General features: G+C 46.6%; 1 protein-coding gene across 1 annotated transcript; it reads left to right on the plus strand.

Moving 5' to 3' along the window:
* The first annotated feature begins 35022 nt into the window (after positions 1-35022).
* On the plus strand, positions 35023-59039 carry IFNLR1 (interferon lambda receptor 1). Its single transcript, XM_030219502.1, has 7 exons — positions 35023-35223; positions 44467-44587; positions 46644-46810; positions 49902-50050; positions 53397-53550; positions 56375-56502; positions 57882-59039. The coding sequence occupies exons 1-7, from the start codon at positions 35130-35132 to the stop codon at positions 58734-58736; spliced, it is 1668 nt and encodes a 555-aa protein (XP_030075362.1). The 5' UTR covers positions 35023-35129; the 3' UTR covers positions 58737-59039.
* The last annotated feature ends 1909 nt before the right edge of the window (positions 59040-60948 follow it).

Genomic DNA, 60948 nt, shown 5'->3' on the forward strand with positions numbered 1-60948 from the left:
CTCTCTCACTTTCTCCCTGTGACTAGATTAATGATCTCATTCAATGTAGTGCAGGGCTTAAGGCTGTGAACTTGGAGAATCCAGTCTTTTATAACCCCAAATGTGAGATCAAAGGAGGAGAACGAAATAACAGCTCCCCATAGTTCAGTATTGCAATTCAAAAGATATAATCAATGTACCGGTTGCCAAAAATATCCCTCAGGGTCACAGGCCATACTCTGCTCTCAACTAGACTCCTATATTAAGGGAATGGAGCTTGATATCAGGCACAGGCAGCTCCTTGTGACTCTGGGCAAGTCACTTAACCCTCCATTGCCCCATGTAAGCCGCATTGAGCCTGCCATGAGTGGGAAAGCGCAGGGTACAAATGTAACAAAAATAAAATAGATACTATTGGAGATTCTACATGGAATGTTGCTACGATTGGAGATTCTACATGGAATGTTGCTATTCCACTAGCAACATTCCAACATTCCATGTAGAAGGCTGCACAGGCTTCTGTTTCTGTGAGTCTGACGTCCTGCACGTACGTGCAGGACGTCAGACTCACAGAAGCAGAAGCCTGCGCGGCCACATTGGTGATCTGCAAGGGCCGACTTCTACATGGAATGTTGCTAGTGGAATAGCAACATTCCATGTAGAATCTCAAATAGTGGAGGAGTGGCCTAGTGGTTAGGGTGGTGGACTTTGGTCCTGAGGAACTGAGTTTGATTCCCACTTCAGGCACAGGCAGCTCCTTGTGACTCTGGGCAAGTCACTTAACCCTCCATTGCCCCATGTAAGCCGCATTGAGCCTGCCATGAGTGGGAAAGCGCGGGGTACAAATGTAACAAAAATAAAATAGATACAATTGGAGATTCTACATGGAATGTTGCTACTATTGGAGATTCTACAAGGAATGTTGCTACTATTGGAGATTCTACATGGAATGTTGCTATTCCACTAGCAACATTCCATGTAGAAGGCTGCGCAGGCTTCTGTTTCTGTGAGTCTGACGTCGTGCAGGACGTCAGACTCACAGAAGCAGAAGCCTGCGCGGCCACATTGGTGATCTGCAAGGGCCGACTTCTACATGTAGAATCTCAAATAGTAGCAACAGTGGAGGAGTGGCCTAGTGGTTAGGGTGGTGGACTTTGGTCCTGGGGAGCTGAGGAACTGAGTTCAATTCCCACTTCAGGCACAGGCAGCTCTTTGTGACTCTGGGCAAGTCACTTAACCCTCCATTGCCCCATGTAAGCCGCATTGAGCCTGCCATGAGTGGGAAAGCGCGGGGTACAAATGTAACAAAAATAAAATAGATACAATTGGAGATTCTACAAGGAATGTTGCTACTATTGGAGATTCTACATGGAATGTTGCTATTCCACTAGCAACATTCCATGTAGAAGGCTGCGCAGGCTTCTGTTTCTGTGAGTCTGACGTCGTGCAGGACGTCAGACTCACAGAAGCAGAAGCCTGCGCGGCCACATTGGTGATCTGCAAGGGCCGACTTCTACATGTAGAATCTCAAATAGTAGCAACAGTGGAGGAGTGGCCTAGTGGTTAGGGTGGTGGACTTTGGTCCTGGGGAGCTGAGGAACTGAGTTCAATTCCCACTTCAGGCACAGGCAGCTCTTTGTGACTCTGGGCAAGTCACTTAACCCTCCATTGCCCCATGTAAGCCGCATTGAGCCTGCTATGAGTGGGAAAGCGCGGGGTACAAATGTAATAAAAATAAATAAGTCGTTGAATAAATAAATAAGTCATTGAAGACACATCTTTTTGAAAAAATTTATGGAAAGAACCAAAACACATAAAGCTCACACGTACTGCTCAGCAATACATCAATACATCCACTTATGAATTCAAACCCCTAATCTCACCACACTCATACATTTACTCTCACAAAAATGCATACCATAGGCTTCACACAGCACCCCTCAATATCCCGTTCTCTCCTTCCAATGTCTCATTCTTCTTTTCAATTAATTTAGTCCTTATGATTTTGACCTTATCTTGCTTACCCTCATAATGTAATCCATAACCTGAATTGTAACAAATTGTATTTCCATTTTTCATAATGTATTGTAAGCCACACTGAGCCCGCAAATAGGTGGGAAAATGTGGGATACAAATGCAATAAAATAAATAAAATAAATAAATATATTACCTTTCTGGGGTTACATTCAAAGTGGTTTACATATTATATACAGGCACTTATTTTGTATCTGGGGCAATGGAGAGTTAAGTGACTTGCCCAGGGTCACGGGGGGCTACAGTGGGACTTGAGCCAAGTTTCCCAGGATCAAAGTCTACCGCATTAACCACTAGGCCAGTGGCGTAGCTACAGGGGGGCACAGGGGCCTGGGCCCCCTCAAACTGGCTCTGGGGCCCCCGGTTTGGCTGGCGGGGTTTGGGGACCCCCGCCAGCTAAGGCATCTGTCCCGCTCTGGTCTTACGTTGCTGGTGCCCTGTCCTGTTTTACAGCGCCGTGCACGCTCGTTTTAATGAGACTGAGCACGCTCGCACATGCTCAGTTTCATTAAAATGAGTGTACGGAGCTGAAGGCAGGACAAGGCGCCAGCAATGTAAGACCAGCGTGGGACAAATGGTTTAGCTGGCGGGGGTTGGGGACCCCCTCCAGCCAAGGTACCCTCCGGCGGCGGCGGCAGCAGCGAGGAGGCAGAAGTGGTGGCGGCAGTGAGGCAGAAGCGGTGGGGGGAAGAGGTGGCGGCGGGAGGATGGCAGCAGGGAGGCAGGTCAACATGTGCTCCCCCCCACCTTGGGCTCTGGGCTCCCCCCTCCCGTTGAGGTCTGGCTACGCCCCTGCACTAGGCTACTCCTCCACTCCACTATACTATGACCTTGGACAAGGTACTTAATCATTACGATTTTCACCTCCTGCTGTCTCATTTTGGTAGGCAATTAGGCAAGCTTCCATTATTCCAAGACTAGAAAGGAAAGACCCATGATGGTAAACAAGCTGTGGGAAATGGTGGATGAAGTGAAACAGGGCATGTCGGTCGCTCATAGAGACTGTCACTCTGATGCAACACAATGTGTTGAAAAAATGTGAACAGCAGAAAGATGATAAGCAAATGACGCCCAGCTGTAGGTGTTTCTTTGCCTGAGGCAAGAAGGTCACAGTGCTGCTCCCTGGTTTTTCCATTTGGCACGTTGCATGGTGGGGTATGGCAGAGACAAGGTCCTATTTAGCCTCCTGCTTCTGGGGCTTGAACTATATTAAGGCATTAGCAAAGGATAAGAGGTAAATGCACGTGGATTTGATATGCTGCCTTTCTCTGGTACAGCCAAAGTATGCAGGTACAAAAACAATACACGACATAACTAATTTCAGAAAATTACTAAAAACCAACCTGTGCAATAAAGCATACCATAATGATCCATCCTAAATACTAGACAACAAAACTCATACCAGAACTGGACTAAACGGAACTCTCTACTCTGTCACGATTGAACCTTAACGCATTACCATTTTATTTCTCATCACGAAAATGAATTCTTTTTACTTGATTGTCTAATCTACTTCGTCATCTACGAACCTTAATGCAATATAACTCTGTATTTTTCCTTCCGGAAATGGCGATCCCTATTACGGTACTATGTAAGCCACATTGAGCCTGCAAATAGGTGGGAAAATGTGGGATACAAATGTAACAAAATAAATAAATGTGCATGCTTAAATTTACAGAGTACTACCTTTCCCATAGGTAAGTGGTGATAGTATCCATAAAGTGTTCTTTTTTTTATTTTTTTATTTGTTTATTAAAGAATGTGCGGAAAAGAGAAATCAACAGAGCCAACCATCAAGGGAAACAAAGTAACCACACAGTCAGACAATAAAGAACAGAACAGGTTTATGTGGTCCATTCAACTCATCCCTCCCCGACACCCCCCCCCCCCCACTTCACCTCATCAGGCTGGCAAAGAACCTGGTTGAGCCTGGAACTCCTTCCACAACTGACAGTAAGGAGCAGATTTCCCCCCACATGATTTAGAGAGTCTCAAGAGTTTCCAAGAGGCCATCTTTAAAGTGGCCACGTCTCTAGAATCGCCACTGAAAATTCTTACAGACCGCCTCAGCGCTGCCAGGGTGGAACTTGAGCAAGGCGTGGTTGTTCTGCCTAACTCTACGGTTAGTCAGCAGTAAAAAGCTGCTACCAGACGGCAAAGAGACTGAGCCGGCATAAACCACATGGCCATCTGGATAAGAACATAAGTATTGCCACACTGGGACAGACTGAAGGTCCATCAAGCCCATTATCCTGTTTCCAGCAGCAGCCAATCCAGGTCACAAGTACCTGGCAAAAACCCAAAATAGCAACATTCCATGTAGAACCCCAAGGAGTAGCAAGATTCTAGATTTCTAAAGAATTACAAGATTCCATGCAGAATTTCAAAGTGTAGCAACATTCCATTTAGAACCCTAAAGAGTAGCAAGTACATAAGTGTTGCCATACTGGGACAGACTGAAGGTCCATCAAGACCATTATCCTGTTTCCAGCAGCGGCCAATCCAGGTCACAAGTACCTGGCAAGATCCCAAAATAGTACAATACATTTTATGCTGCTTATCCTAGAAATAAACAATTGTGCCTGTGCTCTGTCGAGCATCAAAATATAACAAAATATTTAAACACACATGAATACAAGTGTATTGCTTCTTCAGCTTATTGAGAGTGGAGTAGTCTCATATGTAACACACGATAAAGATTATTTGATTTTTCACCCAATGACTGGGTGTATTATCTGTGTGTATTGTCTAATCATTGACTAAACCTCCACCACCCTTTGCTAATCTTATATATGAAGATATATTTCTGTTTATCAATATGCTATCATCTAGAAATAAGCAGTGGATGTTCTCCAAGCAAACACAGCGTGGACAACCCCACAATCATCAATACCCCAGATGACACCCTCCCTATCTCAGACAGCCTGAAAATCCTCGGCGTTACAATGGACCGCAACGTAACACTAGAGAGCCAAGTGACATCCACGACAAAGAAAATGTTCCACTCAATGTGGAACCTCAAACGCGTGAAGCAATTCTTCCCGAGGGAAACATTTCGCAACCTGGTACAATCAATGGTACTATGTCACTTAGATTACTGCAATGGAATTTATGCGGGATGTAAAGAACAAACCTTAAAGAAACTTCAGACCGCTCAAAACACGGCAGCTAGGCTTATCTTCAGAAAAACGCGATTTGAAAGCGCAAAACCCCTCCGCGAAAAACTACATTGGCTCCCAATCAAAGAACACATTGCTTTCAAAATCTGCACCCTGGTTCACAAAATTATCTACAGTGAAGCCCCGGTATACATGACAGACCTGATCGACCTACCAACTAGTGGTTAGAGTGGTGGACTTTGGTCCTGGGGAACTGAGTTCAATTCCCACTTCAGGCACAGGCAGCTCCTTGTGACAGTGGGCAAGTCACTTAACCCTCCATTGCCCCAGGTACAAATAAGTACCTGTAAGCCGCATTGAGCCTGCCATGAGTGGGAAAGCGCGGAGTACAAATGTAACAAAATAAATCTGCACTACCCAAGCTGCAAAGGACTCAAATACAAATCAACTTACGCATCCAGTTTCTTCTACATAAGCACACAACTATGGAACGCATTACCAAAAGCCTTGAAAACTACGTACGACCACCTAAGCTTCTGGAAAACACTAAAAACTAACCTGTTTAAAAAGGCATACCCTACCGATCCAACTTAAATGCCTGATCTCTGCAACACAACAAAACTAAAGAACGTAATGGACATAACACAACTCTTCCGTTGTACGATTCTCTAATATGGCCACATGAACTTTATCTTACCACAATATCACTTTGTATTTGTTTACTTGATTGCCTAATCTACGAACCTTAATGCAATGTAACTGTATTTCTCCTTCCGGAAATGGCGATCCCTATTACGGTACTATGTAAGCCACATTTAGCCTACAAATAGGTGGGAAAATGTGGGATACAAATGTAACAAACAAATAAATAATTAATAATGGTCTATGGACTTTTCTTTTAGGAAGAAGTTAGCCAAACCTTTTTTTAAACCCCGCTAAGCTAACTGATTTTACTACATTCTCTTACCGCATGGCCATGTGTGTCTGGGAGTTTTCTTTACCCACTGTGGTAAAAAGGGTCCTGTGGGAAAAACAGCCCCTGCTGTTAGCGCAGGGCCCTTTTCTCGCAGCTTGGTAAAAGGACCCCTTTGTGCTTGATACATGCGGCATTTCACATATTAGATCATTGATAACAAGAATAACTAAATATTTTTCATGTACATATTGTAGAAGTAAAAATAACAAAAATCGGAAGGAAGGAGGTTTTTTTAAAACCGATGAAAAAAATGGAAGTCCGATGAATGTGGGCACAAAGATTATTAACTTGCTGCCACAGTTGGGACATTTCAGGTCTTTTCCTCCATTTAAATATACAATAACATTATAGAGAGCGAGATTAATTTGCTACTCTATTCAAAAAGATAAGAACCATGATCTTAAGGTGGCCAAACAGGTAGAAAGGTGACAGCGTATAGGGAGAGGAACAGCCAGCGGAAAAAAGATTGATAATACTATTGGAAGAGGAGGCTGGGCAGACTCCGGCCAATATTCATAACAAGTTATCCGGAAGGGAACGACGCTTGTCGGAGGCTAACTGGTTATTTTCAGCAGCACTTAACCGATTATCGATGCTAAAATTGACCGGTTAGTGTTGATCTTTAAGCCTGCTACATTAGGGTTGTTCCGAGGGCATTTTGAAGGCGTGACCAGTTACGTTCCGATGTTCAGAACTTAACCAGCCAGGCTTAGTGGATAAACAGGACTGCGTAAATAGCAATCCTACCTTTAGAGTAGTAAATTTAAAACAAATCGGAGAAAATGTTTCTTCACCCAACGCATAATTAAACTCTGGAAGAGCACAGGTTCAAATCAAAGTAGGGTATACACAAAAGTAGCACACATGAGTTCTCTTGTTGGGCAGACTGGATGGACCGTGCAGGTCTTTTTTCTGCCATCATCTACTATGTTACTATGTTATGTATGTTGCGGGAGAACGTAGTGAAGGCGGTTAGCTTGGCAGAGTTTAAAAAGGGGTCGGACGGTTTCCTACAGGACAAGTCCATAGACCGCTACTAAATGGACTTGGGAAAATCCGCAATTTCGGGAATAACTTGTATAAAATATTTGTACGTTTGGGAAGCTTGCCAGGTGCCCTTGGTCTGGATTAGCCGCTGTCGGGGACAGGATGCTGGGCTCGATGGACCTTTGGTCTTTTCCCAGTGTGGCATTACTTATGTACTTAACCCATGGCCGGTTCCAGTCATGCACTAGTCGGTGTTTAAAAAAACTGGAAATTCCACTTTTAGCGCCAGCTGTGGACAAAAAAAAAAAAAAAAACGCTGTCCGCCACTGGTTGAAAATCGCCCGGACTGAGTTTTTGTTCATTTCGTTTTGGGGTTATTTCTGTTTAATTTTGTCTCATTTTCGGTTGCAGCACTCTCGTGGTTCGCAAATGACACACTCTCTGCAAGGAGCACAGGCGGGTCTTGCAGTGAGGGTGTGCTAAAAATGAAATGAAACAAACCCGCGTTGTTTTGATTTTCAATTTGTTTCGAAGCACACGCACGTCCCTTTTGGGCATTTCAGACTAACATTAACCGCTCAGATCCCTGTTATGTACCATGCAGCAGACAAGGTGCCCTGCAGTGGAAGCCTGGTTCCTGTAAGCTGATTGTCACTCCTAAAAGTCACTCATTAAAGGGTTGATTTATTTGCGTGCATGCACTATCATGTTCCACTGCTAAATGCCTTTAATATGTGCTATTCATAACTAGGTCTCGTTGCATAACATGGGACCTGCAGTAAATAATGCGTTAGTGCCTGTTAACATGTGGTAATGCTGTAGTAGCTTATATCAAACCTAGCCCTAAATAGCCTTATGCCACCCCTTCCCCTTCCCCAGGCCCCTGATCTACCTCACCCTCAATATATCACGCTTTTAAATACTAAACTTTTGTGTGTAAGTGTGTATATAAATCATACTTCCAAAAATCACCTGCCTAGGTCCATGGGCTATCTGAAGACTGCTCACCCTTCCTGCATGGAAATATACGCATTGATGGTTCTTTGAGTTAGTGCAGTTGTCGGGGAGCTGCTTCCCTAGGCGACTGCCTAGTCTTAGCCTTATAGGTAGCTGAAAATCTATAGGTGAATTCAGCCAATCTACTGCTATTATTCCTTTTTTTGTCTTACTTATATGCATCTCTACTAAGCCTTAGAAAATATGTCCATTAGAACATTCTCATACCGTACAGCGTGGCACTGTTCATATTAAAACTGTATCATTTTACATCCTCCTCTCAAAACTTCCCTGTAATGTTATGTAAAGCTTTTCTGTGATTGCGTGTTGGCTATTCCTGTATTCACTCCTGGGCATCACAACCCGGCAGTCTGTTTACCTGCTTGTTCTTGGTTTTCCTGATACCTAACATGCAGGCACATGCCGTGCGAGATAACCCAGAGATTGCAAAGTGACTAACTCTGAATCCCTTGCAGAGAGCATCACTCTCGATACTGCTAGTAAACTGTCAAATATTACAAAAAATTTTTTTACGAACGTGGCATCCAGATGTGACAGACAACTCATATCCCTTGAAAGTTATTTTTCTAGCTCTTACGTTGAGAAAACGTCCATTTCTGGCTAAGAAAGCAAATAGGAATTATAAAGAAAGGAATAGAAAATAAAACTGAGAATATTAAAATGCCTTTGTATCGCTCCATGTTGCGACCACGCCTCGAATACTGTGTGCGATTCCAATCACCACATCTCAAAAAATGATATAGCGGAATTAGAAAAGATACAGAGAAGGGCGACGAAAATGATAAAAGGGGATGGGACGACTTCCCTATGAGGAAAGACTAAAGCGAATAGGGATCTTCAATTTGGAGAAGAGATGGCTGAGGGGAGATATGATACAGCTCTATAAAATAATGAGTGGAGTGGAACGGGTAAAGGTGAATCGCTTGTTTACTCTTTCCAAAAATACTAGGACTAGGGGGCATGCAATGAAGCTCCTAAGTACTATATTTAAAACAAATCAGAGAAAATATTGCTTCACTTACAAAGTGGTTAGCTTAGCTGGATTTAAAAAAGGTTTGGACAAGTCCCTAACAGAAAAGTTCACGAACCATTACTAAGGTGAACTTAAGAAAATCCACTGTTTATTCCTGGGATAAGCAGTATAAAAATCTGTTTTACACTTTGGGGATCTTGCCAGGTACTTGGACCTGGATTGGTCACTGTTGCAAACAGGACACTGGGTTTGCAACAGTTCTGTCCCAGTGTGGTGATGGTTATGTACTTTCTCTTATGCAAACATCCAGGGATATTTTTGAGGGGGTACTTGGGGGTACTGAGTACCGGCACCTTTTCCATTGTCTGCTAAAATTGAGCCGTGGACCCCAAGTTTTAATGAAAGAGCTCAGGCTCTACACACCAATTCTGCCTTCTCATAGATTCTGTGGCTGGTTACAGGGGGCCTGGCTATTGTGGGGTGGGTCCCTCAATGATCACCCCACCCCTGAAGGGTGGCCTGGCATTTGAGTACCCGCACCTTTTTCGCTAGAAAAAAAAACGCACTGCAAACATCCATATTTAAGCGCTGATCCTGTGCCATGTAATCTCTTCCTCCAGCACAGATCACTAGAGAGCAAAGCCATTACCATGAGATACTCATTCAGTTGTTTTTTTTTTGTTACATTTGTACCCCACACTTTCCCACTCATGGCAGGCTCAAGTTGCCATTATGGAATCAGTGGGTGGTCTTAATTCAGTTCTCAGGGAACAGGTGTGCGTGCTGCAGAAATAAAGAAGGCTCAATCATAATTGGCCGTAATTGGAATTTGGAAACCTCATTGTCAGTTACGTATTAGAATGAAAGGGCAGAGTGGACTAGCCATTCATCAACTGGGGAGGTGGTCCTTCCATTTCCAGGGCAAGGATGAGGGTCATTGTTGTGGATGGTAAGGAGAAAGTGCTGGAGTTCCTATTTAAATCTTAATCGGTGGAGGGGTATTTAAATTTATCTCATCCTAGGAGCTTCATGCCATTCAATGACCATTAGCCAAGAAAGAAGCCTGCACGACCTCAAAATGTAACTTTAAAGGTTCTGATCCAGTGTTCTTAGATAACTGACCAGCATGTCAAATCTGTGATGCACTAATACATCCGCATTTTCTCAGAGTTTCACAGACATTCACACATGTGGATCATTTGTACATCCACATTTTCAAAATTATCTGAAGACATGCACTTAGGAAAATGCACATTTGATTTATTTACTTGCATCCCATATTTTCCCACCTATTTGCAGGCTCAATGAGGCTTACAAAATGTTACGACAACATATACACATTATAGGATAGGAATTTCAGAATATGGATACAGATGGGTACATAGAATATCATAGCAAACATATTAACGGAATAATAATTTTACAATTGTTACAAATAAGAGTGCATAAGTAAATCATATTGAATTGGAAGTGAATTGAAAGATAAACATAACATAATGATATCAGGACAAGATATAATATTCAGACATGAGGATGTAATTAAGATAGGCAGATAGGAGAGTTCCTGAATAGTCGTAATTGGAATAATTAGGAAGTCAAATCGTTATGAGGAACCTTTGTTGTACGCCTTTATGAATAAGTAAGTCTTTAATAATTTTCAGAAGGTTGTCAGGTCATGTGTTGTTTTTATGGCGATCGGTAATTCATTCCATAGTTGTGCAGATGTATGAGAAACTGGATGTATGTACAGACTTGTATTTAAGTCCTCTGCAATTGGGATAATGAAGGTTGCCATTATGCCATTTGATGCGTCAGTGGGCCTTAAATGTTTTAGAGGCCTTTTTTTACTAAGCCGGGTAAGGCTCTACGCACGCCCAACGCCTTTCAAAATGGAGTTACCGCCCAGCTGCCCTGTGGATCTTGCGGTAATTTCATTTTTGGTGCGTGTCTGATATGTGCAGGCTGAAAAAGAACCTTTATTTACAGAGGCACGTATTGGACGCACACCGAGTAGCATTTGGCGTGCGTAGGTCATTACTGCCTGGTTACCGTGTGAGACTTTACCGCTAGGTCACTGGCTTGCGGTAAGGTCACAGACCCAAAATGGACGTGCGGCAATTTTGATTTTGCCGCACGTCCATTTTCGGCAGAAATTTTAAAAAGGGCTTTTTTTTTTTACAGGCGCGCTGAAAAATGGATCGGCGCGCGCCCAAAACCCACGCCTACAGTACCGCAAGCCATTTTTCAGCACACTTTAGTAAAAGGACCCCTTATTGCATGTAAAATTCATTTAGTACGTGCTTACCTGTGAGTTGACTCTGTATTTCCTTCTGATAGATTTATCATTTTTATTTTTTTTTATTTTTGTTACATTTGTACCCCGTGCTTTCCCACTCATGGCAGGCTCAATGCGGCTTGCATGGGGCAATGAAGGGTTAAGTGACTTGCCCAGAGTCACAAGGAGCTGCCTGTGCCTGAAGTGGGAATCTCAGTTCCTCAGTTCCCCAGGACCAAAGACCACCACTAGGCCACTCCTCCACTGTTGCTACTATTTGAGATTCTACATGGAATGCTGCTATTCCACTAGCAACATTCCATGTAGAAGTCGGCCCTTGCAGATCACCAATGTGGCCGCGCAGGCTTCTGCTTCTGTGAGTCAGACGTCCTGCACGTACGTGCAGGACGTCCGACTCACAGAAACAGAAGCCTGCACAGCCTTCTACATGTGGAATAGCAACATTCCATGTAGAATCTCCAATAGTAGCAACAGAATCTCAATAGTAGCAACATTCCATGTAGAATCTCCAATAGTATCTATTTTATTTTTGTTACATTTGTACCCTGCGCTTTCCCATTCATGGCAGGCTCAATGCGGCTTACATATACAGGTACTTATTTGTATCTGGGGCAATCATGCTAGACTGCATTTGTTAATAACTGATAGTTTCTGTAAACTACTTTGTGCAAGTGGTATAGAGACTCAATAAATCCAATCCAATCCAGTCAAGTCAATTTGAGGAAATTAAAAAGTTCTAACATGGGGGAGGGGGGGAAAGGAAGGGGGGAATGTTTGATAATGTTTGAAAAATGTTGATGATAGAAGTTCAGATGTATTAGTACAATTTTGCATTGTTCACTACTAGATTTATACTGATTGATATGGGAAATTTTAAACGTCTGCAATCATCAATAAAAAAATAATTGAAAATAAAAAGTTCTAACATGTGCTTAAAAGGTTTTAGTGGTACTTTCAAAAACCAGGACAATTGCTACCAAGTCATAAGTACATAAGTACATAAGTACATAAGTACATAAGTAGTGCCATACTGGGAAAGACCAAAGGTCCATCTAGCCCAGCATCCTGTCACCGACAGTGGCCAATCCAGGTCAAGGGCACCTGGCACGCTCCCCTAACGTAAAAACATTCCAGACAAGTTATACCTAAAAATGCGGAATTTTTCCAAGTCCATTTAATAGCGGTCTATGGACTTGTCCTTTAGGAATCTATCTAACCCCTTTTTAAACTCCGTCAAGCTAACCGCCCGTACCACGTTCTCCGGCAACGAATTCCAGAGTCTAATTACACGTTGGGTGAAGAAAAATTTTCTCCGATTCGTTTTAAATTTACCACACTGTAGCTTCAACTCATGCCCTCTAGTCCTAGTATTTTTGGATAGCGTGAACAGTCGCTTCACATCCACCCGATCCATTCCACTCATTATTTTATACACTTCTATCATATCTCCCCTCAGCCGTCTCTTCTCCAAGCTGAAAAGCCCTAGCCTTCTCAGCCTCTCTTCATAGGAAAGTCGTCCCATCCCCACTATCATTTTCGTCGCCCTTCGCTGTACCTTTTCCAATTCTACTATATCTTTTTTGAGATACGGAGACCAGTACTGAACACAATACTCCAGGTGCGGTCGCACCATGGAGCGATACAACGGCATTATAACATCCGCACACCTGGACTCCATACCCTTCCTAATAACACCCAACATTCTATTCGCTTTCCTAGCCGCAGCAGCACACTGAGCAGAAGGTTTCAGCGTATCATCGTCTTATTTCTTTTTTTACATTTTTCCCCCAAAGGTATTTTTAGGAAGAGTACCCTCAGAGATATCCACTATCTTTGGCAATTAGTAGTAACTGTTGCCCGGTGGTATAGCAACTTCAGTCATTGGACTATTCTTATTTTAACATTTATTTATTTATTTATTTGTTGCATTTGTATCCCACATTTTCCCACCTTTTCGCAGGCTCAATGTGGCTTACAGTATGCCGTAGTGGCGATCGCCATTTCCGGAATGAGAAATACAGAGTGGTATTGCGTTAAGGTCATAAATGGTAGAGTAAATTAAAGAGTAAAAATTAGATAATCAGTTCATTTCGGCGTGAGAAATAAGGTGGTGGTGCGCTGACGTTCGTTAGTGACAGAGTGACTGACGCAGTCAGGTATAGAGAGTTCGGTTTTGTCTAGTTCTGGAAGAGTTTCGCTGTCTGGTATTTAGGATGGATCCTTGTGCTATGCCTTTTCGAACAGGTTGGTTTTTAGTAATTTTCGGAAGATTGTTAGGTCGTGCGTTGTTTTTATGGCATTTGGTAGTGCGTTCCATAGTTGCGAGCTAATGGAGGAAAAGCTGGATGCGTATGTGGATTTATATTTGAGTCCTTTGCAGCTGGGGTAGTGGAGATTCAGGAATGTGCGTGCTGACCTTTTTGTGTTCCTGGTTGGTAAGTCTATGAGGTCTGACGTATATGCCGGGGCCTCACCGTGAATGATTTTATGGACCAGGGTACAGATTTTGAACGCAATTCGTTCTTTTAGTGGGAACCAGTGTAGTTTTTCTCTTAGGAGTTTGGCTCTTTCGTATTTCGCTTTCCCGACTATGTCTGGCTGCTGTGTTTTGGGCAGTTTGGAGTTTCTTAATGATTTGTTCTTTGCAACCGGCGTAGATGGCATTGCAGTAATCTAGGTGGCTTAGCACCATTGATTGTACCAGGCTGCGGAATATTTCTCTTGGGAAGAAAGGTTTTACTCTTTTGAGTTTCCACATTGAGTGGAACATTTTCTTTGTTGTTTGTTGTTAAGGGCTATTAGTGTCACTTGTGATTTGGCCTTTGCAAAACCTTCACCAGCTATGGCCCATTGCCATGTTGCTAAAGTTACAAGATCAATAATTGAAACTGGACTTATCTTTTTAGCCAGCGTCCTCGCTGTCTCGACACTCAGGGCTGTCAAAGAGCAAAAAACATACATTTGTGAAATGACCTGAAAAAAACATCTGAAGCAGGGGTGTAGCTAGGTAGGCCAACGGGAGCCTGGGCCCCACGCAAATTTTGTCCGGGCCCCTGGTTTTGCTGGCGGGGGTCCCCAACCCCCACCAGCCGAAGCCTACTTCAGCTGGCGGGGGGTTGAGGACCCCCGCCAGCAAAGGTATTTGCTCTTGCAGGGGGAGTGACGAGGCGGTGAGGGGAAGCAGTGAGGAGGTGAGAGGGAGCGGCGAGGAGGTGAGGGGGGCGAGGCAGCAGACTAAAATGTGTCCCCGCCCTCCACCTCGGGCTCTGGCCCCCCTCCCACCATGAGATCTGGCTACGCCCCTGATCTGAAGATCAGGATAAAAAGCCAGATGAACCCAAAAGTGAAGCCTCAGAATGATAAGGAGAGTTCTGACAGAAGATGCAAATGCCTTTGATTCATTGGATTCTACTCAGCTTTGCTAATGTGAATCGAAACCCCATTTATCTATCTCCACAATTTCTAGACCAACACTGTCCCACATACCGAGCAGTTTACTGCTCAACATACATAATATAACAGAATACAAAAAAAACATGCATAAAACAAAGCTTAATATAAAATATATAATAAGGTATTAATCTAAGGAGCCCTTTAACCAAACTGTGCATCCTAACAGGGGTCATTCCCGCACAGGGCCACCGAGAGACTGGGCCGGGCCCAGGGCAAGGCTGCAGCCGCTCCCCCCCTACGAGGTCGCCGCCGCTTGCTCTCCCCACGAGTTCACCGCCGCTGCCGATCCCCCCCCCCACCGGGCCAGAAGTTACGTCAGATGAGGGCGGGACACAGGGAGGGAAGGAGAGCCGAAGGCAGGCGATCTGCCGCTGCTTGCTGTGCCTTCGGAGGTGAGGTGCTGTGAGTTCAATGCAGGGGGCCCGGTGGCAGATGGTCAGACGATGGAGCCGCGGGCGGGCGGGTGGGACTGTGGCGCCGGGCCCCCACCTGGAGGTCCGGGCCCAGGGAATTTTGTCCCGCCTGTCCCCCCCCCATCGGTGGCCCTGTTCCTGCACACTAAGGCCATTTTTACAGCAGGGGGTAAAATGGCTGATTTTTCTAGTTTCCCCATTAATGGTCACATGCTATTTTCCCATTAGTGCGTGGCCATTAGCCTGTGGGACCCCTACCACCACCTACTTTGTAGGTGGTAAGGGTTCACGCACTAAGCACATACTAATTGATCAGTGCGTGGCAATGTAGCTTCATATGTACATAAGCACATAAGTGTTGCCATACTGGGATAGACCGAAGGACCATCCAGTATCCTATTTCCAACAGTGGCCAATCCAGGTCACAAGTACCTGGCAAGATCCCAAAACAGTACAATACATTTTACGCTGCTTATTCCAGAAACAAGCAGGGGATTTTCCTAAGTCCATTTTAATAATGGCTTATGGACTTTTCTTTTAGGAAACTAGCCAAACCTTTTTTAAACCCCGCTAAGTTAACTGCTTTTACCACATTCTCTGGCAACAAATTCCAGAGTTGAATTACACATAGCGTGAAGAAATATTTTCTCCAATTCATTTAAAATTTACTACTTTGTAGCTTCATTGCATGTCCCCTAGTCCTAGTATTTTTGGAAAGTGTAAACAAGCGATTCACGTCTACCCGTTCCACTCCACTCATTATTTTATAGACCTCTGTCATATCTCCCCTCAGCCGCCTTTTCTCCAAGCTGAAGAGCCCCAGCCGCTTTAGCCTTTCCTCATAGGGAAGTTGTCCCATCCCCTTTATCATTTTCGTCGCCCTTCTCTGTACCTTTTTGTATTTCCACTATATCTCGATTAATGTAGAACACACCCGCTCTCCACATAGGTAGCTTGTGTTGATCCCAGATCTACTGTGGCACACCAGAGCAAATGCTCCATGGTAAGGCATTTTTTGCTGTGCTAAGTGGGGTCATTTACTAACCCGCGGTAGCATTTTTAGTTCGAGGTAGAAATCAGCTGGCAGTAAATGCTGAGACACCCAACTTGGCGTTTACCACCAACTGGTTTCTACCTCGAGCTAAAAACGCTACTGTCACTTAGTAAAAGGACCCCTAAATTAGGTTTACCTAATCCTGCAGCCTCCATCTGGATTGGATTCTCTGATTCTGACATTGACCATAACAGGCCAGAAATATTAGCAAGGCAACAGGCTCACCAAACCGTGGAGGCTTTTATCAACTTGTAGTGACAGTTGTGAGGTCAGATGTTTAACAAGTCATGTTCTACCCTAGTACATGTCAACAGCACTTAAGAAGATTGGAAGAAACCTTAACCCCCCAATCATACTAGTGTTAGCGGCTCGCATTAAATCCAAACCCAGGATCTGAAATAGATGTTTGGGGGAGGATAGAGTCTTAGGCGAATAGTCTAGTAAACACAACATCTGACGTGACTGAGCTCCACCTGCAGTTCAAAAGCTTTAAAAACATGAACAGCCTGTTGTGATTTGTGTGGGTTAGTGAGTACGATGAGCTAAACAAACAGGGCTGGCATTTTAGATCCTGAGCCATCAATAACACCATACATGTGTGTGTCCCCCTCCCCGCACACTGCCCTCATACCACCTGCATGAGTCATTGAGAGTGACTGCTTTACTCAGCTAAGTCTCTGCTCCCAGTATAAGTTGAACATTCCACATCTGACAGCTGGTACAGCCCTTTGGGACTTTTTCTTGCATTCAGTTCCCGGGGGCCCTGGATGTCTGGCTTGATTTTTTTTTTCTTCCTTAATTAACAAGCGAGGCAGGACTAGAAAACGCGATTTATCTTCCTTCAGTTTCTAATGTCAGACTCTACATACCAGCTCATGGCTAATCCCCATGGGACACGGGAAGGCAGCTTTTTTTGTGTTCCCAAAGGGTGTTTTCTCATTCCTGAAGTTTTCTTTCCAGAGCAAGTCTGCATATCGGTATTGGACCCACCCAGCTCCCAGGGCAGGGGGTCAAGAGAGCATAGGCTTTGCTTTGTGGGCCATGAGTGCAAACAGAATCGGTGAATTATTCTTTATTTTTCACCTCCCAGAAAAAGTGTTGTGTTCTACTACTACTACTACTACTTAGCATTTCTATAGCGCTGCCAGGGTTACGCAGCGCTGTACAAGTTTAAACATGGGGAAGGACAGTCCCTACTCAAGAGAGCTTACAATCTAAAGGTAAAAACTATGTAGTCAGTGTAGGTATCAGGAATGGGAAGGTGGTTAGGCACCAAAAGCAAGGGAGAAGAGATGGGCCTTGAGTAAGGACTTGAAAATGGGCAGGGAGGGCGCATGGCGTATGGGCTCAGGAAGTCTGTTCCAGGCATAAGGTGATGCGAGGCAGAAGGGGCGGAGTCTGGAGTTAGCGGTGGTGGAGAAAGGTACAGAAAGGAGTGATTTGTCCTGAGAGCGGAGGTTACGGGTGTTCTGGTAAATATCATGATGCATCTAATTCGTCTTATTCATCTCGAATAAAGTTTGCTCACTCACAGGAAGAATGGAGAGAGGCCCTGGAAGACAGGGCAGACAGGGAAAAATCTATCATACCCATGTTGAAATTATAGCTACGTCATGCAAGGTTCCACGTTAGGAGTCACAGACCAAGAAAGGGATCTAGGTGTCGTCGTGGATGATACGTTGAAACCTTCTGCTCAGTGTGCTGCTGCGACTCTAAGAAAGCAAATAGAATGTTAGGTATTATTAGGAAAGGAATGGAAAACAAAAATGAGGACGTTATAATGCCTTTGTATCGCTCCATGGTGCGACCGCACCTCGAATATTGTGTTCAATTTTGGTTGCCGCATCTCAAAAAAGATATAGTGGAATTAGAAAAGGTGCAGAGAAGGGCGACAAAAATGATAAAGGGGATGGGACGACTTCCCTATGAGGAAAGGCCAAAGCGGCTAGGGCTCTTCAGCTGGGAGAAAAGGCGACTGAGGGGAGATATGATAGAGGTCTATAAAATAATGAGTGGAGTGGAACGGGTAGATGTGAAGCGTCTGTTTACGCTTTCCAAAAATACTTGGATGAGGGGGCATGCGACAAAGCTACAATGTAGTAAATTTAAAACGAATCAGAGAAATTCTTTCTTCACTCAACGTGTAACTAAACTCTGGAATTCGTTGCCAGAGAATGTGGTAAAGACGGTTAGCTTAGCGGAGTTTAAAAAAGGTTTGGACGGCTTCCTAAAGGAAAAGTCCATAGACCATTATTAAATGGACTTGGGGAAAATCCACTATTTCTGGGATAAACATGCACCTGTATTCATTACAATAAATATTAATGTGCTTTAAAATGTGCTTTTAAAAACCAACAATATCTTTTCTTAATTTTGGTCACGTTTCTACCCCTAACCAGGGGCAACAGAACAGCCTCTTGATTGGAAGAGCCAAACAAAGCAATTTCTGCCCTGCACCCAGGCTCTCTAATTGCTGATGCTCTGGAGCTCATTGCCAGAGGATGTGGTAACAGTGGAGAAGAGCAGGGTAGGCAATGCAGAAGGACCAGCACGGGACAAACGCTTCAACTGGAGGGGGTTGGGGACCCCTGCCTGCTAAACTAGGGGCCCCGGAGCCAATTTGGGGGGGCAGGCCCCTGTGCCCCCCATAGCTACGCCACTGCATTCAGATCTTTATCTGCCGTCACTTACTATGTTACTATGTTAAACTGAGAGCCCTGTTTACAAAGGCGCATTAGCGTTTTTAATGTGAGCTAAAAATTAGCACACGCTAACCGTGTAGACACCCATAAGAATATTATGGGCATCTACACAGTTTGCGCATGTTACGAATGCTAGGGCACCTCTAGCAGGGCTTAGTAAATAGGGCACTAAATCTGTAGGATGGACAGACGTGTTGTCCATCACTTTTTGATTTGCTGTTATAGAAGCAGGCCAAAGTAACAGGGAAGGCTCTCCACGGAGTGGATGAACACAAAATCCCACGGGGTGCAAATACAGAAAGACAAAGTGGGAAATGGACCAATGGCTTCAGGACGACGGGACTTGAGTGATGTAGATCAATTATTGAATAACTGGTTCGTCTTGAGCAGTATCCAAAAAATATATCAAATACTGGACGGTCTAATCAAAGACTCACACGATCATCAAAGAGACCTGTAGCAGGGCGAAACTGCCTGTAACACACAAAAAACGTTACAGGCAGTTTCGTCCTGCTACAGGTCTCTTTGATGATCGTGTGAGTCTCTGATTAGACCGTCCAGTAGTTGATGTATTTTTTGGATACTGCTCAAGACGAACCAGTTATTCAAAAATTGATCTACATCACTCAAGTCCTGTCGTCCTGAAGCCATTGGTCAATTTCCCACTTTGTCTTTCTGCATAGAAGCAGGCCACCATTTATTAAAGAAATGTGGTAACCTCCAGATTTTATATAATGCAACTTTTAGGGTCCCTTTTACTAAGCTGCGTAGGCACCTATGCATGCCCAATGTCTGTCAGTTTTGAGTTACTGCCCGGCTACCATGTGGCCCTTGCGGTAATTTCATTTTTGATGCACGTCCGCTACGCGCGCCGAAAAATATTTGTATTTTCTGGCACACAGGTGGTAATCAGATATCGCATACAATTCAAGCTCCTCCTCCTTACCTACAACTGCACTCAGTCTGTGGCTCCTCACTACCTCTCCACCCTCATCTCCCCCTATGTTCCCGCCCGCAACCTCCGCTCACAGGACAAAGCCCTTCTCTCAGTACCCTTCTCCACTACTGCCAACTCCAGGCTCCGCTCATTCTGCCTTGCCTCACCCTATGCCTGGAATAATCTTCCTTTACCCATACGCCATGACCCCTCCCTACCCATCTTCAAATCTCTGCTTAAAACTCACCTCTTCAATGCTGCCTTCGGCGCCTAACCGCTCGAGAAATATAAAATACCCCAATCTATCCACCCTATCAGATTAACTGTTCACTCGTCCTCTAGATTGTTCACTTGTCTTTAGTTTGTTCTCTTGTCTTTTAAATTGTAAGCTCTTTGAGCAGGGACTGTCCTTCTATGTTTGAATTGTACAGCGCTGCGTAACCCTAGTAGCGCTTTAGAAATGGTTGTTGTTGTTGTTGTTGTAATTGGCATTTTACACGCATAGACCATTACTGCCTGGTTACAATGTGAGGCCTTACCGCTAGGTCAATGGCTGGCGGTAAAGTCTCAGATCCAAAATGGACGCGCGGCAATTTTCATTTTGCCGCACGTCCATTTTCAGCAACAATTTTAAAAAGGCATATTTTTACAGGTGCGCTGAAAAACGATTCTGCGCACACCCAAAACACGCATCTACATTACTGCAGGCCATTTTCAGCGCACCTTTGTAAAACGCCCCCTCCCCCAATTAGTTAACAAATCCATCAACGCTGATAATTGCCACTTAACAAGCAATTTTTGACACTAATTGGCAACTAATTAGAATTTACATGCACAACTGTCTAAGCGTATTCTGCAATGTGATGCTCGTAAATTCTAAGTCACATAGTTGAAAAGGGGGCGTGGAATGGGCGGGTCGTGGGCGTTTCTCAAATCTATGTGCGTTGTTACAGAATACTCTCGGTCTGCGCCTAATTTAAGCATCGGGATTTACACCAAGATTTACTTGGCATAACTGCCCGTGACTAAATGTAGTTGGGTGGTTGGGTGCTCAGCGTATTCTATAATCCACATGGAAACATACATAAGTACATAAGTGTTGCCATACTGGGACAGACCAAAGGTCCATCAAGCCCAGCATCCTGTTTCTAACAGTGGCCAATCCAGGTCACAAATACCCGGCCAAAAATGTACAAAACATTTTATACTGCTTATCCTAGAAATAGTGGATTTTTCCCAAGTCCATTCAATTATGGTCTATGGACTTTTCCTTTAGGAAGCTTTCCAAACCTTTTTTAAACTCCGCTAAGCTAACCGCCTTTACCACATTCTCTGGCAACGAATTCCAGAGTTTAATTACACGTTGAGTGAAGAAAAAGTTTCTCTGATTCGTTTTAAATTTACTACATTGTAGCTTCATCGCATGCCCCCTAGTCCTAGTATTTTTGGAAAGTGTGAACAGATGCTTCATGCTTTCCAAAAATACTAGGTCTAGGGGGCATGCGATGAAGCTACAACGTAGTAAATTTAAAACGAATCGGGGGAGAAATCGGAGGCTTATTCTATTAACTACGCCTAAATTTAGACTCACTTTATAGAATATGCCTAGGCGTATTTTTTTCAGCACAAATTTTTCAGGCACCATATATGGAATCTAGCCCTAAATGACTAAAGTAAAAAGGTATCACCTTATATTTTCTGTTTTTATTTATTAATCTTTCAGTCTGTGTATTCAAAGGGACCAACACAGCACATGAGATGTCTGGCTATAGATCGCCACCTGGTGGTAATGAAGATGAGGATTATTTTCACTTGCTTCAGTAACGTAACATAGGGGTCCTTTTTAAAAAGGCGCACAGAAAAATGGCTTGTGGTAGTGTAGGCGCAGATTTTGGATGTGTGACGATCCATTTTTTAGCATGCCTGTAAAAAAAGGCCTTTTTTTTTGGCCGAAAATGGACGTGCGGCAAAATCAAAATTGCCGTGCATCCATTTTGGGATCTGAGACCTTACCGCCAGCCATTGATCTAGTGGTAAAGAATGCGGGTGGTAATGACCTATGCGCGCCAAATGACACTTGGCGTGCACCCGTTACGTGCGCCTGAAATTAAAAATTATTTTTCAGACGCGCATTTCGGACGTGCGCCAAAAATGAAATTACCGCAAGAGCCACGCGGTAGTCGGGTGGTAACTCCATTTTGGCGTGCATTGGGCACGCATAGACGCTTGCGCGGCTTAGTAAAAGGGCCCCATAGATAGCAATGTGATAGATGATGGCAGATAGAGACCAAAATGGGCCATTTAGTCTGGCCAGAATTGCGGTTAGGGTTGTAACTGCTGTTTTGTGCAAAGTACTCCCTGTGTGCCTGGGAATAATTTCTGGATGCTGAATGAGTTTAACAGAAACATTTGTGCCGTGTATTTGTAGATAGATAGATAGATAGATAGATAGACAGACAGACAGACAGACAGACAGATAGACAGACAGACTCAGGCTTGTGACTATCCTGCTTCTTTTTTTCGAGCGAGAAGGCTGGCCATCTTCCGACAAAAATTGGGAGATGGCCGGCCTTCTCCCAATCTGCCCCGATTACCACTGAGTGCACACCGGCGCTACAAAAATAAAAATATTTGTAGCACTGAGGGTGGGAAGTACTGCCAGGCGTACCCGCTGCTTTGTAAAAGACCCCGTATCGGATCTGGGTGCCAAGCGTTACAGCCAGATGCATGTGCAGATCCTAATTGGTACTAATTAATATAAATAATTCCCAATTATTCCTTGTTTAACAGCTCATTAGTCAATTAAGTTGCAGGTGAATCTCAAGATCACACCCATATCTGGGTGCCATATATAGCAGCAAAAATCTGCAAACGAACCTTTTCCGGAGATGTGAAGGCAGTAGAACAAGAGGACATGAAATGAGATTGAAGGGGGGCAGACTCAAGAAAAATGTCAGGAAGTATTTTGTCACCGAGAGAGCAGTGGATGCTTGGAATGCCCTCCTGCGGGAGGTGGTGGAAACGAAAACGGTAACAGAATTCAAACACGTGTGGGATAAACATAAAGAAATCCTGTTCAGAAGGAATGGATCCTAAGGAGCTTAGCCGAGATTGGGTGGCAGAACCGGTGGCGGGAGGTGGAGATGGTGCTGGGCAGACTTATACGGTCCGTGCCAGAGCCGGTGGTGGGAGGCGGGACTGGTGGTTGGGAGGCGGGGATAGTGCTGGGCAGACTTATACGGTCTGTGCCAGAGCCAGTGGTGGGAGGCGGGACTGGTGGTTGGGAGGCGGGGATAGTGCTGGGCAGACTTATACAGTCTGTGCCAGAGCCGGTGGTGGGAGCGGGACTGGTGGTTGGGAGGCGGGGATAGTGCTGGGCAGACTTATACAGTCTGTGCCAGAGCCGGTGGTGGGAGACGGGACTGGTGGTTGGGAGGCGGGGATAGTGCTGGGCAGACTTATACGGTCTGTGCCAGAGCCGGTGGTGGGAGGCGGGACTGGTGGTTGGGAGGCGGGGATAGTGCTGGGCAGACTTATACGGTCTGTGCCAGAGCCGGTGGTGGGAGGCGGGGCTGGTGGTTGGGAGGCGGGGATAGTGCTGGGCAGACTTATACGGTCTGTGCCAGAGCCGGTGGTGGGAGGCGGGGCTGGTGGTTGGGAGGCGGGGATAGTGCTGGGCAGACTTATATGGTCTGTGCCAGAGCTGGTGGTGGGAGGCGGGGCTGGTGGTTGGGAGGCGGGGATAGTGCTGGGCAGACTTATACGGTCTGTGCCATAGCCGGTGGTGGGAGGCGGGGCTGGTGGTTGGGAGGCGGGGATAGTGCTGGGCAGACTTACAAGGTCTGTGCCCTGAAAAGGACAGGTACAAATCAAGGTAAGGTATACACAAAAAGTAGCACATGTGAGTTTATCTTGTTGGGCAGACTGGATGGACCATGCAGGTCTTTTTCTGCCATCATCTACTATGTTACTATGTTAAAAAAAAACTATCCCTCTTGAGTTTTCTCAGCAACTGCTTTGAATTTCAATGAGAAATTTTATGTAACTATTTAGTCGTCATACTTACGCATGGCTATTAATGCAATTATTTATTTATTTGCTGCATTTGTATCCCACATTTTCCCACCTATTTGCAGGCTCAATGTGGATTACATTATGCCGAAATGGCGGAAACCATTTCCGGAATGCGAAGTACATATTATTAATTATTACAATTAACATACAGAAATATGAAATACATTAGAAGTAAATGGATATACAGCACATTTCAGGAGTTAGAAATCAAGGGTAATGAATAACGTTCAGTAATGAAAATGAAATAGCAATTAAAGTAATCGAATAGAAGAGAGGAGTTCACTGTTAACTTGTTCTGGTTGTGTTTTGATGTCAGGTCATTTATGACGGATCCTTTTGATAAGTCTTTTTGAACAATTTAGTCTTTAGTAGTTTCCGGAAACTGGATTTTCAAAAGGCGTTTGACAAGGTACCTCATGAAAGGCTACAGAGGAAATTGGAGGGTCATGGGATAGGAGGAAATGTCCTATTGTGGATTAAAAACTGGTTGAAGGATAGGAAACAGAGAGTGGGGTTAAATGGGCAGTATTCACAATGGAGAAGGGTAGTTAGTGGGGTTCCTCAGGGGTCCGTGCTAGGACCGCTGCTTTTTAATATATTTATAAATGATTTAGAGATGGGAGTAACTAGCGAGGTAATTAAATTTGCTGATGACACAAAGTTATTCAAAGTCGTTAAATCGCGACAGGATTGTGAAAAATTACAAGAGGACCTTACGAGACTGGGAGACTGGGCGGCTAAATGGCAGATGACGTTTAATGTGAGCAAGTGCAAGGTGATGCATGTGGGAAAAAAGAACCCGAATTATAGCTACGTCATGCAAGGTTCCGCGTTAGGAGTTACGGACCAAGAAAGGGATCTGGGTGTCGTCGTCGATAATACACTGAAACCTTCTGCTCAGTGTGCTGCTGCGGGCTAGGAAAGCGAATAGAATGTTGGGTATTATTAGGAAAGGTATGGAAAACAGGTGTGAGGATGTTATAATGCCATTGTATCGCTCCATGGTGCGACCGCACCTTGAGTATTGTGTTCCATTCTGGTCGCCGCATCTGAAGAAAGATATAGTAGAAATGGAAAAGGTGGAGCGAAGGGCGACTAAAATGATAGCGGGGATGGGACGACTTCCCTATGAAGAAAGATTAAGGAGGCTAGGGCTATTCAGCTTGGAGAAGAGACGGCTGAGGGGAGACATGATAGAGGTATATAAAATAATGAGTGGAGTGGAACAGGTGGATGTGAAGCATCTGTTCACGCTTTCCAAATATACTAGGACTAGGGGGCATGCGATGAAACTACAGTGTAGTAAATTTAAAACAAATTGGAGAAAATATTTCTTCATCCAACGTATAATTAAACTCTGGAATTCGTTGCCGGAGAACGTGGTGAAGGCTGTTAGCTTGTGAGAGTTTAAAAAGGGGTTGGACGGTTTCCTAAAGGACAAGTTCATAAACCGCTACTAAATGGACTTGGGAAAAATCCACAATTCCAGGAATAACATGTATAGAATGTTTGTACGTTTGGGAAGCTCGCCAGATGCCCTTGGTCTGGATTGGCTGCTGTCGTGGACAGGATGCTGGGCTCGATGGACCCTTGGTCTTTTCCCAGTATGGCATTACTTATGTACTTATGTTGATATTACTGACATTTTAGCGTTACTATCTAGTGATTTTTTGCGCATTAAAAATGTCTGAGCTTAAAACACTGTAAAATAACGTCATTCAAACGATACAATGAACAATGTGGCAAAATTTCACAGTCGCTGTGAATGCTCAAAAGGCTCTGTTTACTAAACCGCGTTACCATTTTTAACGTGCCTACAATTAGCGTGTGCGCTAACTGTGTAGGCGCCTATAGGGATATTGTAGCTGCGTATACAATTAACGCACGCGCATGGTTAATACGCATTAAAAATGTTAATGCGCCTACAACGCGGCTTAGTAAATGGGGCCCAAAGTGTCCACCTCCAGCTTTAACACAGACCTTCAGTCACTTTAGGAAGTTCTTAACAGCCTTTTCGATCAGTCCGTGTGGCAGCTGTGTCACGCTTGTGACCGTTTCCTTGTCTGTGCTCACCTCGCCCTCTGGTGGCCAGAACCGGTGGCTGCTATGAACTGTCACACGTTCCAGACTTCAGCCCAGTCCGGTCCGGATCTTCTAGGCTGCCAGACTTGCTTTTCTTGTTTGTGCCTGAACAGCACCCGTAGCTGCCTTGTGATTCCTGCATCTGAACTTCAGCTGCTGATGAGCTTTATTAGCCACCGGGGAAACTCCTGTGTTGCCTTTGCATCGTCTAAGAGCCCTGGTATGTGGGTGTGCTCTGTGCACTTCTGCCTAGTCCATTTCTAATCTGAGTTTCTTGCCTGGTTCTAGTTTGTTTGTGTGTAGTTAGCTTTGGTTTTATTGCTTAGTTCCTAGTCTTGTTTCTGATCTGCATTTCCTTGTCTTGTGTCTGTGTTCCTTTTTAGTGGCTGCTTGGCAGCTTTCAGTCCTGACTCTCACCTGTCTGTGCTTCTGTCTTAGTAGCTGCCTGGCAGCTTTTAGTCCTGACTCTGTTGTGTGTTTCCTGTTGGTATCCAGTTCCTGCCCTGTCCTGTAAGTCCTGCCTGCCGCTTGCACCCAGGGGCTCAACTCCTGGGGAACGGCGGTCAAGCGCAGGTGAAGTCTAGCTGTTCCTGCTCTGCCTGTCCCAGCTTGTTTGCCTCTGCTGCAACTCCAGTCCGGGGTTCCAGTCCTGTTCTGCCTTGTCTCTGGTTTGGGGGTGGTTTTGCCTGCCACTGCCGCTCCTCGGCAGTGGTCCAAGAGCTCACAAACCCAGTGTTTCCGTGAGAAGCGTGACAGGCTGCCCCAGATCATCTGCACAGCTTCCTCGGTGATTGTTTGCGGCTTTGGATGGAACTTGTGATAGGCCACCAATATCGCTCCCCCGACAAAAGTCTGCGTCACTGTGACGCCATTAACATTAAACTGGTACCCCTTTTTTTTTTTTCAAATCATGGTAGTTATACAGTGCAAACATTTTTGAATGCGCAACAGTCACTGCCTGGTCACACTAAAAGGTCTAACTTTGCCGTGTTTAAAGTTAATTTCATTCTACTCAGCACATAAACATAGATAATAGGAACAAATAAAACTGTAAACTTTCACATTGAAATTCCAAGCGGTTCCTGTGAAAACAGCAAACAACTCTAAGGGGTTGGTTTTTTTTTTTTATTAACTCACCCTGTAGAATTCGAGGGTTAGTGCCCTACTTTTACAGAATTACCCTGTGTGCTAAGCCAAAAAGCAATCCGCTTTTACCCAGCTCTTCCAAAACTCACCACGTGAGTTCAATACAAATTCTCCTTCAGGGCAAAACATGACCTTTGAGCAGGATCTTTGGGAGATCCAGGTGTTCCTGGATGCTTGCCTACAGCTCTTGCACCATAATAAAATTGAACTCAAGAGAAAAAATGAGAAAGCAACTTGGCTTCTATGGCTCCCTAACAGAAGTGGGGACATACCTGACTTTAAAATCTCTTTTGGGAAATACAAACTCTCCCTCAAATCACAAGGCAGGAACCTTGGAATACAGCTCGATTCAACACTTACTCTGATCCCCCAAATCCAAGCAACCTTCAAGAGCTGCTTCTATGATTTGCAAGGACTACGCTACCTCTCTCATAGTAACATAGTAAATGATGGCAGATAAAGACCTGAACGGTTCATCCAGTCTGCCAACAAGATAAACTCATTTTACACGGTATGTGATACTTTATATGTATACCCGAGTTTGATTTGTCCTTGCCGTTCTCAGGGCACAGACCGTAGAAGTCTCTTGTACTAAAAGTTCTAAAGATTCTGGAATCCTAAAGAGTTACAAGATTCCGGAATCCCAATTAGTTACACGATTCCGGAATCCCAATTAGTAGCAACATTCCATGTAGAACCCCAAAGAGTAACATAGTAACACAGTAAATGATGGCAGATAAAGACCTGAACGGTCCATCCAGTCTGCCCAACAAGATAAACTCATTTTACATGGTATGTGATACTTTATATGTATACCCGAGTTTGATTTGTCCTTGCCGTTCTCAGGGCACAGACCGTAGAAGTCTCTTGTACTAAAAGTTCTGAAGATTCTGGAATCCTAAAGACTTACAAAATTTTGGAATCCCAATTAGTAGCAACATTCCATGTAGAACCCCAAGGAGTAACATAGTAAATGATGGCAGATAAAGACCTGAACGGTTTATCCAGTCTGCCCAACAAAATAAACTCATTATATGATACTTTATACCTGAGTTTGATTTGTCCTTGCCATTCTCAGGGCACAGACCGTAGAAGTCTCTTGTACTAAAGGTTCTGAAGGTTCTGGAATCCTAAAGAGTTACAAGATTCTGGAATCCCAATTAGTAGCAACATTCCATGTAGAACCCCAAAGAGTAACTTTCAGGCATATTTTCAAAGCACTTAGCCTCCCAAAGTTCCATAGAAACCTATGGAACTTAGCCTCCCAAAGTGCTTTGAAAATATGCCTGATAGTAAACTAATAAAAAAGGCCCGTTTCCGAAACAAATGAAACGGGCGCTAGCCAAGTTTTCCTCATAGTGTGTAAGTTTGTGTGAGTGTGTGTGTGAGAGTGACTGTGTGAGAGAGAGTGACTGTGCAATTGTGTGTCAGAGAGAGATTGTGTCTGTGTGCTTGTGTATCTGTGAGTGTGTGTGTTTCAGAATGACTGTGTGCAAATGCGTATGTGAGACACAGTGAGTGTGAGAGAGTGAGTGTGTTCCCCCCCTCCTACTCCTCTCTTCCCCTTTGCCCCCCCCTCTCTCCCCCCCCCCTCTTACGATAGCTAAAGTAGCATCCCTTCCCTTACGGGCGAGGGCAGGGCAAACAGTCATGGGCAAACTTTGATCTACACCACCACAGATTTAGAATGTTGGGACTTATGGAGGCTTCATTAGAATGTTGGAGGTGCGTTTTATATATAGAGATGATGGCAGATAAAGACCTGTATGGTCCATCCATTCTGCCCAACAAGATAAACTCATTATACATGGTGATACTTTCTTTATATATATACCCGGGTTTGATTTGTTCTTTCCATTCTCAGGGCGTAGACCATAGAAGTCTGCCCACCACCGGTTTTGCTTCCCAATTACAGGCGTCACCACCCAATCTCCGCTAAGATTCCATAGATCCATTCCTTCTAAACAGGATTCCTTTGTGTTTATGTTTGAATTCCATTACCGTTTTCGTCTCCACCACCTCCCGCGGGAGGACATTCCACATATCTACTACCCTTTCCGTGAAAAAATACTTATTGACATTACTCCTGAGTCTGCCCCCCCCCCCCCATTAACTCAATTCATGTCCTCTAGTTCTACCACCTTCCCGTATCCGGAAAAGGTTCGTTTGCGGATTAACACCTTTCAAATATTTGAACGTCTGTATCATGTCACCCCTGTTTCTCCTTTCCTCCAAGGTACACGTGTTCAGGTCGGCAATGCAAATCCCATACCATTTTTATAGCTTTTCTTTTGTTTTTTAAAAAAATATTTATTTATTATCCTTTCAAAATATTTAACAAGAGTAAACTTGTCAAAGCAATACAGCGTAAATCACAATAAAGAAAAATTGTTTTCACTCAACTTAATTTTAGATCAAGATTGAAACATATCATTTCGATCATTAAGAAAATATCAGGAAAAAAACATATTCATATCCTAAGTTCAATTTTTTTCTTCCTTAGACTCCAATACACAGGGGGGGGCATAATGAATAGAGAAGATTATTTAGGATAAACAATTACTGATTAACAATGCGGCGATTCCTCGAATATCTTTTCAATGATGTTATTCTTTTGTCGCTGAGAAGGAGAGTCTTGGTTTGGTTTATGGTTTATTAAAATTTGCTATACCACCAAAGCTAACTCGCAGGTCTCAACGGTTTACAATAAGTGAAATGTAAAAGAATGAAAAACAGAAAAGAACTACAATTTGGATAGGAAAGATAACAGGTCTTAGCAGAAACCAACTCACTAATTGAGTATAGAAAAGGAAGAAATAAGACAGACACACAGAAATAACGGACAGCTAAAACTACCACAGTGTCAAATTCTGAAAGGGGAACATATTTAGAAAGAGTCAGGGGGTCTTTTACAAAGCTAAAACGGAAGTACTGCCGGGCCTACTGCAGCAGCCTGGCTGTAGCTCCCACCCCCAGCAAGTACCATTTCCTGCGCTCAGTGGCGTAGCAAGGGCGGGGAGGTGGGGGCATTCTGCCCCGGGTGGATGTCGCTGGGGGGGGGGGGGGAGTGTCGGCTCCGCTGGTTCCCTGCTCCCTCTGCCCCGGAACAGGTTACTTCCTGTTCCGGGGCAGAGGGAGCAGGGAACCAGTGGAACCGAAGTGGCCTGCACACGGCAGGCAAGAATGCACTCGGGAGAGGCTTGGGTGATGCGCCGAGGCGGGGGTTGATGCACTGAGGGGGGTGTCATGCTGCACCCGGGGAGGGGGGTGCGCAGCGGCGAACCTCCCCGGGTGGCAGCCGCCCTCGCTATGCCACTGCCTGCGCTACAAAATAGCAATTCATCAGCTCCACCCCACACTGGGATTCCACATAAGTACATAAGTATTGCCATACTGGGAAAGACCAAAGGTCCATCGAGCCCAGCATCCTGTTTCCGACAGCGGCCAATCCAGGTCACAAATACCTGGCAAGATCCCAGAAAAGTACAAAACATTTTATACTGCTTATCCCAGAAATAGTGGATTTTCCCCAAGTCCATTTAATAACGGTCTATGGACTTTTCCTTTAGGAAGCCGTTCAAACCTTTTTTAAACTCCGCTAAGCTAACCGCCTTTACCACATTCTCTAGCAACGAATTCCAGAGTTTAATTACACGTAGAGTGAAGAAACATTTTCTCCAATTCATTTTAAATTTACTACATTGTAGCTTCATCGCATGCCCCCTAGTCCTAGTATTTTTGGAAAGCGTAAACAGACACTTCACATCTACCCGTTCCACTCCACTCATTATTTTATAGACATCTATCATATCTCCTCTCAGCCGCCTTTTCTCCAAGCTGAAGAGCCCTAGCCGCTTTAGCCTTTCCTCATAGGGAAGTCATCCCATCCCCTTTATCATTTTCATTGCCCTTCTCTGCACCTTTTCTAATTCCACTATATCTTTTTTGAAATGCGGTGACCAGAATTGAACACAATATTCGAGGTGCAGTCGCACCATGGAGCGATACAAAGGCATTATAATATCCTCATTTTTGTTTTCCATTCCTTTCCTAATACCTAACATTGTATTTGATTTCTTAGCCGCAGCAGCACACTGAGCAGAAGGTTTCAACATATCATCAACGATGACACCTAGATCCCTTTCTTGGTCCGTGACTCCTAACGTGGAACCTTGCATGACGTAGCTATAATTCAGGTTCCTCTTTCGCACATGCATCACTTTGCACTTGCTCACATTAAGCGTCATCTGCCATTTAGACGCCCAGTCTTGTAAGGTCCTCTTGTAATTTTTCACAATCCTCCTGCAATTTAACAACATCAGCAAATGTAATTACCGCACTAGTTACTCCCATCTCTAGGTCATTTATAAATACGTAAAAAGCAGCGGTCCCAGCACAGAGCCCTGGGGAACCCCACTAACTACCCTTCTCCATTGAGAATACTATCCATTTAACCCTACTCTCTGTTTTCTATCTTTTAACCAGTTTTTAATTCACAATAGAACACTATTCACAAATAGTGTTCTGTTCTAACTTAAACAGGAGTAGGGGGATTTTGAACCTTTGGAAACTGCTTTGCATGAACTGCTGGGATTTTGAACCCTTTGGAAACTGCTTTACATGAACTGCTGTGATTTTGAACCTTTGGAAACTGCTTTGCATGAACTGCTGGGATTTTGAACCCTTTGGAAACTGCTTTACATGAACTGCTGTGATTTTGAACCTTTGGAAACTGCTTTGCATGAACTGCTGGGATTTTGAACCCTTTGGAAACTGCTTTACATGAACTGCTGTGATTTTGAACCCTTTGGAAACTGCTTTACATGAACTGCTGTGATTTTGAACCTTTCGAAACTGCTTTACATGAACTGCTGGGATTTTGAACCCTTTGGAAATGGCTTTACATGAACTGCTGGGTCTTTGAACCTTTGGAAACTGCTTTACATGATCTAAACTGATAAGTAGGGGGGGCATTTTGGAGCCCGCCGAGAACCACGGGGTTTGGGAAGTATTTTGTTTGGGAGAACTGCTTTAGAAGAACTGTGGGTGTTTTCAACCTTTTGTTTGTTTTGTTTTAGTTGGATTATTGAGGTTGCAGAGGGGATGAGGTACATAAACTGATATATATTGCCCGGACTGGGTTGTTGAGTCATTATTTTGAGTCGGGGGGGGGGGGGGGTGTAGAGGATCCTAGGAGAGTGGAGCAGTGAATGAGCTTCCGCTGGATTTCCTGGAAAAATCCCTGGATGCCCTTGGGGGAGGAGGCGTTCATAAACGATCCAGAGCGCAGAGCCTTTACAATCTCAAAAAAGATATAGTGGAATTAGAAAAGGTACAGAGAAGGGCGAAGAAAATGATAAAGGGGATGGGATGACTTCCCTATCAGGAAAGACTAAAGCGGCTAGGGCTCTTCAGCTTGGAGAAGAGATGACTGAGGGGAGATATGATAGAGGTCTATGAAATAATGAGTGGAGTGGAATGGGTAGATGTGAAGCGTCTGTTCACGCTTTCCAAAAATACTAGGATGAGGGGGCATTCGATGAAGCTACAAAGTAGTAAATTTGACAGGAATAGGAGAAAATGATTCTTCAGTTGTGGTATACTGATTTTTTGCTGGAACTGTGTCTAGAGATTGGTTTGTTTTATTTGATGTCAGTTACTTTAGCCCCTGATGCAGCCCTTGCGTGGGCAAAACATGGCCAGTGTTGGGCTTTTTTATAAACCAGTAGCGTAGCCAGACAGCTGATTTAGGGCGGGCCAGATATCAAAGTGGGTGGACCAAAAGCTTCATGTCCGCGACCCCCCCCAACTAATTTCCGCCTCCCCTCCTGGTTTCCTGCTGCCCCCCTAAAGTAAATGAAATACCTGTGTTGGCAGGAATCCCCAAGCTCCGCCAGCTGAAGACCTTCTTCCTGCCAAACAAGCTTCATTCTTGGGCAGCCGCCAGCACTGTCCCTAAGCTGCTGCTGCGAGCTGCCGGCCTCCGCGTATGCTTAGTTTCACGCATGCAATGCAAACTGAGTGTGCACATAGCGGAGGGGCCTGTGGCTAACAGCAGCGGCTTGGGGAAAGTGCTGGCGGCCACCAGTGCCGCCGAGAGACTAGGCCAGGCCCGGGGCAAGGCCGCCCCCCCCCCCCCCCCCGCTGCCTGGCCTCCACCCCCTTGCCGCTGCCACCCCTCACTCCCCCCGCCGCTGCCGCCCCCCGTCGCTCCCCCCCGCCGCTGCAGTCCGCAGTCTCACCTGCCTGCCTCCACGGCTCCGGGCCCCCTTCATTCAAAGCGGCAATCGCAGATTGCGTGACACGTCTCTTCTGGCCTTCCCTCCCTGTGTCCCGCCTTCGTCTGATGTGACTTCTGGTTTCCTCGAGGGCGGGACAGGGAGGGAAGGCCAGAAGAGAGGTGATCTACGACTGCCGCTTTGAATGCAGGGGGCCTGGAGCCGAGGAGGAAGGCAGGTGAGACCATGGCGCCGGGCCCCCCTTGGAGGCCCGGGGAATTTTGCCCCCCCGCCCCCCCCTCTCGGTGGCCCTGGCGGCCACCCAAGAAGTAAGCTTGTTTGGCGGAGAGGATGTCTTTGGCTGGCAAGGCTTGTGGATCCCCGCCAGTCACGCTACGGGACATGAAATTTTGGGTGGCCCACCTGTAACTATGCCAGTGTGATATACCTCACATGAATAAAGTATTTCGCAAAAGACCTTTTCCTGTGTGAAGTGATCATGTAATTCCATGTCCTCATTTTACCCTTTTGCATGCTGGGTAATTTAATCATCTCCATGCATGCAAGAAGGAGGAGGAGCCTAGTGGTTAGGGTGGTGGACTTTGGTCCTGAGGAACTGAGTTCGATTCCCGGCACAGGCAGCTCCTTGTGACTGGGCAAGTCACTTAACCCTCCATTGCCCGCCGCATTGAGCCTGCCATGAGTGGGAAAGTGCGGGGTACAAATGTAACAAAAATAAAAAAAATCCATCTCCATGCATGCAAGAAGGAAACCCATATTAGCCTGCCCCTTACAACATGGAGCTGTGCAAAATAAGTAGCCAAAACATGTAAACAGAAGCGGAATTTTCACTGAAGCTGACCCTATTTTTGGAGACGGAAGTGGTTGAGCTGTCAGTGATTTGTACCCCATAAACTTTAGCTCTATTCTTCTGGTTCACACAGAACGACTTTCAGCCTAAGGAGGGTCAGATCTACCCTGTTGTTGTTTTTTTTTTCCTGATGCTTTAAATTCGTATTTATATACAATGAAATACAGTCTGGCCCCCAAAATGTTTAATTTAAAGTGGTTGTGTTTTTCCATAGTCCTAAAATCACTTGAAGAGCAAAAAGAAGCAGGATGCAGCAATCAAAGAATTATATCTTGTTGGGCAGACTGGATGGACCCTGCAGGTCTTTTTCTGCCGTCATCTACTATGCATGTTACTATATTACAGAAAATGAGGTTGGGGCATTGATATTTGGAATTTTTTGTATAGTTTATGCAGGTATCACACTTATACGTGTAGGGCAAGAGCACAGCGTGAACAGGTGAAGACATGCAGACACCACCCTAATAAGTGTAAAATATGGATACAGCACAAACAGGTGAAGACTCGATTTTCTGCAGGAGACTTGGGAATAAACCCCAAAACGGTAGTGCTAGAACAGAGCTTTGCAAATGTTAACCTGCCCTGCCAGTGAAGCGTTCAGGATATGCAGAATAAATATGCATGAGGTATATTTGCATGCACGTTGTTTCCGGATATCCTGAGCACCGTGTGGGTGGGAAGCAGCAGGTCTGTGTTTGCGTCTGCCTGTGGGTGGGGAGAGGCAGCCCGGAGGAGCCCTGGACCCGGTCTCGTACATCATCTTCATCAGAGACAGTGAAAGCTGGGAGCTCCCGGGCCATGTCCTCCTCCGGGTGCTTTGCTTGTCTGCTTCTCGCTTTCCTGCAGCGCCTGGACGCTTGTGCGCTTTCCTTCTGCAGCCCAGCTCTGCAAGGTAAGAAGACCACCCCTCTCTGTATAGGACCCCCACCCGGTGCTGGAGACAAGATATGGCAAGTGATCGGGGCCTGATTGTCAGAAGAGAGCCGTCGTTTCTGTCCGGTCTTGAAAGCTTTTCTGTTTACAAAAGAAAATGCATTTACTGCCTTACCCAGAAAACGGGCTTCCGTTTGTTTATTATGTATAACTCAAGACATAGGTGAAGTCCTGGGGCCCTCGGTGATTCTCAGAAACCGCCACTCTCCCTTCCTAGGCTATGTCATAACGGCGTCTGCCAGAAATAGAAACCTGCCAGTCTCTGACACAGAAATGAACGTGGGGACGTTTGAAAATTACGGTGCACTGCGCTCCGATCGTCGGGCAGGCTGGAGCCGGTCCCGGTCTCACCCCCATCCTCCCCAGTACATCCAGACACTTGCAGTTCTGATTGGATGAAGAAGGGTTACTTTCGAAAGCTGATTCAAAAATGTATTGTTAGTACAATAAAAAAAGGTATAATCTTATTTTCTTTTCAATGGTTTATTTTATTTCTATTTAGCACCTTTAGAGAAATCAGAACTGGCAGGGGGAGTCTGTAAAAGCAGGACTGGCTCAGCTTGGCCTCCGATAACTTGATTTTGAGTGTGTAACATAGTAGATGACGGCAGAAAAAGACCTGCACGGTCCATCCAGTCTGCCCAACGAGATAAACTCATATGTGCTACTTTTTGTGTATACCTTACCTTGATTTGTACCTGTCATTTTTAGGGCACAGACCGTAGAAGCAGGGTTGCCAGGTGGAAAATTTTTTTCCAGCCCACTGGAGCCCAAAAAACAGCCCAAAAACCGCCCAAACACAAACCCCGCCCCTGACACCCCCGCCCCCGCGTCATCACCCCCGCCCCCGCCGTCATCAACCCCGCCCCCGCCGTCACCGGCCCCGCCTCCCACGTCACCGGCACCGCCTCCCCGTCATCGGCCCCGCCTCTTACGTCATCGACCCCGCCTCCCCGTCATCGGCCCCGCCTCCCACGTCATCGGCCCGCCTCCCACGTCACTAACCCCGCCCAAAACGTCATTAACCCCACCCAAAAACGTCATTAACCCCGCCCCCCCGCGGCCGAAAAAAAACCGCCCGAAGCACAAAAACCAGCCCAAAAAACCGCAACCCGCCGCGGGCAAAAATTTCCCGCGGCGGGTCGCGGAAAACCGCCCAATTGGGCGGTAAAACCGCCCACCTGGCAACACTGCGTAGAAGTCTTGTCCAGCACTAGCCCCGCCTCACAACCACCAGCCCCGCCTTCCACCACCGGCTATGCCACTCAGTCTCAGCTAAGCTTCTGAGGATCCATTCCCTCGGAACAGGATTCCTTTGTGTTTATCCCACACATGTTTCAGCACTTGCTCTCATTGAGGATGTCAGCTCAGAGATGCTTCTTGGCCAGGGTTACCATACGTCTGGATTTCCCAGCCCGCAATCTCGGAGTCATCTTCGACTCCACCCTCTCCTTCTCTGCCCATATCCAGCAGACAGCTAAGACCTGTCGCTTCTTCCTCTATAATATTAGCAAAATTCACCCATTCCTCTCTGAACAGACCACCCGAACCCTCGTCCACTCGCTCATTACCTCTCGTCTTGACTATTGCAACCTTGTTCTCGCTGGCCTCCCGCTTAACCATCTATCCCCCCTTCAATCTGTCCAAAATTCCGCTGCAAGTCTTATCTACTGCGTGAACCGATACTCTCATATCACCCCTCTCCTCAAGTCGCTGCACTGGCTCCCGATCCGCTACCGTATACAGTTCAAGCTTCTCCTATTGACCTTCAAGTGCACTCAATCTGCAGCCCCCCTTTACCTCTCTACCCTCCTCTCCCCGTATGTTCCCACCCGTAACCTCCGCTCTCAGGACAAATCACTTCTATCTGTACCCTTCTCTACCTCCGGTAACTCCAGACTCCGCCCCTTCTGCCTCGCATCACCTTATGCCTGGAACAGACTTCCCGAGCCCATACGCCATGCGCCCTCCCTGCCCATCTTCAAGTCCTTACTCAAAGCCCATCTCTTTTCCCTTGCTTTTGGCGCATAACCACCTTCCCCACTCATGATACCTACACTGACTACATAGTTTGTAACCTTTAGATTGTAAGCTCTCTTGAGCAGGGACTGTCCTTCCCCATGCTAAACTTGTACAGCGCTGCGTAACCCTGGCAGCGCTATAGAAATACTAAGTAGTAGTAGTAGTCTGGTTTCCCCCGCCCCCCCCCCCCCCCCCCCCCCCGGAGACAGGTCCTCCTTTTCAAGGGACTGTCAGGGGTCCGGACATTTTTTTTCTCCAACCAGCATGTTTGCCCGGGTTTTGGGATGATAGGCTGGCAGGTTGACAAATGGATGGGCTGGCCTTCTACCCCCTCCCCACCCTGAGCGTACCGTAGCGCCAGTAGCATAGCCACAGGTGGGCTTGGGTGGGCCCTATGGCTCAGACCCACCCAACAGTAGCACATGTTTAGTGGTAACTGGTGGGAATCCCAAGCTCCGCCAGCTGAAGATTTTCCCCTGATGGTAACGAAAACGCTACTCTCCATGACACCCGGCACCTGCGCATGCTCAGTTTTCAGTGCATGCCTGCTGCGAAGGTGGAAAGAAGCGTTTTCCCACCAGCTGAGATAAATTTTTTTTTTTTTTGGGGGGGGGGGGTTCGAACACTTGGTGCCCACCCAATTCTTGCCTAGGCCCACCCAAAATCTGTTGTCTGGCTATGCCCCTGCGTAGCGCACCCTGGTGGTCTAGTGCCCTCTTCGTGACAGGAAAGAACTCCACTCTTTCCTGTTACCGCTGCTTCTTGAAAATGGCTGCCTAGACTTCACGGAAGTCTTACGAGGTCATCACTTGAAGTCTTGGCAGTCATTTTCAAGGAGTGACAGCAGCAGCGGGAGGAATGAGTGGGGTTGTTTCCTGCCCCAAAGAGGCCCCTAGACCACCAGGGCTGCAAGATAGGCTCAGGAGAGGGGGAAAAAAGCTGCAAGTGGATGGGAGGGAAGAGAGAGGCGCTTCAGAACTTTTAGTACAAGAAGAGTGCTGGGCAGACTTCTATGGTCTGTGCCCTGAGAATGGCAAGGACAAATCAAACTCGGGTATAAAGTATCACATACCATGTAAAATGAGTTTATCTTGTTGAGCAGACTGGATAGACCGTACAGGTCTTTATCTGTCGTCATTTACTATGTTACTCTTTGGGGTTCTACATGGAATGTTGCTACTAATTGGGATTCCAGAATGTTGTAACTCTTTAGAATTCCAGAACCTTCAGAACTTTTAATACAAGAACAGTGCTGGGCAGACTTCTATGGTCTGTGCCCTGAGAATAACAAGGACAAATCAAACTCAGGTATACATATAAAGTATCGCATACCATGTAAAATGAGTTTATCTTGTTGGGCAGACTGGATGGAGCGTACAGGTCTTTATCTACCGTCATTTGCTATGTTAGAAGAGGAGGGAAGGGAAGAAAAAAGGGGGAAATGCAGCACATGGATAGAAGGGGGACGGAGAGGAGAGGGGGACGTTTCTCATGGATGGGAGGGAAAGAAAAGGGGGACAAGGATATTTGCTTTTTGGAAAATGTAATTTTGTATTTAGACTACGGAAGAAAATGCATTTCTGTTACTTTTACCAGTATTTTCACTGCTCATAGAACCTGGCTTTCTTGGGAAATCAAAGTGACTGTGCGCTGGGGCTGGGGCCAGGGGCGGGGCAGCATTTTACTTTTCGTCTCTTCAAACATGGTAGCCCTATTCCTGGTAGAGATGCCAGTGCTGTGGATGCTAGAGCACCCCAACACTGAACACTGTTTGCTGAATTTATAACCCCCAATCATTTTGAACTTATCAGTGGCTTCAGTTCAAATGAGGGCTCTCGTGGTGGGAAGGAAGACTGGCCCCCCCCCCCCCCATCTATTAGGGATGTGTATTCATAAGCACAGAATTGGTTCATTTCAGTTCCTAAACAATTTACGTGTGTGCAAATCACTTGTTCAGACATTTACCTATGAAGTAAGGCATGTAAAATCAATTTACACACTTAAAAAGAAGTTCTAGCACATGTACAATGCATGCAGAAACCAATGGCATAGCTACGTGGGGACACGGGGGCCTGGCCCCCCCAAATTTCCTCTGGGCCCTTGGCTTTGCTGGCGGGGTCCACAACCCCTGCCAGCTGAAGCCTTGTCCAGCACCGGTCTCCGGAGCGTGTAGGATTTGAGGGGGAAGAGAGAGCAGGGCAGGCAATGCGGTAGTGCCGGAGAAGGCTTCAGCTGGCAGGGGTTGGGGACCCCCACCAGAAAAGGTATTTGCTGCAGCAGTGGGTGGGTGGGGAGCGGCAGGGGAGGCAGCGAGGCAGCAGACCAAAATGTGCCCCCCCCCCACCGCGAGGTCTGGCTACGCCCCTGGCAGAAACAAACCAAAAAAAAAAAAAAAAAAATTAAATAATTAGCCAGAGCCAGGAAAAATTCAAATGGACATGAACAGATCATTTTTGGGCTGTGCTCGTCCCTATCGTCCCCCAGTCTTAATTTCTAGGAAGCAGAACGCATTAAGCGGAACTGATTTTTAACAAAGTTGCCTTCATTCAGACAACTTGATTGATTGCATTTCATGAAGACACTTCAAAGCGATTTACAATTGCTAAAGGCGAGGAGCCCAGGTAAAGAGAGAGCCAAAAGAAGCGAAAGAGAAAGAAGCTAAGGATCCAGAGAACAAGAAACAAAAGCAGACAGGTTCCAGAGGAGGAGGGAGCCCCAGGAAATGCCTGTGAGAATCATTTCACACGTTTGGAAGGTAGTGTTTAAGGAGGCACCCTAGATGGAGATGCCAGGAAAGGGCCTGTTTGAAGTCGAAATGTAGGTGCCTATTTCTCTTTATAGGCAAGGGATCTGAACCCAGTTCTCAGATTTAGGGAATGACTAAGCTTTGGAACTCTTTGCCGGAGGAGGTGGTAACAGCGGTTAGTGTATCTGGGTTTAAAAAAGGTTTGGACAAATTCCTGGAGGAAATGTCCATAGTCTGCTATTAAGACAGACATGGGAAGCAACTGCTTGCCCTGGGATTTGTAGTATGGAATGTTGGTACTATGAGATTCCGCATGGAATCTTGTCACTCTTTAGGGTTCCAGAATTTTTCTATTCTTCTGGATTCTACATGGAATGTTGCTACTGTTTGAGATTCTGCATGGAATCTTGTCACTCTTTAGGATTCCAGAATCTTGCTATTCTTTGGGGTTCTATATGGAATCTTGTCACTCTTTAGGATTACAGAATCTTGCTAATCTTTGGGGTTCTACATGGAATGTTGATACTCTTTGAGATTCTGAATATAATCTTCTCACTCTTTAGGATTCCAGAATCTTGCTGTTCTTTGGGGTTCTACATGGAACTTTGCTACTCTTTGAGATTCTGCATGGAATCTTGTCACTCTTTAGGATTCCAGAATCTTTCTATTCTTTGGGGTTCTACATGGAATGTTGCTACTCTTTAGGATTCCAGAATCTTGCTATTCTTTGGGGTTCTATATGGAATCTTGTCACTCTTTAGGATTCCAGAATCTTTCTATTCTTTGGGGTTCTACATGGAATCTTGTCACTCTTTAGGATTCCAGAATCTTTCTATTCTTTGGGATTCTACATGGAATGTTGCTACTCTTTGAGATTCTGCATGGAATCTTGTCACTCTTTAGGATTCCAGAATCTTGCTATTCTTTGGGGTTCTATATGGAATCTTGTCACTCTTTAGGATTCCAGAATCTTGCTATTCTTTGGGGTTCTATATGGAATCTTGTCACTCTTTAGGATTCCAGAATCTTGCTATTCTTTGGGGTTCTATATGGAATCTTGTCACTCTTTAGGATTACAGAATCTTGCTATTCTTTGCGGTCCTACATGGAATGTTGATACTCTTTGAGATTCTGAATATAATCTTCTCACTCTTTAGGATTCCAGAATCTTGCTATTCTTTGGGGTCCTACATGGAACGTTGATACTCTTTGAGATTCTGAATATAATCTTCTCACTCTTTAGGATTCCAGAATCTTGCTATTCTTTGGGGTCCTACATGGAACGTTGATACTCTTTGAGATTCTGAATATAGGATTCCAGAATCTTGCTGTTCTTTGGGGTTCTACATGGAACGTTGCTACTCTTTGAGATTCTGCATGGAATCTTGTCACTCTTTAGGGTTCCAGAATTTTTCTATTCTTCTGGATTCTACATGGAATGTTGCTACTGTTTGAGATTCTGCATGGAATCTTGTCACTCTTTAGGATTCCAGAATCTTTCTATTCTTTGGGGTTCTATATGGAATGTTGCCACGATTTGGGTTTCTGCCAGATACTTGTGACCTGGCTTGGCCACTGTTTGGAAAACAGGATACTGGGCTAGATAGACCATTGGTCTGACCCAGTATGGCTACTCTTATGTTCTTATGACTTTAATTTGGTTTGTGCTTATCTTTTCAACATTTCTTGTTGCAACTATTTCTTATTCTTGATTCACTTCTGTTGATGAGAATTTTTTTTAAAATCTATAAATAAAAAAAAAAAAAAGAAAGGGGGTAAATTTCTACATGGGTCGCCAAAGGTTAGGTGCCAGAAAACTGGGTGCTAAGCTCGTGTTCTATAACGGCAGAGTTGCGCATCAAATCTGTTCTAGAATACTGGTGTAAGTGCGCATTTATGCGCTAAAGTTTAGACACGATCACTTGTGCTATGTCTAACGCTGGCGTAAATGTTGACTCCTAAAAGCAACAATTGGATGCATAAATGCAACTGTTCCATAAAGTGTGCACAGGAATAGTCGGAACGCCCTGACACGCCCCTGTTAATGCCCCCTTTGAATTGCACTATAGACCCTAGGCACTCGGGATACAGAATAGGGACATACCAGTTACACAGTAACATAGTAAATGACGGCAGATAAAGAAAGACCTTACGGTCCATCCAGTCTGCCCAACAAGATAAACTCATTTTACATGGTATGTGATACTTTATACCCGAGTTTGATTTGTCCTTGCCATTCTCAGGGCACAGACCGTAAAAGTCTGCCCAGCACCGATTTTGCTTCCCAATTACCGGCGTCGCCACCTAATCTCTGCTAAGATTCCGTGGATCCATTCCTTGTAAACAGGATTCCTTTGTGTTTATCCCACGCATGTTTGAATTCCGTTACCGTTTTCATCTCCACCACCTCCCGCGGGAGGGCATTCCACGTATCCACCACCCTCTCCGTGAAAAAATACTTCCTGACATTACTCCTGAGTCTGCCCCACTTCAACCTCAATTCATGTCCTTTAGTTCTACCACCTTCCCGTCTCCGAAAAAGGTTAAATTGCGGATTAATACCCTTCAAATATTTGAACGTCTGTATCTTGTCACCCTTGTTTCTCCTTTCCTCCAAGGTATACATGTTCAGGTCGACTTGGAGGAGTACCAGTTATTGGTACTTATCTCTACCTTTGTGTCAATTAACTAATTATGTTACACACCTAAGTGAGCGACCCTATTCTATAACTGGGTGTGCATCTCCATGGCTAACTTTTGGCCCCATGTTAAAAACCCGGGGGGGGGGGGGGGGGGGAGAGAGAGAATGACCTGCTAAAGTTTCTGGAAACTCTCAAGAACCTCCAGAGTCCAAAAATCTCTGCAGCACTTCCTGGGGTGGAAGGAAGGTCCAAAATTTAGAAGGTTAAAACCTCTGGTCATCCAGATCTGCCGCCCTTCTTAATCCTTTCCTTTGCATAGATCTAGCCTCCCCTTGGAGGAGCACCTCTCCTTGTTTCAGCTATAATCTGCCCTGGAAGGAACAGCTTCCCGACTGCCCCTTCAGCAGATAATCCATAAACCCTCCCCAATTTTAGGTGCAAACAGGATCTTCCCTCCAGCTTCATATCAGGGAACATAGTAACATAGTAGATGATGGCAGAAAAAGACCTGCATGGTCCATCCAGTCTGCCCAACAAGATGAACTCATGTGTATACCTTATCTTGATTTGTACCTGTCTTTTTCAGGGCACAGACCGTATAAGTCTGCCCAGCACTATCCCCTCCTCCCAACCACCAGCCCCGCCTCCCACCACCGGCTCTGGCACAGACCGTATAAGTCTGCCCAGCACTATCCCCTCCTCCCAACCACCAGCCCCGCCTCCCACCACCGGCTCTGGCACAGACCGTATAAGTCTGCCCAGCACTATCCCCTCCTCCCAACCACCAGCCCCGCCTCCCACCACCAGCTCTGGCACAGACCGTATAAGTCTGCCCAGCACTATCCCCGCCTCCCAACCACCAGTCCCGCCTCCCACCACTGGATCTGGCACAGACTGTATAAGTCTGCCCAGCACTATCCCCTCCTCCCAACCACCAGCCCCGCCTCCCACCACCGGCTCTGGCACAGACCGTATAAGTCTGCCCAGCACTTTCCCCTCCTCCCAACCACCAGCCCCGCCTCCCACCACCGGCTCTGGCACAGACCGTATAAGTCTGCCCAGCACTATCCCCTCCTCCCAACCACCAGCCCCGCCTCCCACCACCGGCTCTGGCACAGACCGTATAAGTCTACCCAGCACTATCCCCGCCTCCCAACCACCAGTCCCGCCTCCCACCACTGGATCTGGCACAGACTGTATAAGTCTGCCCAGCACTATCCCCTCCTCCCAACCACCAGCCCCGCCTCCCACCACCGGCTCTGGCACAGACCGTATAAGTCTGCCCAGCAGTATCCCCTCCTCCCAACCACCAGCCCCACCTCCCACCACCAGCTCTGGCACAGACAGCATAAGTCTGCCCAGCACTATTCCCCGCCTCCCAACCTCCAGTCCCGCCTCCCACCACCGGATCTGGCACAGACTGTATAAGTCTGCCCAGCACTATTCCCCGCCTCCCAACCACCAGTCCCCCCCTCCCACCACCGGCTCTGGCACAGACCGTGTAAGTCTGCCCACCACTATCTTCGCCTCCCAACCACCAACCCCTCTTCCCCCCACCGGCTCCGCAGTTTACTAGTTGTAAAGAGAGTACACCACTTCTAGTCCTAAAAAAAACCCCCCCAAACAAATCTCTCTTTCACACACACAAGAATAGGGATTATGAAGTCCTTTCTACATAGCCGTCACTACAGGACCTGACTGCCCTACCTAGGGCTGGTAGCGGCAAAATTCATGCTTCAGACACAGCAACTTCAAATGATTAGGAGAATGATTCCCTGTGCTCTTTTTTCAGATCATTTGCCACAGCTCCAGCCTCCTCAGAATGTAACTCTGTTTTCAAGAAACTTTAGGGTGTTCCTGTCCTGGGTCCCAGTAGACGGATACCCTCCTGATGTAATGTATACAGTTGGAAGGTAAGAGCTTCTGAAACTTCCCTCAGAATATGTCTGGTTTATGTCCGTCTTGAAAAGCAGACAGTACTTGATAGTAAAGGATGGCGGTTATTCATCTTCATGGGTGCCCCCTTGCAGGGTTTCCCATGGTTTCCCCATCTCTCACCCTCTTGCAAAATCTATAGATGAGCTCGCTTGGTCAAGTTGTATTAAATCCAGGCGAGCTTATGTTTTCTTATGCTTACATTTTAGTATTGGTTCCTATCACTTAGGATGCTGGCTGCACCCCTTCTCTCATTAATAATTAGAGACTGGTCTAGGGTTACCATATGGCTCCGGAAAAAGGAGGACACGTTGATCCAGTCCGGGTTTTGCTTCCATTGAAAGAACGTGATAAAGGCAGTTAGCTTAGCGGGATTTAAAAAAGGTCTGGACGGTTTCCTAAAGGAAAAGTCCATAGACCATTATTCAATTGATTTGGGGAAAATCCACTGCTTATTCCTGGGATAAGCAGCATAAAATGTATTGAACTTTTTCGGGATCTTGCCAGGTATTTGTGACCTGGATTGGCCACTGTTGGAAACAGGATGCTGGGCTTGATGGACCCTTGGTCTGTCCCGGTGTGGCAATAGTAATGTAATGTACTTAATCTGGCCTCCTTTTTCTGGAGCCATATGGTAACCCTAGACTGGTCAATGTCTGCACCACTTAAGACGAAATACTGACTAGACTAGGATTCTATGGTGTACGTTTAATTTGTCAAACATCCCGCAGTTTATTCTGACAACTGATGGGTTTCAAATGTTGAGAGGGTATCCAAAGTTTTGGGGATGTTCTTGGACTCCTCATCCGATGGAACCCCAGATCAATAGTTGAAGCAATTATGTCTGCCACGTGATTATTTTTTGCGGGATCATTTTAGAATTAATATGTAGCTTTCGATTCTGGCTTTGTTGGACCCGAGTGATCGTATTCCGACAGGAGAAGGAGAGAGAAAACTCCAGCACTGGGCCCCCCTTGGAGGCTGGGGATGAGCAGACATCAGGGCCAGGATCTCTGGTTTGGCTGGCGGGGGTCCCCCACCCCAGGCCCCACCAGCAGAAGAAGTCTTCCTCCAGTGCTGCTGTTCACTGTGCTGCATTGCCTGCCAAGCGGCTGCTTTTCCCTTCAGCCGAGCGTGCGCGACGTGAGAGAAAAAGCAGCCGCAGAGGCAGGACAGGCAATTGTGGCGGAGTGAAGAGCAGCGCTAGCGGGATCCCTGCCAGCCAAGGTATTTGAAGTTGTGGGGGAGGGGGCAGCAGTGGTGGCGATCCTGGGGGGGGGGGTAGCAGCGGCGGTGGTCCTGGAGGGGTGGCAGCGGTGGTTATCCTTGGGGGGGCGGCAGCGGTGGTGGTTATCCTGGGGGGGCGGCAGCAGCCGTGATCGTGAGGGTAAGGAGTGGTGGTTATCCTGGGTGGGGGGGGGCGGCAGTGGCCGTGATCCTGGGGAGGGCGGCAGCAGCAGCAGCGATCCTGGGAGGGAGGCAGCGGCGGTGATCCTGTGGGACATCAACGGCGATCCTGGGGGGGAGGGGGCCAGCAGCGGCGGTGGTCCTGGGAGGGCGGCAGCGGCGGTGATCCTGAGGTAAGGAGCAGTGGTTATCCTTGGGGGGGGGGGGCGGCAGCAGTGGTGGTGATCCTGAGGGAAAGGAGCAGTGGTTGTCCTGGAGGGAGGCGGCAGCGGCCGTGATCCTGGGGAGGGCGGCAGCAGCCGTGATCCTGGGGGACAGCAGAGGCGATCCTGGGGGGGTGGCAGCCCTAAATGAACAGGCATAAATGAAGCCCATCCATAGTGCCCATTTATATATATCTGAGTTAGTTTATATTCCATGACCTGGGGTTCGGGAGATCAACGCTATGATGCTGTCAGAAATCTCAGAGATCCGCATTGCATCTAGCAAAATACGGTCTCACAGAAATGTGTTGAGTAGGGTCATTTCAAAGCAGAGAAAGACAGCCTGGGCTTCAACCTGAATCATTGGCTTTGTTTTTGCTCCACGTTGGATGTTTTTGGGGTTTTTTTTTGTTTCCTATTTCAGATGCAATGAAAACAAGTGGGAATTGGTTTGCGCAAACATTACTGGCACAGAGTGTGAGGTAACCTGTACGGACACACGCGACAAGTACGAGGCATGTGTAAGGGCTTCTTCCCAAGGTTTGGTGTCCTCCTGGAAGGAAGCAAAGCGTTTTGACTACGCAGAGGACAGTAGGTTGAACAAGGCAATACATTTTCACCTCTTCTATGCCCCTCTGAAGCCCCCCCACAGGGAAACCAGCGCTAACTTTTGGAAGTCAGGGGTGGGAGGTGAGAGAGGGGGTTATGGAAACTGGGCAAACACAGTAGCAGTCTCTGGAGAAATGAGGAAAGAATGAGAGTCTTTTAGTAGGATCTGGAGATGGGCCAAGAGATCGCAAACGCTGTATTGTTACTCTGAACGCCATGCTAGAATTTCTCTTATTGAATTTTATTTATTGTAGTTAATTAGTTGCCTCATCAAAAGGTTTGAGTTGTGGTACAAACAATGGAGCCCTTTCGCAAAGGTGGTGCTGAAAAATGGCCTGCGGTACTGTGGACGCATGTTTTGGGCGCACGCGGAATCATTTTTCAGTACACCTGTATAAAAAAGGCCTTTTTAAAATTTTTGCCGAAAATTTTCATTGCTTCGAAATCACAAATGAAATTACACACAGCCTCCAAATAATGAACTCCTGGGCGGACGCGTTCCAACTAAAGCTAAACGCAGAAAAAACACAATGTCTCATCCTGTCCTCATAATACAACACAAACAAACCCAATACCATAAACACCTCAGATTACACCCTTCCGGTCTCAGACAGCCTGAAAATTCTGGGACTCGCAATTGACCGAAATCTCACACTCGAAGACCATGCAAAAAATATAGCAAAGAAAATGTTCTTCTCAATGTGGAACTTTAAAAGAGTCAAACCATTCTTCCCAAGGGAAGTATTCCGCAGCCTAGTACAATCAGTGGTGCTAAGTCATCTATGCCGGATGCAAAGAACAAATCATTAAGAAACTTCAAACCGCCCAAAACACAGCAACCAGACTCGTATTTGGGAAAGCGAAATACGAAAGGGCCAAACCCCTAAGAGAAAAACTACACTGGCTCCCACTAAAAGAACGAATTACGTTCAAGGTTTGCACCCTGGTCCACAAAATCGTTTATGGGGAAGCCCCAACCTACATGTCAGACCTTATAGACCTACCTATTAGGAACGCAAAAAGATCATCACGCACATTCCTCAATCTCCACTATCCTACCTGTAAAGGACTAAAATATAAATCCACATACGCGACCAGTTTCTCATACATCTGCACGCAACTATGGAACGCACTACCGAAGGCCATAAAAACAACGCAAGACCTAACCATCTTCCAAAGGCTTCTGAAAACAGATCTCTTCAAAAAGGCATACCATAAACATCCATCTTAAATTCTGAATAATAATGCGATACACGATCCATGCTAAACCGAAATCTCATCACAAGACTGATTAACCTTCTTCTCATTTATGATCAAGCACTACCACTTTAAAACTTATGCCGAATAGGGTCTCTCTACAGTCAAAGACCAAATGTATGTTCAACCAACGTAACCTACATGTTATACCTTAATGTATTCTTTTTTACCATGTATATATGCACATGGTATATATATATATATATATGCACACCATGATCAGTTCCATATATGCTATGTACCATGTATGTATGCACCTTAACGTAACACCACTTGTAATTTTGTTACCCGGAAATGGCAACCGCCATTATGGCAATTGTAAGCCACATTGAGCCTGCAAATTGGTGGGAAAATGTGGGATACAAATGCTACTAATAATAATAAAATAAAAATTGCCACACGTCCATTTTGGGTCTGAGTCCTTACCGCCAACCATTGACCTAGCGGTAAAGACTCACACGGTAACCAGGGGGTAATGACCTACGCGCGTCAGATGCCACTCGGCGCACGCCCAATGCGCGTGCAAGAAAATAAAAAATTCAGACGCGCGTATTGGAGGCGCGCCAAAAATGAAATTACCGCAAGAGCCACGCGGTAGCCGGGCGGGAACTCCGTTTTGACGCGCGTTGGGCACGCGTAAACACTTACACGGCTTAGTAAAAGGGCCCTAATATAATTTTTAAAAACATTATATAACAAAAAAATTTGCTTCAACACAACCCCACCATCCCCATTCACAAAGCAACTGAAGTGGTTTGGGCGTTCCCCTCCAGATGGAGGTCGTGGGATGGTTTTATAAGGTCACTTTAATCTGTGATCCACAATACATGCACGCTCCCCCTACCCCACCACCATATCCAGATGGCAGGTAATATTTGTTCGTGATTAAGGAATTCAACGTTTGGCCAGGCTCTACGATAGTCTCCAACTGGGATCATCTCTTCCAGTTGGAGCTACTTGTTGTTTTTACTTATCGTCATAGGTTTTCTCCCCTCCTTTCCCCTCTGTTTGGATTCCTCGTGCCTCCTCTCATTCGATAGTTCAGTCGCGGATATTGGGCTTGTGAAACCAAAACTGAAGATGGCAAGACCCAAAATGGGCTAAGCTGTCTCTGGTGAAAGATATGAGAGAAGGTTCGCTTGGTGCCGGGGTTGCCCATGAAAATTTATGTATGCCTCTACCCAACGTGGGCGAACGTTGACTGGATAGGCCATTTTGGTCTTTATCTTCTGCAGTGTACTGTGTTACTTCTGCGGCTCAGGGACACTAGGCTGTGCCTTCCTTTGAAACACGGTACATATGGACTCTAAGGTTTTTTTTATACTTAGGCGCGTGGTCGTTTTTAGCGCGCATTAAAAACAGGCACGTGCTAAACGCTAAAGACGCCCATAGGAATACATTGGCGTCTTTATCGTTTAGCACGCGCCTGTTTTTAACGTGCGCTAAAAATGCCAGCTTGCCTCAATAAAAGACCCCCTTAGTCAACCAGTTGGCGTCAGTATTGAGCAACAGCTAGAACCTCCTCTGTGAGGGGCTTCAGGAATTTTGGTTTAGTAAGCGAAACTGCCCTTGAGAAGTTCCTCCTGTTCACAAACTTTCTCTCCCCTCCCCCCCAAAATCTAGGAAATGTCAGGGTTCACAAGTGTTGTGACTTTCACCAATATCCACGTTGGCTAGAACGTGTCAAAAATATTGATCTCAAAAATTATGCGTGGGCAGAACTGGCTACTTTCACTTAGGGGGTTGAAGGGAATGTTCAGCATGTTAGCAGGCGAGAGAATTCCTGTAACTTTGTTTTCTCTCCAATAATTTCTAGTGGAGTTGGGTCCACCCAACCTGCAGGTGAATCAAACGGATACGGAACTGACCATCGGAGCCACTGTGCACTCTCCAGACTGCAAGCAAATGAGGTTTCTTAACCTGAAATACGACCTGAGTTGGTGGCAAGCTGGAACAAATGATCACGTATGTACAGCTTCAGTATACCCGACGTTTTTCTTAAACCCTGTTTCATTGGATTTTACAGTCCTAGACACTATGCTACCATCTTCTATATTGAATGGGTAATAGTGGAGAAAGGTGTGGCCTAGTGGATAGAGTAATAGGCTGGAAGCCAGGGTTCAAATTCAACCTCTGCCCCCAAGGCTCCTTGGGCCCGATATTCAGTGTGAGTCAACCGGCCAGAAACGGCTGCCATGGTCAACTCGTGTCTCAGCGGATAACTGGTCATTTTCCGTGGCATTTAACCGGTTATCTTATCCCTGTAAGCTGCGCCAAAGTCCTTTGCTCACGTTCCTACCAGCGGGGGGTGGTGCATCAGTATTGCAGTTTCAAGTTCCAACCAGCAGGGGTGGTTTCATCAGTACTTTGGTTTCATTCATGAGAGGCAGGCAGGTACTACTGGACTCCCCAAGGACCTGTGTGCCCCTCATGATTGAATCTACAATGTGGATATGGCACCCTTGCTGGTAGGAAGGCTTCCAAGCAGGGCCGCCAAGAGAGGGGGGGGGGGCAGGAGGGGCAAAATTCCCTGGGCCCGGGCCTCCAGGGGGGGCCCGGCGCCTGGGTCAGGCCGCCGGCACTGCGGTTCCCGGTCTCACCTGCCTGCCTCCTCGGCTCCGGGCCCCCTGCATTCAAAGCGGCAGTCACAGATCGCCTCCCTTCGGGCCTTCCCTCCCTGTGTCTCGCCCTCGCGGAAACCGGAAATTACATCAGACGAGGGCGGGACACGGAGGGAAGGCCCGAAGGGAGGCGATCTGTGACTCAAGAGAAGCAACCTGCGACTGCCGCTTTGAATTTAGGGGACCTGGAGCCATGGAGGCAGGCAGGTGAGACCGGGGACTCCAGCGGCGGGGGGAGCAACAGGGGGCTGCAGTGGCAGGGGGAGCGATGGGGGGCGGGGCGGCCTTGCCCCTGGCCCGGCCTAGTCTCTCGGCAGCCCTGCTTTCAAGCAGCTTAGAGGGAACATTGTGTACAGTCAAAGGCCCTTACAAACATGCATTAATGCAATTTGACACAAAATAATGCAATCCCCCTTCTCTAGGATCCTATTAAGTGCACAAGTATTGCCATACTGGGACAGACCGAAGGTCCATCAAGCCCAGCATCCTGGAGTGGAGGTGTAGCCTAGTGGTTACTGCAGTGGACCTTGATCCTGGGGAACTGGGTTCAATTCCCACTTCAGCTCCTTGTCACTGTAGACAAGTCACTTATCTCTCCATTGCCCCAGGTACAAATAAGTACCTTGTATATTCAATGTAAACCTCTTTGAATGTAGTTGCAAAAACCACAGAAAGGCAGTATATCAAGTCCCCTTCCCTTCCAACAGCGGCCAATCCAGGTTACAAGTACTTGGCAAGATCCCAAAACAGTACATTTTATGCTGCTTATCCTAGAAATAAGCAGTGGATTTTCCCCAAGTCCATTTTAATAATGGCTTATGGACTTTTCTTTTAGGAAGCAATCGAAACCTTTTTAAAACCCCACTAAGCTAACTGCTTTTACTACGTTCTCTGGACATGAATTCCAGAGTTTAATTACATGTTGAGTGAAAAAATATTTTCTCTGATTTTTGCTTTAAATTTACTATTTTGTAGCTTCATCGCATGCCCTCTAGTCCTAGTATTTTTGGAAAGCGTGAACAGACGCTTCACATCTACCCGTTCAACTCCACTCATTATTTTATAGACCTCTATCATATCTCCCCTCAGCCGCCTTTTCTCCAAGCTGAAGAGCCCTAGCCGCTTTAGCCTTTCCTCAAAGGAAAGTCGTCTCATCCCCTTTATCATTTTCGTCGCCCTTCTCTGCACCTTTTCTAATTCCACTATATCTTTTTTGAGATGCGGCAACCAGAATTGAACACAATATTTGAGGTGTTTAACTTTGGCCAGCCCTGCGACGGAAAGCAGTTGAAGCCGGCCAAAATCAGCTTTCGATTATACCGATTTGGCCAGGTTTAGGAGAAGGCCGGCCATCTCCCGATTTGTGTCGGAAGATGACCGGCCTTCTCCATCGAAAATAAGCAGGACTAGTGTCTGCACGTGCCCAACACACGCCAAAATGCAGTTACCGCCCGGCTACCGCGTGGCCCTTGCAGTAATTTCATTTTTAGCGCACACTCAAAAAAATAATTTTTATTTTCGGATGCGTGTACTGGACGCACGCAAAGCAGTAGGGTACCAAAGGCGGGACGGGGGCGTGGTTAAGAGATGGCCGCCTTTATTTTTAGGACCAAGCCTCAAAAAAGTGCCCCTACTGACCAGATGACCACCGGAGGGAATCAGGGATCACCTCCCCTTACTCCCCCAGTGGTCACCAACCCCCTCCCACTCAAAAAAAAAAAACCTAAACATTTTTGTGCCAGCCTGAAATGTCATACCCACCTCCATCACAGCACTATGCAGGTCCCTGGAGCAGTTTTTAGTGGGTACTGCAGTGCACTTCAGGCAGGCGGACCCAGGCCCATCCCCCCCACCTGCTACACTTGTGGTGGTAAATGGGAGCCCTCCCAAACCCACCCGAAACCCACTGTACCCGCATGTAGGTGCCCCCCGTTACTCTTTAAGGGCTATGGTAGTGTTGTACAGTTGTGGGTAGTGGGTTTGGGGTTTTTGGGGGGGCTCAGCACACAAGGTAAGGGAGCTATGCACCTGGGATCAATATGTGAAGTCCACTGCAGTGCCCCCTAGGGTGCCCGGTTGGTGTCCTGGCATACGAGGGGGACCAATGCTCTACGAATGCTGGCTCCTCCCACGACCAAATGGCTTGGATTTGGCCGGGTTTGAGATGGCCGCCATTAGTTTCCATTATCGGCAAAAACCAATGGCGGCCATCTCTAACGCCGGCGATCTCTAAGTGCGGCCCAAATTGTTTAGATTTGGTCGGCCCTGATTGTATTATCGAAACGAAAGATGGCCGGCCATTTTGTTTCAATAATACGGTCAGGTATGTCGCTTTACGGGGCCGGCCTTAGAGACGGCCGCCCATATAGATGGCCGGCCCCGTTCGATCATGCCCTTCTATGTGGTTTAGTAAAAGGGTCCCTACGTGACTTGCCCAGGGTCACAAGGAGGTGCAGTGAGAATTGGGTTTTCAGCCCACTGCATTAACCATAAGGGATTCTCTTCCGCCTGAGACAATGGAGGGTGAAGTGCCCAAGGTTCTGAAGAACATCAGTGGCAGATGTGGGATTTGAACCCCAGATCTTTGTTTTTCAGCTGTCTGCATTTTAACCTCGGGAGTTTATGACGCTGTGTGTTATGTCCTCTTTCTTTTCTGAAGAGCATATTAACTCTTCTTTTGCCTGTGACAGGAGATCTATACAAATAACGACATAGAACACTCCGTCACAATTAAGACGCGCAAATACAGCGGGAGTTATTGCATGTCTGCAAGAACAACATATACCGAACTGAAGACCTTTCGGAGTGCATATTCCAAACCGCTGTGTTTGGTACTGGATGAAAGTAAGTGATGTTGGAAATCCAGAGTTCACTTGGCATCTACAGGCAGATGATCAAAAGCAAACGCCGGCGTTTGCTCCCACCCCATGATCGGAGCCCTCGAGCGTGTGAAACAACGCGCTCGAGGGCTCTTAGCGCAAGTAGCATGCAAATAGATGCTAATCAGTTCTTAATGCATTCATCCCCAGTGATCAGTGTCCAGTGCGCCAAAGGTTGGGTCGCTGGCTGCGACAAACCCTACGCCAGCGTTAGGGTTTGCAGATCATTGGGGAGGAATGGTGAGCCCTGTCCAGCATGCATTTGCATTCTGCCGTAGTGGAACAAAACAAAAACGTCCAGGGCTATACGTTGGACGTTTTGGTCTAGACTTATTTTATTAACCGATAAGCCACAAAAAAGTGCTGTAAAGGACCACTGCAGGAATAAGGCAGTGACACCCCTTTACTCCTTCAGTGGTCACTGACCCCCTCTCACCCTGCAAAGATGTAAATGAAACAGTACATATCAGCCTGTATGGCAGCTTCAGATGTTATGGGCAGTCCTATTAGAACAACAAGCAGGTTCCTGGAGTGGCCTAGTGGTTGGCGCAGTACACTGTAGAGAAGGGGACCCAGGCTCATAATCCATTCTAACTAATACACTTGTGGTAAAAACTGTCAGCCCCCCCCAAAACCCATATATAGGTGACACCTGCAGCCATAAGGGCTATTGTAGTGGTATAATTGGGTGCAAGAGGTTTTTCGTGGGGTTGAAGGGCTCACCATACAATGTAAGGGGGTAACAGTGAGCTGTGTGCCTGGGACCTTTTATGTGAAGTCCACTGCAGTGCCCCCTGGGTAGGGTTACCATATTTTGTCCCCCAAAAAGGAGGACACATGCCCTGCCCCACCCCTTTCACGCTCTCGCTCCGTCCCCTGTCACATTTCCCCTCCCCCCCAGTCACACCCCCTCCCCGTCACCCCCTCCCCTTACCTTACTACTGCCCTGGTGGTCTAGTGACCTCTTCCGCCTTCGGGGCAGGAAAGAGCCCCCTCTTTCCTGCCCGGAGCGCTGCCCTACATGCATCCTTCCTGTTGGTGATCTCGGCGCCGATTCAAAATGGCCGCCAGGAGTTGAAGTCTCACGAGGTCACATCAACTCTCGGTGGCCATTTTGAATCGGCGCCGAGATCAGCAACAGGAAGGAAGCATGCAGGGCAGCGCTCCGGGCAGGAAAGAGGGGGCTCTTTCCTGCCCCGAAGGCGGAAGAGGTCACTAGACCACCAGGGCAGTAGTAAGTCAAAACGAGGACATGTCCGGGTAAATCTGGACGTATGGTAACCCTACCCCTGGGATGCCTGTGTGGCCAGTCTACTAGGAAAGCTGGGTGATTCTACGTCTTAATGGCTCGATTTTTGTGTGTTTTACACTTGGACTTTTCTTTTTTTAAAAGGTCCAAAAAGATAGATGTACGAAGCACAACAACATTTAGGAAATGGTCATTTCCAAAGAAAAAAGATATATGATTTTCTAGTTTGAAAATGGTCATTTTCACTGCTTGATTTCTGGATGTATTCAGCAAAACGTCCAAAGTCAGATTTAGAAGTCATATTGGAAATGCCCCTCCGCGTAACTTTCTAAGTCTATGTGCTTTGAAAACGAGCACCGTAAGTTACTGACATTTTAGCGTTACTACCTAGCGATTTTTGCGCGTTAAAAGTGTTTGAGCTAAAGCACAGTAAAATAACGTCATTCAAACCAGACAATTAACAGCGTTTCAGAATTTTGCAGTCACTGTGAATGCTCAAAGCGTCCACCCCCAGCTTTAAAACAGGCACTTATCACCTTTCCTCCAAAAGTTTGTTCATGGGGTGTCTGGATTCTCATTTTGTTGCTACCAGCACCTTGCCCGTGATTGCTGTTCCGTAAAATTTCACGTTGAGATTCCAAGCGGTTGCTGAGAAAACAGCAAAAAAAACCAACTCTAGGGCAGTGATTCTCAAACCAGTACCTAGAGGCACCCCGGCCGGCCAGGTTTTCAGGATATCCACAATGAATATTCATGCGAGAGATTTGCATGCAGATCTCTCTCATGAATATTCATTGTGGATATCCTGAAAACCTGACGCCTCCAGGATCAGGTTTGGGAACCACTGCTCTAGGGGGTTACTTTTTTTTTTTTTTTTTTTTGCCTCACCCTGTATAAGTGCACAATCAAACATATAAACGGAAAGTGACCGTACTCACTCGCAAATGCGCAGTAGAGACCTTCTCTGCCCCGCCCCCACGTCAATACGTGATGACGGGGGCGGAACACAGAGGGTCTGTACTGCGCATTGCTGAGGGAGGGACACCGCCGTCTAACGCTCCCCCCACCCGAGTCGCCGCCGCCACCCACCTTCTACCCGGTCGGGCCCTCGCTCCACTATTGAAACAGCGAGGGTCCGGGAACGCAGCACTGAGCTCTGCTGAGCTGCCGACATCGCCCTTCCTTCTTCTTCTCTGCCTCTGTCCCGCCCTCGACGACGTTACGTCACACGAGGGCGGGACAGGCAGCTGCAGGCAGAGAAGAAGAACGAAGGCTGACGTCGGCAGCTCAGCAGAGCTCAGTGCTGCGTTCCCGGACCCTCGCTGTTTCAATAGCGGAGCGAGGGCCCGGCCGGGTGGAAGGTGGGTGGTGACGGCTCGGTGGTGGGGGCGCGAACTTGGAGGGGGAGGGGCAGCGGCGAACTCGGCGGTGGGGGCGGGCCTTTCAACCCCCCCTTCCTATAATAGCCCGTTTTTACGGGCTCAAAGTCTAGTTTAAGAATAAATATGATGAATTATCCTGTTGCTGTTTTTGTATGCAGAGATCAGGTGGGAAGTTCCCGTTCTGATGAGCGTCGTGCTGGTGTCGCTGCTTTCCCTTCTTACTGTCTTGGTTTTTCTGTACTTCTACATCTATAAGGCAGGTGGAGTAAGAACGCCCACAGCTCTGGTATGTATTTAATGGAGCAGTGCCGGGGGGGGGGGGGGGGGGGGGGGGGGAAGGGTGGGAACTGTCACTTTGTGGTTCTGTTTTTGTTTTGTTTTTTTTATATAGTTATTTACAAAAATGTGCAGTGCACTGATCATCAGAAATCCCTTAGTCTAGGCAGATTACAAAGGGGTCCTTTTTCAAAGCCACGGGAGGGGTAGCGTACGAGTAGCCCGCACCCAATTGGCATTACTGCTGGGGTGGCATGTGCGCATGACAGTAATTCGAATTTTGGTGAATCCTGCGGTAGAAAATGATTTTCTACCATGGGGGCGTGCTGCATGGTTACCACGTGGGTAGCGCGTGAGCCCTTGCCGCTAGGTGAATGGGTGGCGGGAGGGGCTCAGGCCATAAATGGAGTGGAGGAGTGGCCTAGTGGTTAGGGTGGTGGACTTTGGTCCTGAGGAACTGAGTTTGATTCCCACTTCAGGCACAGGCAGCTCCTTGTGACTCTGGGCAAGTCACTTAACCCTCCATTGCCCCATGTAAGCCGCATTGAGCCTGCCATGAATGGGAAAGCGCGGGGTACAAATGCAACAAAAATAAAATAGATACTATTGGAGATTCTACCTGGAATGTTGCTACTATTGGAGATTCTACATGGAATGTTGCTATTCCACTAGCAACATTCCATGTAGAGGGCTGTGCAGGCTTCTGTTTCTGTGAGTCTGACGTCCTGCGCGGCCACATTGGTGATCTGCAAGGGCCGATTTCTACATGGAATGTTGCTATTCGCAACATTCCATGTAGAATCTCAAATAGTAGCAACAGTGGAGGAGTGGCCTAGTGGTTAGGGTGGTGGACTTTGGTCCTGAGGAACTGACTTCGATTCCCGCTTCAGGCACAGGCAGCTCCTTGTGACTCTGGGCAAGTCACTTAACCCTCCATTGCCCCATGTAAGCCGCATTGAACCTGCCATGAGTGGGAAAGCGCGGGGTACAAATGTAACCAAAAAAAAAAAAAATAGGCGGACGCTAGTTTTAATATTAGCGCAGGCCCGTTAAAAAATAGCCTTTTTCCCAGCTGCAGTAAAAAAAATTGGCCCAGCACACAACTAAAAGACGCTCCCATGCTACTGCAGGCCACGTTTTACCGTGGCTTTGAAAAAGGACCCCAGAACACTGAAAACTACATATAAATGAGGCAAAAACATTTCAAAAAGTTACATTAAAAGAATTTTTAAAAAAAATTTCTATGAGCTTACTTCATTGAGATTTCAAGAAAAAACAATGTACAGCTGAAGAGAGGCAAAAGAATACAATACTCAGAGTCTACCAATCAAACAGACACACTCAAGCTAACTTTTAACCCTTCTTTGATTTCTTATATCCCTCCATTAGGATTTTACAAACATCAGAACTGCCCCTCACAAGCCACCGCAAGAATACAAGGGGTCCATATTGGAGGACTGTGTTGTTTGCACAGTTGAGCAATGCATTTTCCTGGCTCCATCATTGCTGGAGGAGGAGGATAGTGAGGAAGATGGAGGCACCTATGGAGAGTACACAGAAAGACGCCAAGTCGGACTTTCCCAAGAATGCACCGAGAACGAGGCAGACTCTCAAGGACACCTGTCTTCTGCCTCAGACTCTGATGCAAGATACTCTGAAGACTTAAAAGACTTGGGGTTTCCCTGTTTTGCGTTGAGGGACAGGATCCAAGAGGGGTCTTGTCCATTTCCGGAAAGCAGAGAGTTGCCCATTTCAGACCCGGGTGACCTGAGAGATCCCGGCAGCTGCCAACGCAAAGAGGAGCCTTTGACTTTTGGAGACTCTTTACTACCCAACAGGTCTCCAGATTGGTCCCAGCTGCCGACTGGGTTTCATAGCTTTATTATGCCACCCGCTGCGCAGTGCGTCCCTGCAGCAGGCGGGCGTGAAACGCAGCAGCCACCATGCCTCAGAAGAACAGCCCTTCTCGAGCACGAGACAGATGAGGGGCTTCCTGATATATGTGAGGGAATTTGCCTTCAGTCATTACAGCTGGCAGAAGACGGTGGTCAAACGTGTTCTTCCAGCTGTGAGAATAGGGCTGAGCTAGTGGAGGACACCGCAGAGCTGACCCAGCCAATAGTATTGGGTGGAAGCTCCGAGGAAGAGTCAAGAGCAGAAGATATCCATGTGGCCCTCAAAGCAGAAGTCAGTCAGAACGGCGTAGGCCAAAGAGGTGGGCATTATATATCGAGAATTGGATGACCGATACGGGCTCAGAGTCACAGAAGGAGTGGACGTATCCAAGGTGCAGTGACAATGTCCTGGACGTTTCTTAATGCCTAAATATTATTCCTAAATATTACTGGAAGGTGGAATTCTGTATGCTATGTTAGCAATTGACATACTTGTATATCAACTATTTATAAAATATTTATTTTTCTAAAGACGATTACAGCATTATTGTAATTCTGAATTCTGAGTGTATCCAATCGCACGTTCCCCATCACTGGGACACGTTTAGGGTATCTTTTGAGGTCTGCTTGGTCTGGGTTATCCCCAGCCACTTGTCTGTGTGAGAAGCAAATTATTACTGCTTACGACTAGGCAGAAAAACCACCCGCTAATAGCTCTACGCAAATCATTGGTGAGAGTTCACCTGGAGTATCCTGCCCAAATCTGGAAGCCGCATCTCCCAAAAGATGTAAATCAGTTAGAAACAGAGTCGGCATCATAAGCTAACAGAAATAAGAATTAGGCCTAAATTTCTCATTCCCAAAGGACCCGTGGGATATGATAGAGAAATTAATTTTAGGGTTGGCATAGAGGCTGGTAAAAAAGTATTTTAAAACTTTTTTTTTTTAATGGTGGGAGGGGGTTAGTGACCACTGGAGGAATAAGGGGAGGTCATCCCCGATTCCCTCCGGTGGTCATCTGGTCAGTTCGGGCAACTTTTTGAGGCTTGGTCGTGAAAAAAAAATTTACCAAGTAAAGCCGGCCAAGTGCTTGTCAGGGACACCCTTCTTATTTCTATTATCGGCCGAGGATGACCATCTCCTAATCACGCCCCAGTCCCTCCTTCGCTACCCCGCTGACACCCCCCCCCCCCCCCCGTGAACTTTGGTCGTCCCCGTGACGGAAAGCAGTCGAGGGTGTCCAAAAATCGGCTTTTGATTATGCCGATTTGGACGACCTTGCGAGAAGGACGCCCATCTCCCGATTTGTGTTGAAAGATGGGCCCCCTTCTCGTTCGAAAATAAGCCTGATAGTAACATAGTAGATGACGGTAGAGAAAGACCTGTACGGTCCATCCAGTCTGCCCAACAAGATAAACTCATATGTGCTACTTCATGTGTATACCTGACCTTGATTTGCCATTTTCAGGGCACAGACCATAGAAGTCTGCCCAGCACTAGCCCCGCCTCCCAAATACTAGCCCCGCCTCCCACCACCGGCTCTGCCACCCAATCTCCGCTAAGCTTCTGAGGATCCCTTCCTTCTGAACAGGATTCCTTTATGTTTATCCCACGCATGTTTGAATTCCGTTACCGTTTTCATCTCCACCACCTCCCGCGGGAGGGCATTCCAAGCATCCACCACCCTCTCCGTGAAAAAATACTTCCTGAGATTACTAGATACGTTCGGGATCGTCGCTGCCGCCGTCGCCCCCCCCCCCCCCCCCCCAGGATTGCTGCTGGCCGCCGCAACTGCAAATACCTTGGCTGGCGGGGATCCCAAGGCCCCGCCAGCAGAAGAGTCGGCTGCGGCTGCTTTATCTCTCAGATTGCGCATGCTCGGTTTCAAAACCGAGTGTACGCGGCCTGAGGGAAAAGCAGTCTCAGCAGAGTGAAGAAGGGCAGCGCTGGAGGAAGATCTGTTCTGCCCTGGGGGGGAGGGACCCCTGCCAGCCTGCAATATCTGGTCCTCCCCGGCCTCCGAGGTGGGCCCGGTGCCGGAGTTTTCTCTCTCCTGCTCCTGTCGGGACGCGATCACCTGGGTCCCGTCAGGAGAGAGAGAGAGACCCCGGTGCCGGGCCCCCCTTTAAGACTTGGGAAATTCCCCCCCCCCCCCACCCTAAGCAGATGATAAGCAGTTTCCACTCATGGGCTGAACTAGTCCCCGAGACACATTCAGCTCCTGGTATTGAATATCTGAGCATGACCTCTGGCCTGCGGTAGTGTAGACACGCGTTTTGGGTGCGCGCAGAGTTATTTTTCAGCTCACCTGCAAAAAATGCCTTTGTAAAATTTTTGCCGAAAGTGGACGTGCAGCAAAATGAAAATCGCTGCGCGTCCGTTTTGGGTCTGAGACTTTACCGCCAGCCATTGACCTAGCAGTAAAGTCTCACGTGGTAACTAGGTGGTAATGACCTACGCGCGTCAAATGCCACTTGGCGTGTGCCCAATACACGCAGCAGAAAATAAAAATTATTTTTTGGGTGCGCGTATCGGACACATGCCAAAAAAATGAAATTACC

This window comes from Microcaecilia unicolor, chromosome 11 (assembly GCF_901765095.1).
Source record: "Microcaecilia unicolor chromosome 11, aMicUni1.1, whole genome shotgun sequence".
Taxonomy (NCBI): domain Eukaryota; kingdom Metazoa; phylum Chordata; class Amphibia; order Gymnophiona; family Siphonopidae; genus Microcaecilia; species Microcaecilia unicolor.

What these genes read in the sequence shown, in the direction of transcription:
- IFNLR1 (XM_030219502.1), top strand. Translation starts at nt 35,130, where the DNA reads ATGTCCTCCTCCGGGTGCTTTGCTTGTCTGCTTCTCGCTTTCCTGCAG. An exon ending in CTGCAGCCCAGCTCTGCAAG is followed by an intron (nt 35,224 to 44,466) that starts GTAAGAAGACCA and finishes CTCTTTTTTCAG; the next exon opens with ATCATTTGCCACAGCTCCAG. An exon ending in TAAGAACGCCCACAGCTCTG is followed by an intron (nt 56,503 to 57,881) that starts GTATGTATTTAA and finishes TCCCTCCATTAG; the next exon opens with GATTTTACAAACATCAGAAC.